Source organism: Mus caroli, unplaced genomic scaffold, assembly GCF_978045245.1.
Source record: "Mus caroli unplaced genomic scaffold, Mus_caroli_1 scaffold_1, whole genome shotgun sequence".
In the NCBI taxonomy this organism is placed as follows: domain Eukaryota; kingdom Metazoa; phylum Chordata; class Mammalia; order Rodentia; family Muridae; genus Mus; species Mus caroli.
Window position 1 is genome coordinate 35,668,485 of NW_028227256.1, and position 72,089 is coordinate 35,740,573.

At 44.7% G+C, this 72,089-nt stretch overlaps 1 protein-coding gene across 1 annotated transcript; it reads right to left on the bottom strand.

Moving 5' to 3' along the window:
- Positions 1-14,091: 14,091 nt before the first annotated feature.
- On the bottom strand, positions 14,092-56,264 carry Lonrf2 (LON peptidase N-terminal domain and ring finger 2). The gene is made up of 12 exons (XM_021155427.2): positions 55,365-56,264; positions 40,312-40,430; positions 36,713-36,835; positions 34,538-34,693; positions 31,774-31,981; positions 31,107-31,203; positions 30,274-30,388; positions 28,144-28,265; positions 27,328-27,486; positions 24,529-24,691; positions 20,915-21,064; positions 14,092-18,540 (listed from the first exon to the last, which is right to left on the bottom strand). Exons 1-12 carry the CDS (start codon positions 56,020-56,022, stop codon positions 18,346-18,348), a joined length of 2,265 nt encoding a protein of 754 aa, XP_021011086.1. The 5' UTR covers positions 56,023-56,264; the 3' UTR covers positions 14,092-18,345.
- Between the last annotated feature and the right edge of the window lie 15,825 nt (positions 56,265-72,089).

A 72,089-nucleotide genomic window follows, 5' to 3' on the forward strand; every position in this document is an offset into this window, starting at 1 on the left:
TGCTGCAGCACACAGGAGCTGAGTGAACACATGTGAACACATGTGAACACATGTGAACACACACAGAGAAAAGATACATCAGTTTCAGCACCTGAAAGGAATAAGCTTTTCTATTTCTCTATCACGTGTAATTTTTTATTTCATAAAAATGAATATGAAGCTAATGAGGAACATTAAGATTTGATAGCATTGGCAGAGGGGCCAATGGTATGTGCTATATACCCTCTGTGTTTACACAGCATTTCATCCCAAAATTTGTCCCTAGATCCTGTCACCATTCTCCTGTCATAATAAGCAGGTGATTCTGGAGCCTGCAAGGAAAGAAGCAAGACAAGACAGACAGAGGCAGACAGACAAGACAGACAGACAGATAGACAGAACTTCTGAGTCCCAGGCCATTCTGTCTCATCTGCAAACAGGTAGCCAGCCAGAAAACAAGCCCCAAAGGACAGGACACATGTCCTTAGACATATAGTGATCAGCACCAGCTGTCATTCTGCCGTCCCGCCTCCCTTCACAGATATTCTTCCTTGGCCCCTTTAGAGATGGTCTGCCTCTCCCTTTCCTCACACTGGGAGCCGCCAGGCTGGGATAGGCAGGTAGCATAGGAATGGAGGCTGAGTACACCCTACAGAAGAGCAACCACAAGGAGGCTGTAGCTCAGAGGCCAGGCCCGTGCCTAGCTTGTGCAGAACCTCAGAGTGGGGTGGGGTGGGGGGGAGAGTCTGGAGGTCTGGGGGTGGGGTAGGGGGTGGAGTTGGGGCTCCTACTCCAAGCACCTACCACTTCATAAATAAAGTATGTGACTATGTCCCATCCCCCCACCACGTGATTTGCACACGTGGTTGCCTTTGTATTTCAATTTTTTAAAAAAAAAATCTATATATACTAGGGAACACAGGCTCCAAAAAACTTTAAATTAAAAAAAAAAAGTGGGGGTGGGGAGTTAGGGAGATGCCAGTGATCAAACCAGTTTGTCTTGATGAGGAGTATCCCAGCGGTGTGGATCCCAGTGGTGTGGCACAGCCGGAGCAGCGGACCTCTGGGCAGAAAGATACATTGTATATAGAGAATTAAGAAACAACAATAAGGCTAGCTCCAGCTTATCCGCCCTTCATCACCTCACAGGTGAGCAGTGTAGGTGACAAATGCTTCCCACAGGTGTCCACTGACACCGGGCATCTTTGCTAGGAGACCCCGGCCAGGCCTTGTGCAGGGTTGTGCCTATGTGTGGATCCTAGGGCATCCTTCTCTACAGAGATGGCCCTCTGTCCCTTTGTGGGTGGGGGAGGGGGAGCAAGCTTCCGCCGGGACCTCGACTTTACTGAGCACTCTGTTTCCCTTTGGCAGCTCTTTAATGTGAAGTTTCCCACCTTTGCTTTGAGTCAATGTGCAGCCATCCTGTTGCTCGTGAGTCTAAACTCTGCGGACTTGATGTCTGAGTTCAAAGGCTGGAAGATGCTGGAGGATCAGAAGAAGTTCAGATGAAGGCTGAAAGCTTCCCACAGAAAGCTTTCACATCCTGGGGTGAAAGCTGCTTCCCACTACCCGGGCTCCTCTCTTTACTCTCATTGACTGGCACCCATGATAGGATAGACCTGCTTTATGTGGTCCACTGGTCTAAATGGTAATCTCATCCCAAAATACTCTCACAGAGACATCCAGACCTGTGAGCAAGCGATACAAAGTTTCCCATCTCTGCTCCTCACAGGCAAGAAAGGAAGCCTTGGGTAAGCCTTTCCTAACCACCATCACTGGTGGAAACGCCTGTGTGTGTGTGTGTGTGTGTGTATCCGTGGGGGGGGGGGGGGGAAGGAGGGGGAGCTCTCGGGGGTCTGAAAGGGGGAAACAATAAAGGGAGGACAGGTTTATCCAAGGCTTGGGAAGGAGCTCCTGAGAGAAGTAAAATAGATCACTGACACTTGGGCAGGCCATTTGTGTTCTCTCTGAGCCTGTGTTCACATCTCACATGGGGCTCTGCCAACATCTTCCCCTCAGCCAGCATATGAAAGGGCTGTTTCCCTAACCACCATCACTGGTGGCAGGGGTGTTACTGGGGGGAGCGTTCTGATTAAGGGAAACAATCTTTGCTTTTTAAGCTTTATCACATGGAACCTCTTAAGGGTAAATCTCTTCAGAACACACATCTTTTCCTGAACTAACTGTGCACTTGTGGGCCAGAGTCCCAGGAGGCTAGAAATTCTCCCCTATGAGACCTAGCCATCCCCTGACCTATACCTCCTGGGCCCCAGGGCTAGCCCAGTCCTGGATGTGAACCAGGATGCTGAGTTCTACTCTCACGCTCTTACTGACGCTTTCTAGCCAGGCATTCTGGCTAATGGGTTGCAGCACATGTAAATCCAAGCTACACTCAGGCATCTATTGACACAGGGACAAACAACCCTTCGAGAACAGACTACGGGGGCCTGGAAAGATGGCTCAGTAGTTATGAGCACTGGCTTGTCTTCTAGAGGAGCCATTTTCTATCTTCAGCAACCACATGGCCTCCATAACCTCAGCTCTACAGGATCCATATTGTCTTTAGATTTTTCAGCCTGTACAGGCACCAGGCACATACACACATATGGTGCACAGACATACATGCAGACAAAATATGCCCCCCATATAATAATAATAATAATAATAATAATAATAATAATAAAAGTGGGCTATAGGGTCCATAGCCCAACAACTTTGAGTTGATGAGCAGCTTTAGTTCAGTACGGATTTATTAGGCACCTACTGCATACAGGACTGGAGGTGGAGACTACAGTGTTCCTTTAGGAGCACTGGGAAAGAATCCTTTAGGATTCTTTAGGAATCTGTTCCTTTAGGAGCAGAGGGAAAGAATCTCCCAGAACTGCTCCTCCTCTAAGCGGTTAGAACTTGATATTCTCAGTAGGATACACCTGCTCCCCTCTCCTTGGGTGGGAACCATGTGGTCCCTAGACCAGGTGTCTCTGTACAAGAGCTGGTGATTCCTTTTTCCAATTGCTAGGAAACAGCTGGCACCTGTAGACAGTAGGTATGCCCTGCCTGCCACCTGTGGTGGTTGATCTCTGGCCTGAGGTGCACCTGGTTGTTGCTTCCTATGTGTTGGGGTGAGATGGCTCTCTAGGGTTTGGGATCAAAACTGGTAGAGGCTCAGAGAGGTCTGCAAGAGCTCAAGCTTCTACTCCTGTGGGAGTATGGAGGGCTAAAAATCAGTGGTGGCTCCGGGCATCGGGTACGGCTACCTATTTGAAGAGCTGGAGCCCAGAGGCTCAGGAGGCAGTGGGTGCCCATCAAGGCTCTGCTATAAGTCCTGAGGGAGCACTCTCTGGATAGAGAGCCCAACCCTAGAAATTACTGGGCTTGACCTAGTGCATCGTGGGACATTTCACAGTCACCGTCTTATCTAGTGAGGAGGTATGGAGGGCCACAGTTTGCTCTGCTCCTTACACTGAGCTACTGCTGGAGGACAGGCAGCCCAGCCCAGCACAGAGGTTCAGGGCTTTGGTCCTGTTCTCCAGCTGGGTCTGCCCTGCTCAAGAGGGTGTGTCCCTGGGGTGGCTCTCAGTGCCTGCTGTGACACCAGGTGTGGGAGCTCTCACGTAGGGAAGATGGATGGTGGAGAGGGAGAAACAGACCTCTAGGCCTTGGTGGTAACCACAATGGTGGTCACCTACATCCTAGTCTCAGAAAGTAGAGAGGCATTATGGGTTGCCAACTATTCTCAGTTCTTGCCTCACTACTGGGAAGTGCTTGGTTTATCCCACAGATGTTAAAACAGAAACCTACTGCCGCCACCCAGACGGGAACAATATGTTCAACACCAAAATTGAGTGAAGATTTCCAAAGAAAAAGAAGAACAAGGAAGAGGAGAAGAGGAGGAGGAGGAGGAAGAGGAGGAGGAAGAAAGAGGAGGGAGGAGGGAGGAGGAGAAGAAGAAGAGGAAGAAGAAGAAGAAGAAGAGAAGAGGAAGAAGAAGAGGAAGCAGCAGCAGTGGAGGAGAAGGAGAAACAATTGCCTTAGAAAAGTGTATGTGTATATAAGTTTTTTAACATATCAGGCAATATATTATATAGTCCATTATGAATATAATGCATGTTGAATGTATTTTATATAAGAAGTAGTATACAATATACACTGTGGGCTCTATGTCTTCAATGTCATTTATCTTATTTATTTGTTCTGTGATGATCGCTGGCATTTGGAGAAGCCGTAAGAGCTCCTGGCAGTGCAGGGTCCATCCCCATTTCCTGTACAGCACTGGTTCTCAACCTTCCTAACACTGCAACTCTTTTATACGGTTCTTCAGGCTGTGGTGACCACCCCCAACTCTAAAAGTATTTTTGTTACAACTACATAACTGTAATTTGCTACTGTTACGAATCATAATGTAATATTTTTGTACATAAAGGTTTACCAAAAGGGTTGTGACCCATAGGTTGAGAACAGGTACAAAGCCCTGGTATATCCTTGAAGAAGTGTTTTAGAATGTAATATTTTTGTACATAAAGGTTTACCAAAAGGGTTGTGACCCATAGGTTGAGAACAGGTACAAAGCCCTGGTATATCCTTGAAGAAGTGTTTTAGAATGTTCCACTTGTAAATGCTGGCCAACAAGGCTCCGCCAAACATGTGTGAGATGGGCACAGGCTTGGTTACCCACCTGTACCTGGGTACCCACAGTTGTGTGGGTACACCTGGCTGGACTCCTTCAATGCAGGGAAGGCTCCACCAAGGTTCAATTTTGGTTCAGAGGCTTCTCCATGAGGTACTGTTGTATGGTGGTTGGTTTCCTCAGAATTGAACCATTTCCTTCAGGAGGGAGCAGGGAGGCTCTAGACGAAAAGGGCAACAGGTCTGGGCAAACAAAACATGGACGTCTCAGGAGGCCCCACCAGGGCTGTATAAAAAGACATAAACAACTGCTGGGAGCGAGGTTCTGACCATGAGCTGAAAGGCAGAGCCTTCTCTGACTGTCTAGCTGCCCGAGTGGTGCAGAGCTCCAGGCGCCCAGTTCTCATGAATGGCCACCATGTTGAGGTGGTTTCTCCGTAAGGCTGCGGCTTCTCAGTCAGTTCTGCTACTTGTAGTCATCCCCCCCTTTCCAGGCAGTGACACTGGCGCACCAAGTTGGACATTGGTGCTATCATTCCTTTGGTCTCTTGTGGGCTCTCTTTCTGGGTTGAGTAGATGGGTGTGTGCCCTGGGAAGGGACCGTCACACTGCAGGTGTCCTGATGAAATGACAAAGTGACCATCTGTCTAAGGCAGAGTGTGGTACAAACTCTAGCACTGTGCTCATCACTGCTCAGGGTGTAAGAATAAGGAGGTGGCCAAAAGTCCAGAGTAGATGACCTCGAAGGGACGTGGCTTGCTCTAGTAGAGCTGGCAACCTCATTAGCCCTGCCTGAGACCAGCTGGGTACCCCATGCCATGTCATCAAGGGTGGCCATGTAGGGAGCTTCCACAGCAGAGGCTTGGAACTCAGATCTCAGAAATTTGCAAACACCACAGATTCCCACTGACTCTTTCTCAGTGAACTGGGGGAAAATGAAATGTCCTCATGGGTGGAAGGTGCCTGGGACAACTGTTCAAGGTCAGAGTCTGTCCTTCCTAGGGCACGTGCACCACACAGGTTTGCTGCTCCTCCTCCTCTGATCTGAGCCAGTGCACCACTCCCTTCAGTCTGCCCTAGGCTCTGCTGCCACAGGCTCCATGACAGAAGGCTCCGATGGTGGCTGTGGCCTGGCAGAGCCCACAGGAGGTGGCGGTCAATACCCACAACCAAACACCCTAACCTTGGGCAAGACCGGCCGTGCTGTGGGGTAGGGGTTGCTCTCAGAGGTCTGCTCCAAGAAGCCCCCGGACTAGAACTGCCCATTTTCTCCAGGAAGATAAGTCTCAGACCAAGACCTCAAAGTATCAGAGGGCTGGAGGCTGGGGTGGGCCGAGGGTTGCCCAACCACAGCCCTCTGGAGTATAGAGCCATAGAAAGACGGATTCTGTGGCTTCCTGGGATCAAAGAGGCACCCATATCATACCCAAATTCACAGCAACCCCAGAAGGAATGGGACATTTCTCCCAAGTCACAGAGAGGCAAAGATGCTCCAATGTGGCTTCCAAGTGTGGCCACTAAGCCTGTCTTTCAACTCACCTTCACAGACTGTATAAACCTCAGATTTAAGGGAGAATGCTCGCTCAGTAGACATGAGAATCCAGATATCTTAAGAAGTATGTATGTACTCAGCCTTAAAGAACTAAAGAACCCTCTTCCTTTGGAGCACTGTAAAACCCTAGGGGTGATGTTAGCCCAGGGCAAGGTTGCCTGGGGTGGGTAAAAGGCTGACCCTCTCTATCCCCAATGTACGCATGTAGGCAAGGCTGCCTAACTCTCTCAGACTCCATGCCGCCCTTCCTCTGTGAAGTGCAACTGGAAATCCCACGGGGTTCTGAACAGGCCACACATGCCAGCTGCTGTGGCTTGTCCTGGCTGTCCCCATTATTGCTGCCCCTCTGATAATGGCTTAATCAATGGCAGCCATTATCATCAGCTATACACTCCCATCTTCATTATCTGGAGCTGTCTTGGCCTATGGTGCTCATTCTTCTGTTTTTAGCAGTTCCTAAGAAAGCTTGCACTTTAAGGGAGAAGGCCGAGAAGAGCCACATTCATTTCCTGTGGACCAGCGGGAATTATGCCTGGTTAACCCGTGGCTATCCCACAGCTAGATGATGTGATGGGGGAGCAGAGAGGATGGGAGAGGGGGGTGGGGAAGGTAGCCTTGGGGATGCTAAGGATCAAAGGGCCACTGTAAGGAGGGTGACCCTGGTAGGACCCTGGTGGACCCCTTCCTTTACAGCAGTGCGTCTCAGCCTCTGAAACACATTGTGTCAGCACTAGCTGGCTGGTCTCCATCCCTGACCTTGTGATGAAGTTGTGAGAGGGGCCCAGGGTTTGTCTAAGTGAATCCCTGGATGATGCCAGGCTGCTGGTGTGGGGCACAGGCTTTGAGAGACTGCTTTAGTGCCAAGCCCAGTAATTCATCAAATGAAATCACTGGTGAGCAAAAAACGAAGCCAATGAACGTGAGCTGTTCGTGAGCTGAACAGGAAGCAATGATATCAGAGTTGGGGTAGGGGCGGCTCTGCTGGACACCCCCAAGGCACAGTTCCAAAGCAAATGGAAATTCTCCTTTGGCTTTAGACCAAGCACCAAAGAACAGTAATTCCAGACCTCATGGGATGTGTCCTCAAAGAATAGGTTAGCACCACCCAGCATTCAAGGCCGTGATTCAGTGAGCTCCTGGGGGCCCCACACTGTGGAGGTGTGGGCCTTCTGACTCTCACTGGGTTTAGTTTCTCAGAAGCTCCACTCTTATGCCCACATCTCACCTGAGAAGGAGGCTGAGATCTCCCAAGGACTTAGTGGTCCTTCTGCCCCTGCCTTCCCTAGGCTACTCTGAGCCTCTCTTCCCTGTCTTCTTCCCATAGTCTCAAAAGCAGATTGCTCACCTCATGTTTTACCTGATAGGTATCGTATGCATCGACTCCAAACCAAGGTGTATGTTATAATCTCTAGTGCATAAATCAGGCAAGCAAGGATCTGGGATTCCAGGCAGCTCATTCAAGGCTGCTCAGCTAAAAGGATGGTTCACTGACACCATCTCCAGCTGATCGAGCCAGAAACTGATTTACCACTCAGGTCTCCCTATTCTTCGGCTCTTACCTTGATTTATTGGATAATCATTTCCTTCCAGAGAGAGGCTCAGTAGCTTTCCCGGAGCTGTGAGCCAATGTGGAAGGTACGGGAATTTTAGTCAGTAGACTAGATGACATTCGTCATTAGAATAGAGTAACGCTTCAGAGGGTGGCCTCCTGGTTCAAAGACCACCATGTTGAGGCCCTCCTCTTCTAACAGCAGAGGTGGACTTGACCATAGACACTCATTTTGCAGGAAAGGGAAGGTCTCATCTCTTCCATAGCCAGTTAGCTTGTTCCCAGTCTGAACCAGTCCAGACAGACATCTCAGCTGACGTTCCTTCTTTCCTATGAGTACAGTGACCCCATGTGGCTATTGCCAGGCACAGCAACTTACAAAGTGTGACAGCTATTTCTTCCCTACAAGGCTGTGTTGAGCCTGTAGGACAGTGTCTCCCCAGCGTGCAACTGTGAGGCCCAGTGTGGTCTGAGCACATCCGTCCAGGCCCCGCTGGAGGGGATGTAAACATCGTGCTTGGGGATGGCTGATCTTCAATTCTTTTTTTCCTGCCCAGTAGGCTCTCACTCTCAGCCCTTCACACACCCTCCCTGCATCTTAGAGACAGGTGAGATGGAGGGAACTGTTGTGTGACCTGTAGATGCAGGAGGTGGAAATGGGGGACAGAATTTGGGGGGTCTACATGTATTGTTTGAAGCTATACCCCCATTTACACATACAAGTGGACCAGAAGCATTAAGGAAGCCTCTGCTAACACCACCCAGACGATGTGCATGGGAACAGGGAGGGATTGCATGTGGCTGCTGCGGACACTTGCTGAGCTTGGCACAGCTTAGAAAGGATCTTTTTTTTCCTTCCCCCACATAACATTAAGTCCCCCGAACATAGGTAGGTGGTTTAGTGGGATCCGTTCACACCTTCTGTTTTCTGTCCCTCACTTCCTTTTTCTGGCTATAAATAAAACCGGCCTGAGACAAGGAGTAGTAAACTCTGAACCACTTCTCCTTGGGTCTGTCGAATTCAGTCCTGAAATGGCAAATACAATTGGTCAACATCCCGCCAGACTAGACGGCTGTGGTGTGTCCTGTAAGAGTCTTATGTGTGGGTTCTTAACAGATGCTAAGACTGCCCTGTAATGTGTCTGAAACCTTCCTTGTGAGGAGGATGGTGCAGCCACCACCTTACATGAGAATGGCAGGGCGTTAAAGAGCAAGGGCTACCCAACCCCCCAAAAAACCCCTTTCTTTCCTTTGCTCAACTGCTGTTCTTCTCATCTCAAGGAGAAGGCCTCCTGTGGCAGATTTGTGACTGAATCTAGACAGTGTTGATTAATAATGAGCAGTCTGCCATCTTGTCTGTTTGTTTGTACAGTTGTGTCCAATATTTTAAATGTTAGCTGACTGACAAAGAGATTGTAGGACAGAGAACTCACAGCTAGACTCTGACATACTGTTAATTGGAGGCTAAGCAGAAATGATGGCATATTAACAATGTAGCCCACTGGGAAAATGGAGTTGTCTTTATGACCAGATCTTTCAACTAAACCTCTTCCATCAGAAGTGTAAGTCTGCCCATGTCTTCCAAGGAAGGGAATTGTCTTGGGAAGGTCTGGGAGAGCACTGTGAAGCCTTTTGTTGTGGAATCTTAGCTCAAACTTGCCATCCAAATCTTACCCGATCCAAATCTTACCTGTAGCTAGTACCCTGGTTTCTGCCCTTGCAGTGCCTCAGAATTTCCAGTAGATGGCACAAGCCACACCTCTCTACTCATCTGTCTTCCCACTAGAACTTAATTGAAAAGATGCTCACTTCTTCCTTTCCCCCCACCTTTCTCCTCACCTGTCTCCCATCTTTCTCTTTGACCAAAAAGAGAAAAACATACAAACCAAAAAAAAAAAAAAAAAAACCTCCAAAACAAACAAACACTCAGACTTTCTGTTGATTTGGCTGTGAGGATTAATTCAAAGGGGGCCACATGCAAAAGGGACTAAGGGAAATGCTACCTTTAAAGATCATGGGGCAGGCAAGAAATGCCACAATCAAGTCTTCTGAGTGGCCACTGGCTCTTGTCAGCCATACCTGTAACTGCTTTCACTTTTCAAAATTCACCTTGTACCAGGGACACCTGGATGCTGAGCCTCCTTTGCTTGTGACTACCCCAGACAACCTCCAATCCCAAATCCTACCTGGTAAACAGCAGTCAAAACAGACTGGTCAGTTCCCCCTAGACACCCCTCAGACATCCCTCAGACAGTCTAGGAAGGCTGACTGGCTTTTTTTCTCTTGAGGACCCTGCATGAATCTCCAGCATTGATGAGCATATGTAAAGACTGGGAACCCATGTGGACTCCAGACGTTGACAAACAGTAGAGGGAGGATATATCGGTTTGCTTTTCTGTTGCTTTATTTAAATACTGACCAAAACTAACTTGAAGAGGAAAGGGTTTATTTTAGCTTACAAGTCCATACTCAAGGAAACCCTAGGCAGGAGCTCAAAGGCAGCAATCGAGAGACAGGAACAGCAGAGACAATCCGGGAGCACTGTTTACTGCCTTGCTTCCCTTCCATTTCTGATGTGGCCAGTAGGCATTGCTCAGATAGATACTAGCTTTTGTTTTCACCACAGGCTGCAGCCTGCACATTCCACAGCTGGGAAAGATGTTACAGCTGGAACGCACCAGATGGACTCTGGTGCGCAGAATGGTTATTAAAGCGAGCCCTTGGAACTGACACTGATGGAAGGGAAGGGAAAGAGAGGCGGTGCGGGTCAAGGGAGCAGTCAAATCACAATGCCAGGCCATCAATAAGCTCAGTCGCCAGAATGATCCCTCGGTGATGGCCCGTGGCAGGCAGAGCCCAGCCTTGATAGACCCATATTGATTAGGCGCAGATGTGAGCTGTTCAGAGAGCAGAATGACCACAGGCAAGGCAGCTCTCTGTGGCTCAGCCAGCTCTGCTGAAAGGAGCAGAGAGTGGGGGCTTGTATACAGGCAGCATGGGCAGCAGCCATCAAACAGGGCTTAATTATAAGAGCCAGGAAGGTGCATTATGTGTGCTAGCAACAGTCCACCCTAAGCCCCTCCGGTTTGCTTCCAAGAGTGGATTCTGGAAGCATCTCTTGCAAGATCCCGGTTGATTTATCTTCTCAGGGGAAACTTGAGGAGGAGGGGGAGAGGGTACATGACTCAGCACAGCAGAACAGTTGCTCAGTCACACAGGAATTCCTGTATCTGATTTCTGGGGCCTTAGAAAAAGAAAATAGTAGAAAGGAAGTTGAATGCCAACATCGTTGGCTGTGTTGTTGTAGAGACCCGGGGCTATCATTTGTGTCTCACAGTTTGCATCTATAGTGTCTGGTCTGGCCTCGTCCTCAGCTATGCCTCAGATATCCCCAGTGGCTTTACTGAGAGGTGTGAGCCCCTCATCCTCCAGCTAGGGTAACTACACTTAGCTACGACCATCCACATGGAACAACGCTATCTCAGGAGTCACCTCTGCTCTGCAACTCTTCTCTTCCTCGTTGTGTTGTGTAAGGACAGCTGGCACCCCCTTCCCCTTCCTGGCTAGACAACCACCTTTCCCATCAGGAGGACGACTGTTCCTGGTCATCCTTAAGTGCCCATATTGAAATGGCAATGTGTGATTCAACTGGTCTCTTGCCATGTTTTCAGACAGAAGTTTCCCTTGAGAACCAGGCACTTTCATCTTGAAAGCATGCACCCAGGGCGACAGGAAGCAGAAATGTTCCAAGAAATTCCTGGGAGTTTGAGGCACCGCTCCTCGGTTCTCCTGAATGGGGGCAGAGTACTGTGTAAAGCTGATCGACTCTAAGAGCCTCCTGCATCTCGGCGGAGAGTGGCATTCTGTCCTTGCATCTCTGAGTTGGCCCTGTGCCCTTAACAGACCTCACTGACTGTGAGCCAGGATGGCTCATGAGATGTTGTCCCCTGGTTCCAGCTGGTTCTCACACCTTTATTCTGTAAGGAAGTTCTCCAGGCCTTTGACAGTGACACGGATACCCAATGCTAGCTAGACAAGCATGCTAGGAGCACCCCGGTGGCACTTCTGAAGAGCTCTGTGGTCAGAATAGGCAAGAGAATCTATTTCTAGTCGAATGAGTTACTGATCTTTATCGGGTGAAAGGGCTCCAGTGCTGTCCGTTTGTTCCAAACTCAGACCTGTCTCTGTTATGGCAGACTGGAGATTTGTAGAGCAGGACATGTCAATTCTGGCAAATGAATGTCTGCACCGTCAGACCCACTCACAGCCCCCACCTCTCCCACTGTTGGGCTGGCCCTAGGGTAATGGCACAGGCTGGCTGAGCCATCCTATTAGGTCATGAGGCACATCTTCTTTAGTGGATGGCCTCTAGGAAGCCTAACATGAAATGTGACAGCCATTATTCTCTGTCTATTGCCTTCAGATGTCCCCACATGTCTCTGTGTCACATCAAACCTTCAAAACCTTGATCTTCCAAGCTCCTAACACCAGACAAGCTGTTTGGTGGTGTCTGTGGATCCGTCTGTACTTTGACTTGGCTTGCTTTCCTTCCTCTACAGAGTAGACAAGCAGGTGCACTGCTCTCAACTCTGGCCTCTGTGAGGCTTGTCCTGCACAATTCTTTCAAGATGCCCCTTGATGGAGGCTGTATGGGGCTGCCATAATTTAGACACACCAAAAACCTACTGAACGTACACTAAGCTTGGGCATTTTCCTCTTGTTGTCTGGTGTTACACATTCCCTAAGGTAGCATGGGTGTGAAGTGGTACTGGCCCAAGAAGGCCTGTGTTACTTATTCCTGTGGTGGCTGGGTCAGCTGGTCCTATCTGTGCACAACTGTGGATGGTACTCCTCCATCTTCGGACAGATTCTCGCTGTCCTGTACTGTGTATGACTTGGTGGATCTGTCAGGACCTGTCTTATCCTGGAGGCTGGGGCTCCATGGATACTTCAGGCAGTGATTCTGTGATGTTTGGTGTGAATCCCATCCAGCATCTTAGCCCATGGTACCAGCTTTCTAGGTACAAGCTTTGCTTTAAGAAGGCATCCTGATATGGCTGTCTCCTGAGAGTCTCTGCCAGAGTCTGGCAAATACAGAGGAGGAAGCTCACAGCCAACCATTGGACTAAGCTTGGGGGGTGGGGTGGGGGGCCCAATACAGGAGTTGGAGAAGAGACTGAAAGAGATGAGGGGGGTTGCAGTCCCATGGAGGGAGCAAGAGTGTCAACAGGCCAGACCCCTCCCCCAGAGCTCCTGGGGACTGGACCACCAACCAAAGAGTACACATGGAGCGACCCATAGCTCTGGCCACATATGTGGCAAAGGATGGCCTTGTTGGACATCAGTGGGAGGAGACGCACTCAGGCCTGAGGGTGTTCAATACCATAGTGTAGGGAAATGCCAGGGTGGGAGGATGGGAGTGGGTAGGTCGGAGAGGACCCTCATAGAGGCATGGGGAGGGAGGATGGGATAGGAGGGTTTCCGAAGAGGAGACCTGGAAAGGGGAAAACATTTGAAATGTAAATAAAGAAAATATCCAAGAGAAAAAAAAGAAGGCATGTGTGATGGAGGGTCCATACTAAAACATATGGGAAACTATTTGTCCTGGCTACTGGGAGTTCTTGTTTGCAAATGGTTTTTAGCTGCCATGAACCCTTTTAGGGCTACCTCACCTAAACCACTGCATTTCTTAGAATGCTCAAATTTGGTGACTGATCTCAGTGACAGCATAAAGATCTAGCCACCTCAGACCCATCTAGGATGCTGTAGGATCCATCTAGGATCCCAGTTAGTGCTGAGCCCCGTGAGCTCAGCTAAGGCTGTAGCTGCATCTGAGAGAAACTGGACTCCCACTTGCCTAACTCCCTGATGCAAGCAGAATCATCAATTTGCTTACCCAAAGGGCATTCTGATGTAGGTGTTTTCTTAAATGAGGGTTCTTCTTCTCAGATGGCTCTACCTTGTGTCAAGTTTACAACACACACACACACACACACACCACCACCACCACCACCATAGTCTTATGTGAAAATACTGCTGTTTTTAGGTATAATTAAGTAAAAGATATATTCAAAGAAGACCATTGAGCACAAAGAGAGCAGAAGGCCATATACTAATGAACAAGAAATTTGAGACCTTCATCTAAGAGCCAACGCTCATGAGGGTCAGCTAGAAGATGCAAGAGAAAGTCTCCCTGAGGTCACAGGAAGCATGGCTGTGCCACCACCTGGCCTTCGGCTTCCAACTTCTAGGATTGTGGAGTGATATTGTTCTAGGGTTTCCAGCCAGAAGTCTATGGCAGTTCATTAGAACCACACCAAAAAGCTAATTTAATATCTTCCACACTGGCTTGACCACAGAACTCGTCATTCACCTTGTTGTCTGGGAGTGATTATTTATTTGAAAACATTTACAACACTTTACGTTTTATCTAGTCCAAATATCACATATTAGATACACAATTTCAATGAGTTGAAATGGACAGGGAAAAGAATACAATGAAGTAAACATTTGCAACATTTAAAAACCAGTCTTGTGTAAGAAACAACAAACGCCAAATGTTGCTATTCGCATCTTTGCCCCAACGAGAGCGGGAAGCTGGGTGAATATTCCACATCACTACTGACCTCTAAAGAGGCAAGACACATAATGTTAATTGATAGAGACTTAACTTGTTCAAACCTGTTCTAAATAAAGAAAAGTTATCCACAATGCTCAAGTGGTACCAATCATTTCACGGGTACTAAGTCAGCTGTAAGGTAAGTCAGGTGGTAAGTATCACAAGTGAACGAGGCAGGACTAGGCAGCTTTGCAACATACCGATTAGCCACTTTTTCCAAAGCTCAGTGGACAAAAGTGTGTTGCGGTATAAGCTGTATGGAAGGAATGCTGGTCAAGGAAATAGCTTTATAGGGTGGAAAGTCTACTGCGAAAACAGTGCTGTCTGCAGTGGGGACCCCAGCGGAAGCAGACAAAGCAAAGATTTACCAAGGGTTTCAACATGGTTCACAGTACTCAAGCTTTGCCCAGCTTTCTGTCATATTCCAGTTGGGAAGGTGCACTGTGTACTCTCCTGTTGCTCTGATAAACACCATGGCCGAGAGAGACACAGAGAGAGAGACAGAGAGACAGAGACAGAGAAAGAGAGGGGGGTGGGGGAAGCCAGCCCATATGGTACAGGAGTCATGGCAACAAGCCGAGAGGTCACATCTTCAACAGCCAACGTGAAGCACAGAGAGCAACTCCAAGTGGGGCAAATCGATAACCTCTCAAAAGTCCACCCCCAGAGACATGCATACTCCAGCAAGGCTGCACCTGCTAAAGCCTCCATAATGTCAGCCAAATAGTGGCACGAAGTGCAGATCAAGTGTTCAGATACTAGAGTCTGCATGTGTGTGCATTTCTCATTTAAACATCCACACAGAGAAAGTCTTTTCTTGGAAAAGCCACCAGCACACCTGGACACACACACAGAGGTCTACTACAGCTCCATCTTGTCTTCTCAGGCACTGCAATGGGGCCTGGCTGCTCTGTGATTCTAGTGTGCAGCTGGTCTGTTGCTATGCTCTCCCCATGAAGAGGAGTCTGAAAATGACTCAGACTACCACGTAGCGTGATTTACAGAATGCCAATAGGTACCAAGGGGAAAGCATCAAAGTTGAAGTGGAAAAAGAAGAAAAAAAAAAAAAACACCAATGAGGGGCTGTGTGAAGGCTGATGGAATTCCTGTCTCACCCAACAGAATCAGAAACTATTTGAGTTTTCTCTGGCCTATAACAAAAGGTAAGCATCCTTTTGGATTCTGTGGGATACGACAGGTTCAAGTCTGTTAACAGCCCCACTCTTGTAGGAACTCACTATGAACCTTGGCCTTGAAAGTAAGGGTGAGGAGCTTTGGGCCAGATGAAGCTGACTTTGTAATCAACCCCAGCTATTCAACTTCCAAATTACACTAGGCATAACCATCAGGAAAGAGAAGCTGTTAGGCAGTATGGGAGTGGAGAGCAGAGGACCACTGTGTACTGTGCACTTGGCCTTAAGGGATGTCCTCATTAGAAGCAGGAGCAGCCACTGAGGTTACTGTCAACTGATAGGGAGGGACCTCTTCTACATCAGGTTTAAGGAATGGGTTTTTCTTCTATGCTTTGCAGTCTGTGGAAACCCTGCCTGCTGCATTCCAGTCAAACATAGCATCTTTGGAAATCCTTTGTCTCCTTTTAATCTCCATACAAACTAGGGAAATGTACTAAACCCTGCTACTCCTAACCATTGTTGGGGAAGGTGGGGGAGTTACTGCTTAAGCCCAGCATGGGGTCTGCTGACCTGGTCTGCTGACTTACAGAGTTCCTTTCTTCCTAGAGTGCATACTTGTTCAGAAGGAGCTGCTGCAACCCAGTTAGAGCCATGGAGAAAGAAACTCGAAATTCTTAGTTGGCTCAGACCAAAGAGCTTGCTCCAGTTTGTTCTAGGAATAACAGTGAATTGGGGGGCATTTTACACAGCCACACAGCTAGCACAGGAGCTCTGGAGTTATCTGTAATTCTGGAAAACAGGGTTTTGCACATCTAGTATGATGCCATCAAGAAAGGGCTTGGTGGGTAGTCAAGGTCTCTTCTGTTGCCTGATGCTATTACAATCCATCACTGTTAAAACTGAAACCCATACAAATGGAACCTGAGAATCACCTGCACTCCTAGCCACCTGACATAACTGCTTCTCACAGAACCTAGGCCATGAGCCTCTCTTTGTCTGGAACAGTAAACTTCTCTCTCAATGGTATTCATTGTTAGCTGTCATTTATAAATTGACACCCAGTACAGTTCAGATAGAACGTCCTTACCTTGGTTGGGGGCAATGGTGGTACTTTAACTTTTGTGCTACTGAAATTGTCCAATAACCAAGGATCCCCTAAAAGTACCCAGTGACTACTGGTCTGCTACCAACAGTACAATGTGTAACAGAGAACGTGACAATCATGCCACATTCTCTTCAGCACTGAATCCTAAAAACTTCTGTTGTTCTCCTTAGCATCACTGCCATGGGGGCTTTTACATAAGAACACTGAGGGGAATAAAGAGGTGGACAGAACCCGGAAGAGCAGCATCATAATGGTTCTGAACTCAGTAGGTTATAAAAGCTAGCACGTCAGCAGGTAGGAGAAAAACCTCCCCAACACTAACTCAGCGCAGACAGAACTTCCAGAGGAGTCGTGGAGAAGCTACATTCACACTGGAGAGACACTTCCAAACAGAAACAGTAACAATACCAATTCCTACTTTTTCCCCCCCAAAAAGAAAAAGAATAATTCAAAACCCATTAACTGCCATGAGCAAATTCTAGTCAAGGATTTCTGTCACAAGAGTTACAGTTTTAAGTGGTCAGATGATGTCATAAATGCTAAATAGAGTTGAACTCTTAATGCGTGGAATGCCTTGCTCAAAAGGGCTTTTAGCCCCTCTCAAGGGTGAAGTCAAAGGTTCATAGTAAATGAGATGCGTGTTTTTATTCGAAGTCCCATGGTGAAGCTAAGTTTCAGTTACTGAAAAGAACAATAAAATCAACATTGCTGCGATCTTACGGCTTTCTAATAAAATGCCTGATGGGTTGATAAGCCATCAACATTTTGTATCATAAAATATACATTTAAATTAAACCCATACACCTTGAATGAAGAAAGCAGAAGGAGCCGCTGAGAGCTGCTCAGCAGGGTATTGTCAGTCGGATGCACATCTTACAGACTAAGTAGCAGGCTGTCGGCACCAGCTGCTCAGGCAGCGGGCGGCAGGAATGTCTGGGTTATTCCAAGTGATATTCCCAACATGCACTGGAGGTCGGGAGTTACACTTATCATTATCTGATGGAAATTTCCCAGTTGAATAAAGATAAAACTTTGTTTACAATGCGTTTGGCTGTATGTTTGACATCTCAATGGACACACATCTCTTAACTCATTTTTGACTACCCTTCTGGAGTATTTATGAATATATATTCTCAAAATACTGGCAATCCTCAGACTTTTCTATATGTAAGATACATCTTCTTGTAGTTTTACATTCATTTAATTACAACATGCAATTTACAACACCTGGGGTTACAGCAGGACACGAAACACAAACACGGCTCTGCCCGGTAATAACTTAAGTCTTCCGTAAGGGCTGGGTAGTGACTCAGTTCATTAATTTTGCAAACAAGTTCACGGCGACACACAGAACCCAAGTCCAGTTTTGGCTTGCTTATATCTTAATGTCTGTTCCCACTCACTGTCTAAACACTGGCACGTGCATTGTCCACCTATCACGTTGAGATACTAGCTAGGATTGTAATCACCTTTGACACGGAAGTCACATGTCACCCATGTGAGCGTCCCATACTGCAGTGAGCTGTAGTCCTGACGCATCTGCTCTGAAGAGATTCTCAGGGATTTCTCACCTGAACCTTCTACTTGAACTTCAGTCGAATCTTGCAGTGTCCAAGTCTAGCAGATAGACTTCTACTGCATGAGAAATTCAGTATTTGGCAAATGTCCCACTTACCACCACATTGACAAGATTTTACAAAGTGTGCCGAAGAGGACGGGTATTTGTCAGTTTCTGGAACTCAAAAACACAGGGGCTTCCGGCAACCTTAATCTAGAGGAAAATCAATTATCTCTCTGTGTGTTGTTAGCCATTTCTTGGCGACTATTCAGCTTACGTGTAATGATGACTAATATTCGTCGAATGGCAAGAAGACGCTCTTTCAGGGAGGCCATGCCGAGAATGGCCAGTTGAGCCTTGCGTTCCAAGGGCAACACGGCCAGAATCCACCAGGACCAGGCAGGGCCACTAGAATTGCTCTGTGAAAGACACAAGGGGAGAAATTAATTAATGCCTACAACACAGGCCATTCCCAAATTCAGCCTTTTGTTTAACCAACAAATATGGGCAAGAACCCCACCTTCTGTTGTAGGGCTAGGTCACCATTCATCAGACCCTCAAAATGCAGAGTTCCTGTTGAATACGAGTCACATGTTTTAAGGTGCCAGGTAAGGACACAAAGGAAGAACTTGTTCAGGGGAACTCCAATGAATTAGCTGCCTCTGCTCTCCCAAGTCTCCAGATAATGATGTCCACCCACCAGAAAGAGAGACGATACGTTTTACTTCTGTAACAATGTATGCTCTTGCCTTTGAAGTTCTAAGTGGGTTAGCTAAAGGGTAATGTTATCAAGGTCAAGTGTATCTGGATGAGTTAGAGTGCCAGGAGAAAGAAGATCCTAAAGCCAATGTGGCCAATGGTGTATAATACACATATGCACACATTACTGCATGTGGTAACTATCATAAATTTATACACATACAGATGGCGTGTGAAAGTTTTGTTTGGGTGCAATGTGAGTACTCATGTTTGCCTTTATTTCACATAATCAAAAAAGCATTCTGGATTGAGCTGTAAGCAAACAGCGATTCTCAACTTGTTTCTCCTCTTCCTCATTCCGAAACGAAGACAGCCAAGCCTGTCTGCCTACAAGGTCTGGATTCTCCTCTAGTCCTTTTAAAGAGGTACCAACCAGGAGCTAGGAAGAATGGACTGGGTGGGAAAGTGGCTTTAGCGAGTTGGATAATTTCACTGGAGGTCAGAAATCACCCATCAGCCAAAGCTCAAAGGGGCATCTCAAGTCACTGCCAAGAAGGTCCTGGGCTGCCCCTCGGATGTTACCTATAACCCAGATACTGAAGAAACATGAGAGGACTCAAACTCTCCTCTTCCCTTATCCCACAGGAGGGGGAATAGAATGCTTAGTTGTACCTCACTAGTTAAAATCCTTCTAGTTGGCAGAATAACAGTCTCCAAGGAGCTCAGTGTCTATTTCCTTAGTCCTGTGACTATGGGGAACTTTGAAGATGTGAACATGTTTTTACAACAGGCAGATTATCCTAATGGACCAATGTAGCCACATAGTCCTTCTGGGGCTGTGGCCGGGGGTGGGGGGATGTGACACAGATGAAAGGCTAGAACTGGAGCACTGTACAGGGAATGAACAACACCAAGGAAGGCAAGCCTCCTCAGAGGTGGACAATGCCAGGAGCTGAGTCTTTCCTACAACCAGCAGAGGGCGGTATCATTGCTAGGTCAAGGGAGACACCTGCTGGGCTTCTGACAGCACCATTGTAAAATAATATCCCAGTATTGACAATGGCACTATGTTAGTGGCAATGTATTGCAGCCGTGGTAGAAACAGTGCTCCTACCAATTACAGATTAATTTAATCGATTGGCCTTATTACCATCCTTTTGAAACTGAGGCACAGCACAGTGGCAGAAGGGAGTGGTAGGGAGGGCGAGGACATGGACATGATTTTGGAGTCTAAAGCAGGACTCCTATTTGTCTTACGTTCATGACATTTTCACACTAAGAACATTTTACAAGTCTAGGAACAGAGGTACCTTGCATCTATCAATACAGATCAAACATTTACTAATAATAAGTCATGAGTACATGGATTCTTAAACAAGTCTTTTATACATGTATAATTGTATCTGTTACTAAAGATTAAAGTAAATACAACATTAATTAGATAGATGTGATTGTTTATTTTTACATAAGAGAATAAATCTTGGCTGAGTGTGTGATGCTGCAGGACACAGCGCATCTTCAGTGTTTTTCAGAACCAAATGATATTCTGAATTTATGTAACAATCAATGTTGAGAATGCCACTCGCATATAAATACAGGGTGTTTAGGGCCATTTCAGAAAATGCTGGAAATCCTGCCCTAATCCAATGCCAACATTTATTTACTGATTGTTTTAAAAATGAAATGCAAGGTAGCAACTGCCCTGGTTGGCTCCAGCTGTCACAAAGATATGGCCTAGACTCATCTGTAGGAGTCTCAATTGAGGGATTACCTCATTCAAATTGGCCATGTCTACACAGGACTGCCTTGATTGTTAATTGATGAAGTTGGACCCAGCTCACTGCAGGTGGCACCATCCCTGTTCTGATCTGTTCTGAGTTCTGTCCTGATCTTCAGGCATGGCTAGAAAACATCTATTTATTGTGCTGCACAAGGCACAGGCTGCCAAGCTAGGTCTTCTCTGCGCAGCGGCTACACGAGCCAGCTCATCCTCATGGCTGAGTACAGCACTGCTGAACTCTCTGTCAGGACGATGGGCATCATCACATGACTGCGGGGAGGAGCTGCATCAGGAGAGAAGGAAGGAAAGCCTACCTGTGGCTCTGGCTCCCTGTCTGGCATCGACCCGAAATGGCTAAGAATTTGTTTCTTCATGTGATCCTGGAGTGAAGCAAACCAGGAAACAGACTGCTGGTAAACAGACTCATGGAGGGCGGTAAGTTCTTCAAACTCTGGACCTTCCACCTGGCCGGGAAAGAGAGATAGGCATTTTAGAAAATCACCCAGACACAGTCTCCACAGGTTGGTGACCTCTGACAGCTAAATGGACGTGTGACATTTATTCCTTCACTAATCCACTACTATTACACAAAATTCATATAAAAACTTTGTGCATTTTGACATACCCGAGGTCTACTGATGGCATCCTAATTTTTCTTTTAAGACTAACATAAGCACATATCCAATGTTATAAATAATTTTCAATGGGTGAAATTTGCATATTTGATATATCACAAATGATTTAGTCATATACATAAGATGTATTTTAATATACTGACAATTTATTTTAAAATGTCAGTAATATAAATATGTATGCAAAGGAACCAGAAACATAACTCCGTAAAATATGCGAAACAGTAAGCCCGATAACCTCAGAACCCACATGGTAAAAGGAAAGCCCAGACTCCTGAAAGCTGTGCTCTGACCTCCACATGCACACTCTGGTGTGTGGTATGTGTGTGCACATGCACACACGAAATAACAAATACATAAATATAGACAAGAGAGTGCTTTGTTAGGTATTGTATTCTCTGGATAGTTTCCCAGGAGCAGAACAAGACGTCTGAATCTGGCATTTCACACTCTTTTCCTATCACCAAATCACATTCCAGCAGATGTGCTAGGAACAAAACTGCAGCTCCCACATCAGCTACCACCCAGCCATGCTGTTGTGTGCATGCCTGGCTTCTGGTTCTCCTCACCGTCCACCCAATCATTTAGCTCTTCGTCAGTCCTGCTTAGGACAGCAGGGCAGAGCAGGAGGAACACGGGACTGGCGGTTGGTCTTGTCTTGTCTTCTTCATTGCTGGCTCTCATGTGTGCATGTCAGCCATGATCACAGCCTTGTAAAGGGGAATCAACCATCTGGGTCTATTCTGGATAGAACATTCTAGCAGCTACAAAACCCACAGGAATGGTAACAAACAGAACTGTCATTGGTGTGCCTTATGTAGAACAACATTCATAGGCAACAGGGGTTTCCTTTAAAAATTACTTCACAAGCAGCTTTTAAAGCCAGGTTTACAGTAGATCCATACACCATTAAAAACAAGGTGTCATCTACAGCAATCTGAATAATGCTTTGTCAGATCTGTCTGCAGAACTAGCACAGGGACTTGTACATGTCTGCAGCCAGCCCCACGGTCTGGAGGCCCTGGAGTTGGGCTCCCTGAGGGCCTTTGATATATGAGGCTCTCAGGGCCACAGGCACCAGAAGCAGCAGCTGAAGTGACAGAGCCTGCATTCTGGGTGTGATTCCACTTCAATGAACATGTGTCCACGTCTCCTGTGTGGCTTCTCGTGTGATGTAAGGGGGCACATACTTTTACATCCATATTTCAGATTTCCACCAAAAATTTAAAAGAGAGATGCAATAACTCAATGTATTTCCTCCTAATAATTATTTTTAATTACATAAGTTATATATAAGAAGTACCCCCCCACACACACAGGCTCAAGGAATTTCGTCCACTGTACAAGGCAGGGTAACCATTAGGCTACCACATTGAACCAGATCGAGAAAGACTCCCTAACCACTGTGGTGGTTTGAATATGCTTAACCCAGGGGAGTGGCACTATTAGGAGGTGTGGCCTTGTTGGAGTATTTGTGGCCGTTTTGGAAGAAATGCATCATTGTCAGGGTGGGCTTTAAGATCCTCATCCTAGCCCCCTGGAAGCCAGTCTTCTCCTGTCTGCCTTTGGATGAAGATGTAGAACTCTCAGCTTTGCACCATGCCTGCCTGGATGCTGCCATGCTCCCACCTCGATGATAATGGACTGAACCTCTGGACCTGTAAGTCAGTCCCAATTAAATGTTGCCCTTATAAGAGTTGCCTTGGTCATGGTGTCTGTTCACAGCAGTAAAACCCTAAGATACCCTCCCGTCAGATACAAAGTCCACCCTACATATTCTGTCTCCAGCCCATGCTTTTGCTATTCCTGGAAATGTACAAGAGACGACACTTGGCCTGCTGTCTGTGTATAGTAAATATGCAGTCTGCACGCTCACGTGCTTGGCTCTCTCATCATGTCTGTGAGATTCATGATATTAGAGCACCAGTTCATTATGTGTTGTTGGTGGTGTCAAATCTCCACAGTATGTGGACTGGACTAGCTTATCCATCTGTCTGAGGGCTGTCTAGACCATTTCCACTCTTAGGTATGAATGAGACAGTGTGTGCATCTCTGCACATCTTTATGAGGATCTGTTCAAAATACCTTGCTTATTTGTCAAAGGATGCATGCCGTTGATTCTATTAGGTAAAAATAATTCTCAAGAGGTGGGAGACTTTTATACTAGCTTCAGAAGGCCTGTAAACCACTACTATTTTATGACATGCCTCACTCTGAGCCACATAAAGAATCACTGCTTGGGACTCAAATGCTGGCCATGTTTTTAAGTATTTTTTTTCCCAATTCTTTATTTTATGTAGGTGTTTTGCCTACATGCATGTCTGTCCACCACAAGTATGTAGTACATCTCTGGGGACTCCTAAGATTTCTAGGAGCCTGAGAGACAAGACACTATGAGTAACAATGTGGACAGAATTTGAGTCCTCTAGAAGAGAAGCCAGTGCTCTTAGCCATAGACCCATCTCTCTAGCAACCCCCACAGTGTTTTTATAAATAACCTTGTATTGAAAACCAGCCTAGCAGGCTCATTTCTGTATGGTCTACTGCGGCCTTTTAATCTTAAGAATAGAGACTAGTAGTTGTAGGAGAGACCACGGGACTTTCAGGGCCTAAAGCACAATCATTCCTTAGTATCTATGGGAGCTGAGCCACGGTATCTCCCTTAGATGCACAACTCCATATGAAATGATGTACTATTTGCATATAGTGAACACATGTCCATGCCTCTTACATCTTGAGTCATCTATAGATTACCTGACCTAATAGAAAGTTTCTGTGCTCTACTGTTTGGTTTTTGAAATAGTGTCAAGATAAGTTGCCCAGGCTGGCCTCAAACATGGGCTCAACCATTCCTTCCTCAGCAATGTAGAGAATCCAGGGCTACAGATGGATGCTACACATAGCTAAGCCATGCTCTTTAGGGTAGAGTGAAGAGGCAAACATGCCTACACATCTTCTCTAGAGGCATAATTTATTTTGCAACACTTTCAGTGCACCATCAACAGACTCTATGGATGAAGGAACCAGAGACAGAATGCCAGCTGGGAAGTATCTGGCCTTTATAGGCCAGTCCCCTGGCTAGAATAACAAACATGGACAACAAGCCCATATCCCCTAAAGGCAGTAAAAGGCACTGTATTTTAGGAGACTTCTCTACTGGCCCTAACTCAGGTAAGAATGCAGAGAGTAACAGGTCAAGTGCTGGGTTAAGGAGGATATAACCCTGTAAGCAGAACCTAGTGATGTTTTTCCACAGCGGACAGGAACACAGGATGAGGGATGCTGATGACCCTCACCTTCTCATCCTCCAGGTACTCGATGTCCGCCGTGTTGTAGCCATCTCGGTGGCGGTGGCTTAGGACTCTGAAGCGGCTGATCCCGATTGCATCCACAACAGAGCTTCCATCAGGGAAAGTCCTGACATCCTTTATCTCCAGCATGCATCCATACTCTGAAATCCTGAAAGAGAGTTTGGGAAGAGACGAAGGTTTTAAAAATGCAGCTGCTTCCATTTCCCTCTGAAGTCTGGCTTTTAGAGGAGTGTAAAGTCAGTGTGAACAAACGGGGGTTCCTGCATCAGACCACCAAGATTATTCTCCCAAGAGATAATGTGTCCTTCTGTTGAGTACTGTGGGCATTGGGGACGGTGGCTATGAGATGAGACCAAATCTTAAACATGGTACTTCAGCAGCTTGGCCAGGCCCTGCTGGCAGAGAGTATCTGAGTGGCACTTATAAGCTCAGGATTTGGTGCTGCTCAGGTACTCTTTCCTGCCCCCAGAGCATCCCCACATTTACCTGCATTGTCCCATGCCAAGTCCTGAGGCAGGCAGTCTGTAGTCACTGCCTGGGTCTCTCTGCCTCCCTTTTCTACCCCACCATCCCACACACCCTACCACTGAACTCACATCTTCTTCTGCTCTTCTGTGCTCTCTGACCTCTCTGGTCCTCCACGCCGTTCTTCTGCCTGCTTCTCACATGATGGGCTATGCAGGTTATCATCCGTAGCTGCATCTACTCTCACTCTGGAGTGCTTACCCATGCTTGTTACTAAAACTCTTACCAGTGTGTCGTTGATAGTACATATACCATCGTGTTGGTACACACAGCAGTATATAGTGTGTGCTTGCCTAAGCTCACGGAACATGGAGGCTTATTAAGATTACACTAAGATTTAGAGTCAAGATTTGAATCCTAAGATGCCTGATTCCTACCTTCTTATTGTGACCAACTGCACTATATATCTCCAAACTAAAGATGTTATCTAGATTCTCAAGTCACAAACCAATTTTATATCTAATAAAACCTTTCTCTTCCTGGTTACCCCACAGAACTACCTCATTCCTGCCTGCAGTAGATGTGGAGGCACCCTGAAGATGTCTTGTGTTTTCTAGCTATCCTCAAACAACCTCCGAATGTCAGCTCTCCCATGTCTGCCTCAGCTGCAGAGCCCGTCCCATCCACGAACACCCTATCCTGTCTGCAGACAAGAACCCAGGAGGGATAAAAATTTTTCTTGCCTGCAGCTCCCAGCAGATGCAGTCTCATGCGGATCCACAAATGGCCATCAATGTGCCTTTAAACACTAGTGGAATTCAAATGCACCCTTATCTCCCTGGCTCCCTTCTCCTTTCCTAGAGGGACCTGAGTGCCCCCTGCTCTCTGACGTGTTCGAGGACCACGGTTCATCACGTATCCGGAGCTGCTTCTTGTTCCCCACTGTTCACTCTCTTGGTGTAGCTGATGGAGCTCTGTCACCCCACTTTCATTGACTTCTGATGAGACAAACTGTAACATACACTGATTTACTGCATTGTACTGTGCACAGTGTCTTACATAGAAAAAATCTTGGCTTGCTCCTAATTCTGAAAATAATCTCTTACACTTTCTCTTTAACTTTTAAAAACATTTTCGGATGTTTTTGGTTTTCATAGCAATGATCTGTTAAAAACATACAAACTATTAAAGTAGGGAAGAAACCTTTGTTGTCCTATTTAGACTGCCCCTTATTCCATAATAGCCTCTCTCTTTCGTGCAATTACACACACATTTGGAGTTCATATTTGAGCAGCTATGTTCTGACCTCCATAGTCTGTTGACTATGGCTTATGATTCTGATATTATCGGAGGGTCCTTCCTTCTGGTCATTTGATTTATTCAAAACTATCTGGTCTTGGTCCTTTGCCTATCTCATTGATTCTGAAATGGGCAAACAAAATCCTCTTGGGATGTCAATGCAATGAGTTAGTTGGATAGAAATGGCCTTTCTATGGGACCGAGTCTTAGCATCCATTAACATGGTCTTTCAGACACAGCTTCAAGGATATCAATCTTAGGATTTTCTTCATATATGTATATTCTCTTAAAAATTATTTTTCCCTGGGTATTCATGGTAGAAGCCATTGAGTGGCCTTTATAATATATTCTCCTCTTCCTCCTGGGCACATGGACAGGATACACATCCCAGCTTCTCTTGTAGCAGGTCTCAGCATAAAGGAGGTGGCTTTTTTCCCGTCCAGATTCCTCTAGAAGTATCTGCACAGCCAGCTGGCACTTGGATGTGTAACCTCACACGGTCATGCCCACATGGCACTATAAGGCCTCTTTTAGGACAGGAAGGGACTCAGGTCTCCAAGGCAGGCCCCAGCTGGCTACCGCTTCACAGCATCCTCTCCAGGCAACTAATGTGGAGCAACAAGAGGTGGCCTCTCATGGCACAGTTTGCATAGGATTGAAAACATTAGAGCTGTGGAGACTGAGCAAAGCTTCACTGATGATGTAAGCAGTCTTTCTTCTAGACCAGAGCTCTGTGCATAGGTGAGCAAGGAGAGAACTGCAGGCCGAGGGTGGTGCGGGTGGTGACACAGAGGTGGACTTGTGAATGTGATTAAGGGGTAAACAGAAAGGGCAGAGATGACACTAGAAAAGGCGGGGTGGTATTTTGGCTAGCCTTAAGCTTATACTTTGTGGAAGTAACTGGTGAAAAAAAAAGGTGTGTGTGTGTGTGTGTGTGGGGGGTGGTTCCAGGCATAGTTGTTCTTCAAGAAAAGGAGGAAGCAAGGACTTCCTTAGGAGCCTTGAGATGCAGTTCCTTACCCTGCGTTCTCCGCGGATAAACACATGCCAAACCGCTTGGTGCCAGTTTCCATGCATCTCCTTATCATGAGCCGGTAGCGGGGCTCGAACACATGGAGAGGGCAAGGAACCGTAGGGAAGGCCATGGCACACACAAAGATGGGCACATCTCTGGTCAGACTGCAGAGCGAGAGGAAATGTTGACTTAGAAGTGTAAGCTGTTCAGAGCAGAAGCAAGAAGTTGCTACAACACTCGAAACCTGCCAACCAAATAAAATCTGAGCCTGACTCAGGGCTGAGTGAGCAGGATCCTGGCATAAGAAAGGTCTCTGCTTAGCCAGGTTTTAAGCCAAGTCTGCCATATTTAATTTGATGAGAGACAGCATCCTGAGTTATGTTACTGCACTTGTAAAGGTTACAGCTGAATCACCCTTAAAAATACTTCACAAAGCAAAAACCACGTAACAGACATAAGTAAGAATGAATGATCGGCCAGGTCTGTTTGGAAACACCAAACTTTAACCAGCCACAGAGAAGAAATCATGTGTCACAATCCTGCTTGCTATTCAGACTTTTGTCTTTCCATTCAGAAAGTTATTTAAATACAGAAAACAAATATATAACTTTCCAACAATATATTTTGAAATCTTTCTTATTATTACTTACAATTAAATTTCCACAGATATTTTGCAACTAAATTTTTTTTTTCCATTCAAAGACTAAACAATTCTATTATAAAAAAAAGCCAAAACAAAATCTAAGGCTTGGCTCTTATTAACAAAGATTTTCCTTATTATTCTGCACCAAGGACAAAGCTCGCATGACATAAGCACTTACTTGGACAGCTCTGACATCTCTTCATCATAGACCCTCTTTCTGTCAGATAACTCATCTGGTAAGTATCGGAATATCAGTTCTTCAGTCAGAACAGTTACATTAAAATTTCTGGTTGCCAACAGCTATAACAGAAACGGTATGGAAAATGATGGTGAATGTTAATTTGTCCTGAAGGACAAAGCTTAGCCCTGTGTGTGGCCTGCAGGATTTGTGCTGTACATGAGAGAAAGGGTTGTCTGGCATTTGCTGTTTGAGTCACTAGCACTCTCTGACAATCCAATAAAAACTGATGTCTAGACGTCTTTGTACTGAAGAGGCTTATAGTTATCAAACCTACAGAATGGGTCTTGTTTTTTTTCTCTTTGAAAAACTTTACTGTGCCTAGTAGTAATGGTGTACACCTTTAATCCCAGAACCTGGGAGGCAGAGGTCGGTGGATTTCTGAGTGTGAGGTCATCCTGGTCTACAGAGTGAGTCCTAGGGCAGTCAGGGCTATACAGAGGAACCTGTTTCAACAACAACAACAACAAGCAACAAAAAAGAAAAGAAAAGAAAGAAAGTCTTGATAGATATTCTGGTTAGCACACAGAGCCATGGGTATTTCTGTGATATTTTCATCCACATTCACCATGTATGTGCCAGGCTTCCCTTCTTTGCACACCCCCTCATGAGACAGTGGAAAAAGTCGTACAATGCCTGTGTTATGAATGGTTTTGGGACAAGCTTTTTGTTTTCCTAGGCATAAGGGAGTCGTCTTCAGGACCCTGGGAACAGGCATGCATAAAGCAGCAGGGGACATGTGCTTGTCAGCAAAGAATGATAATAGCTTGGGGAAGACCACAGAGATACTCCCTAGTGAACCACCACGCATGCTCAGAATTTCTCTAAAGTCATCACACATGTGCATAGCCCAACACTAATAACCATCCTGTGACCTCTGCAAAGTTCAGAAAGGGGCTATGCCATGCAACTTAGTAACACAAGCATGCACACTGCCATGCAACTGAGTAACACACGCATGTACACTGCCATGTAACTTAGTAACACAAGCATGTACACTGCCATTTAACTTGGTACCACAAGCATGCACTCATTTAGACAGCTCCTCATGGTGATGACTTATTTGAACATGAATTAAAAGTTACAGTCAGGGCTGGTTAGATGGATCAGTGATTAAGAGCACTGACTACTCTTCGGAAGATCCTGAGTTCAAATCCCAGCAACCACATATTGGCTCACAACCATCTGTAAGGATATCTGTTTCCCTCTTCTGGAGTGTCTGAAGACAGCTACAGTGTATTTAAATATAATAAATAAATAAATCTTTAAAAAAATTTTTAAAAAGTTACAATCACTCTAAGTTTTCTTTCATTTTAACACCCTCTCTTGCCATGTCAGATATTTTTAAAAAGCTAATTCAGGCATAGGAGTGTGTCTCAGTGTGTGTGTTTAGTGTGTGCTAGAGGGTGAGAAAGGAAGGGAAAAACACACATTACTCTAGCGATTGCAGGTTGCATATTTCTGAAATATAATTAAAACAAAGATTGCCAGTCTCAACTTGAGGGTGTGAAAGAAGTCCTTACCCCTCCAAGAGGCTAAAGAATTTGCATCATGGAAAGTGAATGAGAACAACAGAGCCAGCACACAGCACACAGCTCTGCAATGCCCTCTATCTTATCTGCATGCTCAATACACATGGACTCAAGAGTTTACATTTTGGATAAATAGCAACAAATAGCTTCCCTATACACCCTACATTTTACTGAATTTGGTTTCAGACCAAACACAGTAACAACTAAGTGGAAAGGGCATAAAAGAGACTTGGCAGCAGTAAGAAACAGCCCAGACACACACTAAATGCACTGTAAGTATCAAACCGTTTGGAGTGGACATATACTCCACATATATATTCTCCTAGCTGTTTTCAATCTATCTCAATGATTTATACCCGGAAACTGCTCTAATACTTAGCTACTTCTGCATCTAATGCTTCTTTATGGTTTTGATTTATGAAAGACAAGGAAATGGCCCATCTTCAATCAAATCTGATTTTTAACGGTAGGTGGTGGAAGGAAAGCCTGAGGCACCCGCCAAAGCACAAGAAGAGGCTTCCTCTCGGGAGCCACTCACCTCTGAAAGCTTGTCTTTGCACAGTGGACAATGAGGGGCGTGGTCCAGGCAACGCTCGAGGCATTTGAGGCAAAACGTATGTCCGCAGGGTGTAGTGACAGGTTCAAAGAGCAGCCTGGAAAGAAGGCCATGAGTTTTCAGAAAGATATGACTTTCCAGAATAGACTTTCAGGTAAGCTGCCTATTTTAAAAGGATGCCTTACACAGCTTCCATGCAAGCCCAGAGTCATTCACGTCCACTTCTCCTTTACATCTTCACTGGAGTTTTAGAAAATAAATCAATAACTGGTGATACATATTGTGCTAATTTTATGTTAAATTTGACACAACTAGAGTCATCTGAACAAAGGAGACCCCTATTGAGAAGATACCTCCATTAAGATTGTAGGCAAGGCTGGAGAGCATTTTCTAGATGTGGCAGGGGCCAGGGCATTGTGGGCAGTACCACCTTTGTGTTCTATAAAAAGCAGGCTGAGCAAGCATGGAGAGCAAGCCAGTAAGCAGCATCCCTCCATGGCCTGTGCATCAGCTCCTGCCTCCAGGCTCCTGCCCTGCTTAGGTTCCTATCCTGACTTCCTCCAGTGATGGACTATGACCTGGAAGTATAAGCCAAATAAACACTGTCCTGCCCAACTTGATTATTAGCATTGTTTTACCACAACAATAGTAACTCAAATTGAGAAACACACACACACACACACACACACACACACACACACACACACACTCGCGCGCGCGTGTGTTGTATTCACTAGTAGTACTGAACACTCAGTCATAGAATTCAGAAAGGCGTTCTATTTTTAAAGAACTGCACATGTTCTGCACCAGTCTACCTCATGCACAGCGCACACTCAAAGTCGGTCGCATCGATTGTGAACTCTGGCTCTTCCTCTAACGAGCTCGCATTCCTCTGAGGTAGAGAGTCTGCATCTGAAAAAGTTTCAAACATTATAACTAATATCTGGACTTCTGAGAGACACCATACAATGAATTTATTTCTTCAGGATAAAAAGTGTCAACATCAGTGCTAGCAAATGATACTGATTATATATACATATATATTATATGGATAGTATCATATACATTCATATTCCAACAAATATAAAAGAAAAATTGATCAAGTTGGTACACATTCAGGACAATTAAAATTTCATCTAAGTGTTCTCTTTTTCTTTTTCTGTTTTGGTTTTTCGAGACAGAGTTTCTCTGTGTAGCCCTGGCTGTCCTGGAACTCACTCTGTAGACCAGGTTGGCCTCGAACTCAGAAATCCGCCTGCCTCTGCCTCCCGAGTGCTGGGATTAAAGGTGTGCACCACCACGCCAGGCTCTCCTTTTCAATATAAAGTCCCTGCAAAGTTAGCTCTAGAAAAGAAGCTGGTCTCCTCATTTCCTTATGGATTTCACTTGTGTGGAGATCCTTCTACGATCGATCGACCGGCTGAGTACTAATACTCTACCCCTTTGATTTCAGAACATAACGGCAAGAAGCGGCCGGCTGACCTTTCTTGGGAATCTTCTCAGGAGTATTCGCTTTGAGCTCCTCATCGTCCTGGGCATCACTGGGAAGCTGCCTCTTCAAGGTGCTGCTGGGTGCCGCTGGGACGATGCCTTCCAGAGCCTTTTTATCCTCTTCACAGTGGAGGCCCAGAATAAAATATAAAACTGAAGAGTTGATATCCGTGGGTGCATCTGACTTCTCAGATGGAGTCTGTTTAAGTAGAGAAAGAGAGCCCTCAATATTCAAGGACCATGGGACACAAGGAAGCCAAACCAAACCAAACCAAACTAAACCATGCATTAGCCTTCTCTGAAATCTATGGGAAGGGACTGTGGAGATGGCTCAGCAGCAGATAAAGTGCCTGCTGGAAAAAATGTGAGGCCTTGGGTTTGGATCCGACATCTGGTTTTGTAACCTTAGTACCAGGGAGACAGCCAGGCCAGCGAACACTACCCATAATCTAGGATCAGTACTGGTACAATGACAGGCAGGTAGATCAATAGGATAGAATTGAGGACCCAGAAATGAATCCACACACCTATGGTCACTTGATCTTTGACAAGGGACTAAAACCATCCATGGGAAAAAAGACAGCATTTTCAACAAATGGTGCTGGCACAACTGGCAGTTATCATGTAGAAGAATGTGAATTGATCCATTCTTATCTCCTTGTACAAAGCTCAAGTCTAAGTGGATCAAAGGCCTCCACATAAAACCAGAGACACTGAAATTGATAGGGGAGAAAGTGGGGAAAAGCCTCGAAGATATGGGCACAGGGGGAAAATTCCTAAACAGAACAGCAATGGCTTGTGCTGTAAGATCAAGAATTGACAAATGGGACCTCATAAAATTGCAAAGCTTCTGTAAGGCAAAAGACACTGTCAATAAGACAAAAAGGCCACCAACAGATTGGGAAAGGATTTTTACCAATCCTAAATATGATAGGGGACTAATATCTAATATATACAAAGAGCTCAAGAAGCTGGACTCCAGAAATTCAAATAACCCCATTAAAAAATGGGGTACAGAGCTAAACAAAGAATTATCAACTGAGGAATACCGAATGGCTGAGAAGCACCTGAAAAATGTTCAAAAGCCTTAATCATCAGGGAAATGCAAATCAAAACAACCCTGAGATTTCACCTCACACCAGTCAGAATGGCTAAGATCAAAAATTCAAGTGACAGCAGAGGCTGGCGAGGATGTGGAGTAAGAGGAACACTCCTCCATTGCTGGTGGGATTAGAAGGTTGTACAACCACTCTGGAAGTCAGTCTGAAGGTTCCTCAGAATATTGGACATAATACTACCGGAAGATCCAATACCCCTCCTGGGCATATGCCCAGAAGTTCCAACTGGTAATAAGAACATTTAAACCCTCATAGCAGCCTTATTTATAATAGCCAGAAGCTGGAAAGAACCCAGATGTCCCTCAACAGAAGAATGGATACAGAAAATGTGGTACATTTACATAATGGAGTACTACTCAGCTATTAAAAACAATGAATTTATGAAATTCTTGGACAAATAGATTTATCTGAAGGATATCATCCTTAGTGAGGTAACCCAATCACAAAAGAAGTCATTAGATATGCACTCACTGATAAGTGGATATTAGCCCAGAAACACCCAAGATACAATTTGCAAAACCCAAGAAAATCAAGAAGAGGGAAGACCAATGGGTGGATACTTCATTCCTCCTTAGAATAGGGAACAAAATACCCATGAAAGGAGTTACAGAGACAAAGTTTGGAACTAAGACAAAAGGATGGACTATCCAGAGACTACCCGACCCGAGGATCCATCCCATAATCAGCCACCAAACCCAGACACTATTGCATATGCCAGCAAGATTTTGCTGAAGGGACCCTGGTATAGCTGTCTCGTATGAGGCTATGACAGTGCCTGGAAAATACAGAAGGGAATGCTCACAGTCATCTATTGGATGGAACACATGGCCCCCAATTGAGGAGCTAGAGAAAGTACCCAAGGAGCTAAAGGGGTCTGCAACCCTATAGGTAGAACAACAATATGAACTAACCAGTACCCCCAGTACCCCCGAGAGCTTTTGTCTCTAGCTGCATATGTAGCAGAAGATGGGCTAGTTGGCCATCATTGGAAAGAGAGGCCCCTTGGTATTGCAAACTTTATATGCCCCAGTACAGGGAATGCCAGGGCCAAGAAGTGGGAGTGGGTGGGTAGGGGAGCAGGGCAGGGGGGAGGGTATAGGGAACTTTTGGGATAGCATTTGAAATGCATATAAAGAAAATATCTAATAATAATTGAAAAAAAGAAATCCTGTCTCAAAAATGAAGTGTAAACAAGAGAAGATGACATCCAGTGTTTACCCCTAGTCTCTGCATGCACAAAACAGATCTCTGAGGAAGAAAAGAGGGGCTGTGCTCTTCACAAGATTGGCTTTTTCTACTGGCTAATCAGAAATAATTTACACCTTTCATGGTAAACCACAAGATAACTTATTGCTGAGAAGAGCAATCTTCACATCGGTAGCATATGCATCAGTATATAAATTATATATCATACATTTAGACCAATCTCTGCTTTCTTTTCTCTAAGATGAAATAAGATCAGGTCTCCTGATGTTCTGGAGATGTTCTGAAATGTATGGAGATGTTTGGAGGGGCTCCAGAATTTCCATCACTGTCCCATTAGTTCCAATGACTTCACTTACAAGTTTTAACTAGTCACATCTAGCCCATGGGAGGCCAAGACATGCAACCCAGTGGCAGAGGCATGCACTCCACACCTTCGGATTGTCTGCATTAGCGTGACCGCCTGCTTCTTCCAGAGGATACTGGGGATCCGTCTGGCCTTCACACAGGGCCTCTGGTCCAGCTTCAGTGGAAGATATTGAGGTCTGGTGCTCACTTTCTGAAGTTGAAAAGAACACCTCACATATTACCTATAAAAATTTCAAAAACAGAAAACACATGGTCAAATACCCTGGAGGAAAAGGTCTCTAACACATTTTAATGGTTCAGTCAACAGAAGCCAAACAGACATCCCTCTCCCTCGCAAACTGAAAAAGAGTAATTCCCATATTCCACCCGCCAATCTTGCAAATTGTAAACATTTTGAAACCACAGACAGTACATCACTAACACCGCATTCCAATCCCTTTCCATCTGTCCTATCCAATATGAGTATCATGCCTGTCTTCTATCTGGTTCCTATGAGCTGCATCAACCCCCAAAGTGTCAAGGTTGAAGGCTGCAGAGTCTGCAGGGATCTCAGATTAAATCCAAGATGTCATTACCCACAGGACTGGCAATTTCTAGAGTGCTGCTCTGTTTATGGGCCAGGGAGCATCCAGTAACAGGCCAGAACTCTGGCTTAAGATTTATACACCATAATCAACCGGGGAAGTGAGGCCAGTTAGGTATTCTGGCTGCCAAGCCTTGCAGGCTCAGCTGAACCCAAGGGATTAATGAAAATGAAGAGAAGTGAACAGCACAGGAAAAAACGTAGACAAGCTTTGTTTTTAAAATCTCTTTCTTTGCTCTTCATGCTGCACTGTGAACATGGAGCATGGTGGTAAACAGCCTAACGTGGTGGTAAACAGCCTCTGTAATTTCAAGCAGTGAAGACTGGTTGGGATGTCAGTCACAGCATGGCTCTGCTATGGCTTCAGCAGAGCTGTGGGGGACAGGACTGCATTTCAGGTATATCAGTGGACTAATGTTAATTCTGTGATAACGCATGTCCATCAGCCAGAGAATGCCGGAGGGGAGAAACATCACATGGTAAGCAGTACCAGGCAGACAAGAATCTACAAAATCCTGGGACCTGAGCATCCGCGCTCCATTTGAGTTTGCTCTGACTCTCACAGCAGTGGGTCGAGGGTCAGCTGGGAGAGACACACTTTCAGAGGAAGAGCTCTGTAGGTATGGTGAACATGATGGAGGCGCTCAGCCATGTGACATTACTGGCACAAGCTGCCACAGAGGCCAGAAACCTGACTGCAGCGCAGAGCAGCAGACACCAGCACGAGAAGGAACGGTATCTTCCCAGGAAGTTCTGCTTTAGACAAATCATGTCTATTTACTTCAGCTGACTACATTTCTAACAAGATCAGAGGGTATGGTCTTATGGGTAAGATGCAAGCGAATTTCCCAACGTGAACACAGGGATGGAAAACTTCAACGTGTGGCAGCCAGATGTAGATGATGAAGCCAGAGGGTAAACGAGAAAGCTCACAGGGAGGAGACCGCAGAAACCCTCTTCTGCAAGAAAAACGTTCCAAAGAAAGAAAGTCGTTCTTAAGGATCTAAGGCGGTTTCTCTCTCACAAGTGTGGAGGGGAAAACTGACTTGTGTTTTAAAGCACCACAAAAGAAAATGTACTAGTCAGCAGAAATTATAATGTAGACATATTGGTAGCTGCTTAAGTGAAAGCATGCTAACACAGGAGACATCGAAGGTAAACAAAAGCCCCCAGTCACTGGAAATGCTACATAAAGGCCATGAGTACTGTCTAGGCATTTGGCAAGGATGGATGGAGTCCTACACTAAGTAGGATGCAATGGTGTATGTGTGCACCACACTGATAAAGCTTTGCTGTATGTCACAGGGGAGTCTGTGGAGTGAACTGTACACATGTCTCAATGCCTCTTACTGGGTCCTTCACAAGTCCTAGCTAGGATCAATGCTCCGACTCCACAGCCTTGTACTGCATCGTGATTCTCCTGCCAATCTCTCATCACATCTGAGCTGTGTGTACACTGCCTCATCAGATGCACTGCTGCATACTCAATTAGGAGTTATCAAACGGGGAGCCTATTATTATCACTGTGCTGTTCATTACACAGTCACGGGCATTTGGAATCATGTTTGCTGCTCTTACAGCAAGGGATCCCCACATGACACAAAGCCACATGTCAAATGTGATACCCAAGGGGGAGGTTGCTTATGACAATGAATACCTTCTGTGTTTCTTTCTTCGCCGAGTTGCACTCAGGATTTAAAGCAAGGCAGTAGATAAATTCCTTTAACACTTCTCTATTTCTTCCCAATCCAGAAAGAATCTGGGCTTTTATATGGTGCCCCTGGATTTACCCAAAGACAAAGAATACATTTTAAAACACAGCAAGATTATATACATCTGGTTACAACAGCCCTAGAAAATGTGTTAGAACAATTTGATTAGGTAGATCTGTCTATCCTGTATCTTCCTGTCTTGATAATTGGCAAGCTTCACTGTTTAATAAATACATCTACAACCAGAATGCAGGGATGCCTGTAACTTATATATGTGCCCAAAGAAGTTCTAAAGGACATGCTAAGAAAGAAAAAGGAATTTGTCAACTTAATTTTATTATGATATTTATAAATTCATTTAATTTATAAAAACTCTTGAATAGCTAAAGCAATCTTGAACAAAATACCAGTTTATATCTATGTCAAATATAAACTATAACAAGTAAAACAGTTATGATTTATGTATCCTAACATTTACCAAGTTTTAGGTGTGTACCTGTGTATAGGTGCTCAGAGGCCAGTGGGGTGGGACTAAGAGTGACACATCTTTCTGACATTTATTTGACATTCTCGCATCTTTTTCAGTAAAATACCTGCTCAAATTCCTTAACCATATAACCAGTTGTGTGCATCATTACTGAATTGGTAGGATCACCTCTTATGCCCCTAATGTGCCTTTACCTTTTCTTCTCTGCACCAATATCTTCTGAAGATCTAGAGTTTCAAAAGTTTGAAGATCGACTCACCAAATTCTTGTTTTTATAATGTGCGTTTTCTGGTTCCACTAATTGACTGTCAATCTTACATTTTTTTTCCTTTCTTTTGTTCACCTTGGTTTAATAAGATTTATTTTTATTTATGTATCTACATGTGACTGTCTATGTTTATATGCCATATGTGTGCAGGTTTCTGAAGACATTGGAGAGAGTTGTAGGATGCTCCGTTGTGAACCACCCACTGTGGCCAAACTCAAGGTTCCTGGAAGAGCGGCATGCATCCTTACCCATCAAGTCATCTCCAGTCCCTCACCTTGGTTTTATTTTGCTTGTTTAGATCTAGTTTCATAAGTTAAGAGACTAGATTTGGAACCTTCTCCTTTAATAGGCGATGATAATAATATAAAATTTCCTCTAAGAATGTCTCTAATTTCATGTAAAAAGCTAAATGTATAATGTATCTTATCATTAATTTAAATGTTGGACAATTCCCTTTTGATTTCTTCTCTGTCCAAGGATTGTTTAAGAAACAAGTTGCAGATACATAAAGATTTCCTAGCTTTTATTCCGTGTTACCTTCTAATTTTAGTTGTTTTGAGAGAACCTTCATGTGACGATGTGAATATTTTTAATCTTAATACTGTTTTGTGCACACTGAATCCACTAGGCATTAAATGATATGTATGCTATATAGTTAAAGGCGGTGTTTTACAAGTGCCAATTAAGTTGAGATGACGTCTCCCAGTGTGTCTCAAACATTCCTTTAGTGTCTTCTGCTATACTTTGAGATCATATGGCCATTTAACGTTTGCATACTCTGTGTTTTCAAACTACATTTCTAAGCCATTTAAATCTTCCCATGTCTTCACACTTAGCATGAATTTCTAGTAGACTCCATTTTGTGGGTGCTGCTTCGCAGGCACACTGATGTTTTTCCTTCCCACTTTGAATAGGCTGATCCAATGTTGACTGGCCTCCATGATTCCTCATGAAGTGTCAATTATCCATCTTGCTGTTCCCATGGTTACTGGTCTCCATGATTCCTCTTGAGACATTAACTATCCATCTTGCTGTTCCCAAGTTGAATGGCCTCCAGGATTCCTCATGAGATGTCAACCATCTGTCTTGCTGTTTCCCCATAGGCCATGCTTTCTTGATACATTCAAGACTCTTAACAATTCCAGCTTAAAGAGCAGACTGATTGTGATTTGAGTTTATTTTGAGTGGTTTCTTGTTCATCTTGTGAAACTGAAATTAATGTTTCCTGCTAAATTTGAAAGCCATTATCTTTCCAATTTTTCTTCTCCTCCTGTGGTTCCAACTGAACATTCATTATACCACTTTATAATCCCACAGAACTCATTTATTTTTCTTTCTGTTCTGTTACTTAGATTGGGTTTTCATTTTCTCTGTGTCTATCCTGTATATCGTCTTCTGTGCTATTCACTTATTTACCAACTCGTAACTTCCAACTGTCATTTTGAGGTCAGTTTCCCTGTTGGGTTTCTAGTTACTCAAAAGTATCATATTGTTCTCCAATTCTTTGGATTTAATTTCATGTAACTTTTGAACTTATCTATACAGGATAGACATTTCTAACCCCAAACTGTAAAACTAGAAATTTTCCAGAATGCAAAGCATCTTCAGCAGGGGCTTGATGTCACCAGCAGAGTTCCTTTAAGACATAAAGCTTTGTTTCATGCACAAAACTTTAAAAATACTGTATGAAGTCATATGAAAGTTTTAATTACTTTTGTATATAAAGCATCAAGTAACACCTTGTCTTTGCCTTGAGTTATATCATTATATCTGGGACTATCCTCAAAATATGAAAGTCCCTAAATCAAAATCCCTAAATTCATCTGCTCCCAGGCATTCTGAACAACGATTCTGAGACTGTGCTGATGGCTCACCATTGAGCTAAATAGTATACAGAGTAAAGCGCATTAGCAAATAAATAGCAAGGGAAAAGCATTATCTGAATCCAGGAATAAACTTGGTCTGATAAATTAGATTTAGTATGAAATAATTGCTAAATTCAGACTACTATAAGATAGAGAAGATATGCACTATCTTCAGGTGCCTCATCACAATCATGCTAACTTATGAATAAAATACCATGACCTAGGGCTGGGACCAATGTCTTAGCTGTACAAGTGTGAGGACTTGAGTTCTGATCCCAACCATCCATGTGGAAACAGCTGGGAGGGTGGCATCCTGTGAGGGGGACAGGAGGACCCTAGGGGCTTGCTAACCTACCAGCCTATCTAAGGAGTGAGCTCGAGGCTCAGTGAGACCCTGAATCAGGAGAAGCAATGAGGCACACATCTCAGTGTCTCTGGCCACTACCTGTACCTACACAGGTGAGTATGACAGTACATTTGCACATACATACACTATGTACACACACACATATATACATACTCACACATGGTCACACAGTGCATACCCACACTCCCACATGCACAAACATACTTACAAATACATATTCAAATACACATGCACTCCCATGCATGCACAGCCACATACACATACATACATACATACATGCATACATGCATACTCACACATGCACACACAGTGCACACACGCATACACAATTCCACATCTACACACACATTCTCACATATTCTAACACACACTCCCATGCATGCACAGCCACACACACATACATACACTCACACACACTACCCCATATGTACACACATACTCACACATACTCACACACACATGCATGCACAGAAAGACAGACAGACAGACAGACACACACACACCATAACCTTAATCAGACAGATCATCACTAAGGTCAATTGACAAGCATAAATCACCTTGGTCAGGAGAGGTTCCCTCTGACAAACTGCCTCAGCATCCTGCAGGGCTTGATCATAGTTCTTCATGGTTAAATATAACTCAGCTCGCAACAGCAATAATGAGTTGTCATCCGGGGCTGGTAGACAGGAGAAATATAAATGACTGCATTTTAAAACACATTGTTTCCAGCCATTAAAAATACTGTTAGAAAATAAGCACAAAGAGAAATCCGAGGCAACTCCTCCCGGTGCTCATAGGTAGAGTTCACTCGTTAAACGGGTGTAAGTTACAGCGTTTCTTTCAGGAAAACAGAAACAAATCTAATCAGACTTCGGAATGCATCAAGAAAAACAAACTAACACGTACTGTTCCTTTAAGCACACTAGTGCAATGTCCAATAATAAACCAAGGACTTAGCCCAATAATCCAAATCTAAAATGCTTTAGAATCTGAGCTTCATGTTTGAGGGTATTTCAGACTTTGGATTTTTAAATTAGAGGTGGAAGACTTAAAAAAGAGAAAGAGAGCCTTTAAAATGTGAAACACTTCTAGACTCGACGATTTTGTACATATTCCCTTAAATACATTTCATGGGAAGCATGCTAAGAGATTCACACTTTAAAAAATATCAGAGGCATCTGTGAGATGGCTCTGTCAGTGAGGTGCTCGCCATACAAGCATAAAGACCTCAGCTTGGATCCCAGCACTGAAATAGAAAAAGAACAGGGCAGGTGCACTGGAACACGCCTGCAGTCACGGCACTGAGGAGGTAAAGCAGAGCTTGGTCCTCAGTCGTGGACGCCTGGATTCATGTGAGAGAAACAGCTGACACCAATGTTTATCCTCCACATTCATATGCACCTACACTGTACACACACATGAACACATACCTAAGGAAGGGCTCCACTAGACCTGAGCATGGTGAGCACGGCTCCTCCCCTCTGCCTTGGGAAAAACTGTTAGATTACATTTCTAAAGCTAGACCCCCCCAAGATCCATTCCCTTATTTAGCCACTTCCTCTTCCTGAGACTGACTACCAAGGTCCAGCCGTCAAATTATTGAATACCAGCAATCAGAAGCCCCCTTAGGCTCGCCTAATTAACATGCTCAATTAAAATTAAATACCTGGGTTTCTCCTTGTACCTTTATAAACTGTCATTTGCCTATGGGCTATGTCTGTCTCATCTCTATCCAGAGGTGGTCCTTTGTCTCCTCCTCCTCTCTCTTGCTGTTTTTCTCTTCTTCCTCTTCTTCTAGCTCCCATCTTTGTCCCTTTGTCCCTGACCCTTGTTCCTCTGAAGCAGATAGATCTCCTTGTGCTGAGAATTTGGTCTTAGGGTGTCCTGTGCAGACACTGGTCCTTTTGCATACATACATGCCACACACCCAGAAAATTCAACAGAAGAGTAAACTGTCAGGACCTGTATTGAGTCATGTCAGCTCCTGTAAGTAACATTTCTGTAAGTAACCACAATAAAACTCACTGGTTCAACAATCTGGACTTTGTCAGTGTCTGTCCTTTGGTCTGCCATGGGCTACCTATTTGTGGTGAGTAGGGGTGTGTGTGTGTGTGTGTGTGTGTGCGTGTGCATGTGTGTGTGTGACATTTTCCCAGGAAAAGTCTTCCCAGCTCACTCTTGTTTCTGGTAATACAGGTCTATTATGGAATTCTTTGGCATAGAGAGAATATTTCTCTTAAGGTTCAAAGACCTTCCAACACCAACGTCAAGTGAAAGTGTTTATGTTAGTTCTGATCCACAATGAGACCTTAAATGTTCCATCTTTGATAATGTATACATGGCCGCCATATGGTCTCTGGAAATCAAACCCAGGACCTCTGTAAGTATATCCAGTGCTCTTAATCTCTGAGCCATTGTATTTTTTTAAACAACATTTTCTCTATTCTTGAGAATCTACATATGAATACAGTAGACTATGATCATATCCACTGTCATCTTCCTATTCCAGCTTTATTAATATCCTTCCCAGGTTCATGGCATGAACAGGCTGCAGTGACAGTTCTCCTCCCCACACCCTCTCACTCCCCCTTAGGATACCTTTTAGAAAACCTCCAGCCGCTACGCCTGGCATCCAACCTGAAGGGCTTGAGACTTGTTCACCTTTGCATTCAAACTCAGCCTCAAGACCCCTTAGATAACTGATACAAATGGCCACTGAATGGCACCTAGATCCCAATATTATTTGAGACTTTCACAAATGCTGCAGCTGTAGGGGAAATGGAAGGAGATTCCGTAGGTTCAAGCTATCTCTTACCTCTACTCCAAACCATTTTTCTGTCCTTCCTGTTCCCCGACAAAGCTCCTTCTAGCTATGAAGTCTGAACATCGTACCCCAGTTGGGAGATGGGAGTCACGGGAAAGCTTTTGTCATAACTGTCCATCAAGCATGAGCAAAACACCAAGTATACACCCTGCTCTCTTAACTCCTGGGTGTAGACAGGATAGAAGATGTGCTCTAACACTCCTCAAAGATCCTTTCGTCCCTAGATGATACTGATTCGTCCTCTCTGCCCTCATGGTCATTTCATCGCATTTCAGACTTTAACCTCCACACATCAGCTACCTAACAGCACACTTCCTGGCTGCTTTAGAATTCTGGTTGTGTGTCCCTCCCAGGTCAGACCATCTGTAGCCTCACCCACTGGACTACTTGACCCTCTATAAGCCTGCCATTTACATCTGAATGTTCATAATACCTTGATCTTTGCAGCACTTGAGTTTATGACTGCCTACCTGCAGGTTGGTCTTATGCCCTGCTGTTCCTTTTTCAAAAACTAGGGGTGGTACCCAAGGAAGAGCCCTTGCCAGTTCCTATCACAGGGCTTACAGCAGTCTGCAAGACAAATGAGTGGTTTAGGTCCTATCCTTTCTCACAGTCCTGGGTATAACCACCTGAGCAGTGGGTGGGACTAACAGGGCTCCTAGCTATTCACTATAGATTTTCCTCTGAGGGCATCCAGTGAGTAGCTCAGACCACCCTTACCCTCCAGAGCCAAACAGACTCACTGGCTGCCCTAGTGCTGCAAAATCAGCAAAGATTACATTTACTAATAGCAGAGAGAGGTCATCTTTGTCGCTTCCTACGGGAGGAATGTTGCTTCTGTGTTACACAATCATCTGATATGGTCAAAGACAAGACTGGACAAGTCCAGGAAGATCTCCAAAACAAATGCAGGAAACAGTTCAATGCCTGTGGCCAGTGGATCACTGACAGTTAAAGTAAAACTGGATGCTGCCTGTCTTAAGTCCCCCTTCCCCTATCTTTAATCCTACTAGCCACACTCTGCCTTATAGACTTCTTGTCTAGTTTTCTTCAACAACGGACCCAAAGATTTCTAACCAGAATTTTAATCAGTTGCTGTCACAGGATTAGTAGCCCCTGGCTATAGAGCCAGAGGCCTGTGCCTGCCAATCATATTCGGATACTGAAGGTCAAGTTAGATCCAAGTTAGATCCAAGGACTTCGATGCCCCCAATCATCAGGAAGTAGTCTAATGATAATGCCTTCCAAAGCTGTGGTTGTTTATTAATAATAAACAAAAAAGAGGAGAATATAGGGCAAAAGGTCTGAGCCCACATTTGGGATTGAAAACCTACCAAAATTCACCAATCAAAAATCCCATTAATCCCTGAGCTCAAAAATCCCACCAATCTCTGAGCACAAAAAAACTGACCAATCCCTGAGCTCAAAAAACCCACCAATTCCTAAGCTTGCTCCAGTAACTCCATCAATCCCATCCCCCCACCCCCTGCAAGTAGAAATCTCCCCCACCCCTGCAGAAACCCTCAATAAAGCCTGCCTCCTGTTCAGTTCTCTGCTGCTTCTCAGAGGCATCTTCTCACCCTTTGTGCTTTCCCAATAAATCTCCTGGGTGGGCTTTGCTGTGTGGTTTGACTCTGTGGTATTCCTTGGTTTCTGACTGCCAGGATGCCTTTCCTCTCAGAGCTGTAAAAGTTACAATGTCCTCCATGTACATATGAGCAACATTATTTGGGCTGAGTGGGTTATCAAAAAGAAAAGAAAAAAAAAGAAAGAAAAAGAAAAAAAGAAAGAAAACATTTTGAAAATTGAGAATTTTCATTATCTAGAAGGCATACAATTAATTCTTCTCATAGGACCTGCCTTTAAAAAAAAAGCCCATTGTTATACCAGAAATATCACTGTAGACTAATAATTCCTCACTGAAAGATTAGGTAAAAGTTCCTTAGCTGTACAATCACATGCATTTTGATGCCTCTCCTTTGGAGGTTTTCAGAAATCTAATGAAAGATGCTACTGGAACTACAAGCTGAGCTTCAGAGACCAATCCATGGGTCCTACACCCTGTGCCCACCGTGTTCATTTCTCTCAGATCCTGGCAGTTTGCCAGCTGGTTCCCTTGGGTTTTTTTCACATAGCCACATTGTGTGTAGACAATTTACTTTCTGCTACTGTAATGTTTCCAACCCTTCCCGTTCAGTCTCTTGCTGTGACATACTGAGATTGATCCTCCCCCTCTCTCAGTGGGGATTAAATCAGAGCCTCATTGCCACCCACTCTTAAGTTTAAAAGACTATGTATGTCTAGAGCTGGGGAGATGGCTCGGTAGTTAAGAGCACTGGCGGTTCTTCCAGAGGACCTGGGTTCAACTCCCAGCACCCACATGGTGGCTCACAACCATCTGTACCTCCAGTTCCAGGAGAGGCCATACCCTTTTCTGGCATTTGACAGCACAGCAGGCACATATGTGTCAAACAGCTAAGGTGGTGCCATTTTGTCCTGACTTTATTTGGAGATGTTCCTCAGTCTTCCATCCCAGCAGCCACAGGCACCACGGAAGTGTTTTTGATGAGACTGTCCATGCCCTGCCCATGCCCAGATGTATTAACCAGAACAACTGATGTCTGTGCCAGCTAAAACATAAAACTGAAATAAATAAGTGTGAGTGTAAGTTAAAGGTAACTGTCATGTAGTGGCTGGAAAAATACCATTAAGCTCTGTAAAAATACAGATGCTGTTCCTACCCTTAAAAAACCTGATGTGATTGTGGGTTCTGACTTTAAAAAATGCTGAACACTTGAGTTTCTGCACCAAGAGGCTCTGAGAAATGAGTTCTTGGTCACCAACTTAAAAAAATTCATATGCTTCTAGTTGGTTTAATTAGTGTGTTCTTCAGTAACTCCCGCACATGGATCATTCCACATGCCTGTAAAACATCCATCCATATAAAATCTTAACATTAAAGATTACATCCAATCACTGATAAAATTAGCCAGGCTACCTTCAGTCCTAGATTCCTAGCGCGGGGTGCTGTGTTCCAGGAGGAGGCTGCAGAATCTGAGAGATGGAAGTACTGTGTCTTCCTCAACCTGTTCCAGTGGATTATGCTAAGAGAATTGTCTGATGCCGAATCATCCTCATATTCTTAAAGCAGGCTGCTGGACTCCGGTACTAAGGCATTCACTCAGGATTTCTCATCTATGCACATGCATAAGATCGGTTCACACATCTTATCTCATAAAAGGAGATGTAAACGTTCCTGTGGTTTTCTATGGTCTGGGATATAAAGGAATCAAGCTCTGAAAGTCTTCTTGCCTTGCTGGAAGACGACAATCCCTCAGCAACATTGCAGCTTCTTTCAAATTAGTCATTCACGTCACTCTTGTGCTTCTTCCTGGGCCAGTTCATGACAAGTGACACAGCCCTCAGATGCAACACCTGGATTTGAAATCCACCATCCCTCTGCTTACACTAGCTATAGGCTAGCTTCGTCCTGAGGTCGACTGGGTTAAGGGTACCTCTCTGCTCTTTCAGATCACTCTTCTCTTCCGACAAAGCCTTAAGGTTTACTCTTCCCATTCCAAAGGCTGCTTTTCCTGGAGTCCAAAACTAATGAGATTCACTTCTCAACACAGACATCAAATGAATCAAACCATGTTCTAATCGGGGAGACTTAAACTGATGAAGCCAAGGGAAACAATCTATAAACCACTCAAAGATCAATGGGAGAGGAAGAGCAGAATTTAATTCTTTTGTGTGGAGGGGGTGTATGTCAGAAATCTTACATGCACATCTGGCAAGTCACTGACCCAAATTTCAGAAGGGTCATCAGTTAACTCCCCTGTAAGAAGGTGTCAGGAGGCCTCCTGAGACACCGCCTGTGAGACAACCAGAAGAATGTGTATTTTTTATTTCGAGTTTAGTTGAAGCCCATCCTCCGGCTGCTCAGAGTGAGCCTGCATGGTGACGAGCACAAGCAGGATGGAGTCACTGTTCTGCTGTCAAGGCTGTTAAATGTGTGAGACAGGCAGTGCAGAGAACCACAGTATTTAGAAGAAGTTCAATTAACCAACATCTAAAGCCGTAGAACTTGTGTTGGGTCCCCGGGGACGGCAACGGTGAGCAGCAACACTCTCAAGAGCTGCCGCCTCAGGGTGATGGAGGACTGACTAAGTCCACATCTTAAATATGTATTTTGAACTTTTACTTGAGTAACCCTGAGGTCACCACCCAGGCCATTCTCAGGACAAGTTCATCGGGCGTGCTCTCACTTGGCAGATCCCTGGTAAGAGTGACCACCATTCTGACTCAATCACTAGCAGATGATGCAAACACCTTCCAGTCATTTCAGACTTCTGAGGAATTTGTTGCGGTTAATTTCTGTTTTCTGTTTGTTTGTTACAGACATAATCATCACTGAACTTCCTATACTGACCTTCTATATTCAACACTCTTGATAATTCTCTTGGAATTTCTGGTAGTTCTGCTGTGGTGTGCTGATAAGGCACCTGCAGGTGACTTTTAACTTTTCCAATCTAACACTGTTTTTATTTTCCCCTCATGGTACTGGCTAGCACCTTTAGTTTAATGCTAGGTATCAGACGTGACAGTGAGCACCTCTGTCCCTTCTTTAGGAAGACTCCGTTTTTCATCATAGGGGAACTCGGTTGTTACATCAAACCTGTCATGACTCCACAGATATTGTGGGCATTTCTAAACTTTTATTCCTCGTTCTCTATGGTGTTTTAAAGATGTACCACAAAATTCCCCCCCCCACCACCACCCTTTTTTTAAAAAGTGTGTATGCCAGTTGGTCTACAAAACTTAACCTCTACCTGAGATGTGCTGACCTCCAGGGTTACCATTCAGTTCAGCGTGGGGATATTTTTTGGCAGCTTTGCTTGTTTAGAAGCACTGAATGATGCATTGTGTTTGTTTGGTTGGTTTGGTTTTGCCATTAACTTCTGCTGTTAATTCTTTTTTCTTTCCATATTCTTTGAATTCAATTTACTTTTCTTTTTCTAACATCAGAACAGGAGCCAGGAGTTCACAGACTTTAAGCTGACCTTGGTATAACAGTTTTATCCTATTTTCCACGTTTATGTCTTTCTAACTAATGAATTAGCGAATGCAGATATGCACACATCACTGTGCACGTGTGTATGTTGGAAAACAGCTCTTGGGAACTTGTTCCCTCCGGAAGCCCTGTAAGAACTGAGGGTCCGTGTTAGATTGCCAGGCCTCTGCACAAATGATTGATCCACTGACTCCTCTCACCAGCTCAATATAATGCCTTCACTTCCATCCAGGTCAGAGGTTTCCTTATTTTAATCATGATTTCTTATCTGACCCACTTGGAACAGTATGATTGGAAGTCCCTACGCTTACATTGATATTCTGCTGTATTGTTAAGGGGTGTTAAGAGGTAGGGCCTAATGAAGAGATCAGGCCAGGAGGGCTTTGCTTTGATAAACAGGCTAATGAGGTCATCACAGGGCAAGTTAGTTCCCACCATCTAAGCAAGCTCTGTGCTCCGCACTGCATCTCCCCGTGCAATGCCTCTGCTACTACAGAGCAAGTGCCTCAGCAGATGCTAGCTAGCACTTCAATACTGTGCATTTCTTAGCCTTCACAACGATGTGAAATCAATGTCTTTCTTTTTTAAATTGTCCAGTTTGTGGTATTTTGTCATGGCATCCGAAAACAAGAGTAAGAGAAGTGATGTTAAAAACACACTGCCTTGTTCCCAAATGTTTGAAGACAGTGCGCTCACCTGTCGCTTAATTTTCCTTTAAGTTTAGGGTTCAGATAATTCAATCTGCTTAATTTCAATGTATAATATCTGTTGAGTTTATCTTACACGAGTTAGCCTACGCAGCCACAGGCCCATTGTCCTGAACAGGTGCCATGTTCTGCAGATACTCTATTTAAGGACACCTATGAAATAGAAACACCACGGTGTCTTACTCCAACACATACTCTTATCTTCTTTAATTTCCCTGTCTCACCAATTATCCCCCTTTGCTTTTGTTGCCTGGTGTGTATGTCACACACGTGTCACGTGCACACTCAGGAACACTGCCCTTTCCCTGTTTAACGTGATCGTAGATCCTAAACACCCCCAGCCCTCTTAACACACTTCACCTTTAGTTTACCTGATGCTGACTTTGTCACGTCACAGCCCTTTCTGTCTGTCTTTATTTGCATTCATTATCAGTCTGAACCTTCCTGACTTTTTTATCAAAAGGTGTCTGATAGATGAGCACTATATAGCACTACTAGCTTCATCTAGTCTAGTCCAACAACCTTTTACACTTACAGTGTAAAGTAAATCCTCACTTCTCCAAACGTCTCATTTACTCCCTACCACTGTGTTCTTTAAAAAAAAGTTATTGTGTATACATGTCTGGGGAGGGTATTGTCTTGCTGTGCATCTCACTAAGTGCAGCCCATTCCCTTTAGTCATGTGGTCTCTGAGGGCAGAACTCAAGACTCCCCAGGCTGGTGTCTTCACCTGCTCGCTAAGCCATCTCAATGGCCTCTTTATTTCCCTACCTTTTGGATGGATCAGATATTTGTTGTTTCAACTAGAGCTTTTACATTTCAACATTTTATCCTTTTGCCAGTTGCTCAACTGAATACAATATACAAAGTGACCAAGAGAAGTCTCCCGTGGTTACCACACGGAGGCAGCACATTTCCTGCACAGTATGCATCACTCATCCTGGCTCTACACTCCCTCCATGTTTTGCCAGAAGTGAGTTGTAAATGCCACTGAGCATCATCTTTTCACTCATGTGGTTACATTTCTCATCTCCATGCCATTCTTAGTCCTTTCACTTGGCACGCTTTTCTTCAGTGAAGCCTTTCCCTTAGGCCCCTACAGAGCTCAATTCTGATACCAATCATGTCCTTCAGTGCTGCCTGTAGCTTTGGCCTACAGCATCCCGACCTCCTTTCCATTTCTGAAGGGCATTTCTGGTTGGAAGAAAACTTTTGGAAAAGCTTTTTAATTCTTTGCTTATCCTTTGAGGAATCTAAAGATGTCATCCCTCCATCTTCCAGGTTCATTAGCTTTGTGTGGAAGTCGGCTGCCGGTCTTCTCTAACTGCTTTCAAACTTTTCCTCATGTCAGGAATCTCGATTCAGTGAGTCACAGTTTTTCATCAACTACAGGAAAATCTTGGCTTTTCTTTTTCCTTAAGTATTCTCCTGGCCTTTCTCTTCACTCTTCATCCAGGGTTCCAGCTTCATAGACCTCAGAACCTTTGACTGTGCCCACCACCCTTTTGCTGTATTCAACCTTGGTCTCACTGTGATCCAGTAAGGACACATTCTGTTAATTTGTATCTTGGTTTCCTTTGTATTGCTATGATAAAGACCATGACTTAAAGCAACTTGGGGAAGAAAGCATTTATTTGGCTTATATATCCCAGGTCACAGTCCATCGAGGGAAGTCAAGGTAGGAATTCAAGGCAGAAGCTGAGCTATGGAGTGATACTGGTTACTGGCTTGCTCTTCTCTGGCTCACATGCCTTCCCAGGGCTAGCATGCCCACAGTGAGCTTGCCCCTTCTGAAACAATCATCCGTTAAGAATATGTTGCATGGGCTTGTCTACAGACAAACTAGACGGGGTCATTTTCTTAATAGATATCTCCTCTTCTCAGACAACTCTAGCTTACATTAAGTTGACAAAACCCAACCAACACAACTCATTTCTGGGATTTTCCATCCAAACTTCTGATGTGTGCAGTCTGGTTTGTTTATTTTTTAACCCATCCAATTAACTTCTAACGTCAGACACAACCCTAGATTATCTAGTCTTTGTGTGTATGACTGTGGGTATGTGTAAGTGTAAGCATGTGTATATATTTGCGTGTATGTGTGTATGTACATGTATGTGAGTATATGTGTATATATGTGTATGTGTGTGTGCATGTGTCTACGTATGTAAGTATGTATGTGTGTGAATATGTATGTATATATGTGTATATATGTATGTGTATGTATGTATGCATGGGTATATGTGTGTATGTATATGTGTGAGTGTGCATATGTATGTGTGTATGTTGTATATGTATGTGTGTATGTATATATATATATGTGTATGTGTGGGTGTGTATGTATGTATGTATATGTATGTGTATTTGTGCGTGTATATGTATGTATGTATGTTTGTATTATGTGGGTGTGTATGTGTGTATATGTATGTATGTGAGTACATATGTATGTGCATGTATGTGTGTATGAATTTATGTGTGTAGGTGTGTAAGTATGTGTGTGTATGTATGTGCATATATGTGTGTGTAGCCAATTATCTGCTGAACTCATTATCTTTTCATACATATCTTTAACATATGTATTTATTTATTTACATTCACAACTTATTGGTAAAGCCTCTATGTAACGTGGGTGAATGTTATCTTGTCTGTGGAAGAAATCAAGAAATAAGTGTTTGGGACAGAGTGATAATGATTGCTACAAACACAAACTCTCTAATTCCACACATTTGTGGTCTTTCTTATTGTACCAAAACCTCTAAGTTGAGCTAATTCATCACAAAATTTAATAGTGTGTGTGTGTGTTTCTTTGTGCAGTGCTGGGAATCGAACTCATGGCCTCATAAATAATAAGCATTCACACTACCACTGAGCTACCGCCTCAGTCTCCTTTTTCATTTATGACTGCTGAAAATAGAAGTCCTGATTTTCTTTTCTACTCTCTGAATAAACATTAATATGGGCCATATTCAATGTAAGTTGTAATACAAATTGATTGAAATTGTCACAGTTTTAAACTTGTAAACTGAGTTCTAAAATACATACATACATATATATATTCACACAAAAAGACAAGACAAAATTATATAGTTTATGAACGTATCAGAGAGGTAATACACATGTAATTGCCATCCCCAACTACATTCCTGCCCACAGGTTCCCCCCATGCTTCCTCATATCCAATAGTCTCCTTACCCAAAATAACCACCACTCTTACCTCTTACACCCTGGAGTGACTTGCATGCTTACCCTCAAACAATTGGAATCACAGTAAAAATGCTTTTGTGTCTGGTGGTTGTTTCTTTTCTTCTTTTTCAGTTTTTTTTTTGGGGGGGGGGTGAAGTGTGATATAGAATATCGAATCTGACACTCCATAAGCAGCCATCCTAGCCACTGAGTTATAGCCCATGTGATGGTTTGTATATGCTTGGCCCAGGGAGTGGCACTATTAGAAGGTGTGGCCCTGTTGGAGTAGGTATGGCCTTGTTGGAGCAGGTTTGTCACTGTTGTTGTGGCCTTTAAGACCCTCATCCTAGCTGCTTGGAAGTCAGTCTTCTGCTAGCAGCCTTCAGATGAAGAGGTAGAACTCTCAGCTCCTCCTGTACCATGGCTGCCTGGATGGTGCCATGCTCCTGCCTTGAGGATAATGAACTGAACCTCTGAACCTCTGAACCTGTAAGCCAGCCCCAATTAACTGTTGTTCTTATAAGAGTTGCCTTGGCCATGGTGCCTGTTCACAGAAGTAAAACCCTAACTAAAGTTGACAGAACTTGGTACCAGAGACTGGGGTATTTCTGTGATAGATCTGACCATGTTTTTGTTTGGAAAAATGTGGATTTGGGGACTTTGGATTTGGAAAGCTGTGGAATGCTTTAAATGGGGCTTAGTAGGCTATCCTAGCGCGAATATGAGAGTGATTTGAACTGTGCAGACCTGTTCCAAGAGGTTTCAGTGGAGAATTTCAGGTTGTGACCTAGAGATAGTTTTTTGTAGTATTTTGGTGAAGAATGTGGCTATTTTTTTGTCCTTGTCTGAAGAGGCTGCCTGAGGCTAAGATGAAGAGACTCAGATTAATTGCATTGACAAAGGACGTCTCAGAAATGACCATCATAGACTTTGTTCTTGGTTAAGTCTCATGAAGAGTGTCTTGAACACTCCTAGCAAGCTTAGAAAGGAAAAATATAAAATATATGGTTCAAGTATTAAAGGGGCACCAGGAAGTGAAATGGAGCAGAATCCTGTGATCTAGGAGATGGCAGATTAAGGGAGTGGGACTTTGGGGCAAGATCCTACCCAGCTTCATTTAGATCCAGGCATGGTGGTACATACCTTTAATCCCAGAAAATAATGCTAAGTGGATCTCTGAGTTTAAGGCCAGCCTGGGACAGAGCAGGCTCTAAGTGAAGAAGAATTTAAATCCAGACTTGTTGGGCCACACACCTTTAATCCCAGTGTTTAGGAGACAGGCCTGTAGATCTCTAAATTTAAGGTCAATCTACAGAGCAAGTTCCAGGAAAGCCATGCTTAGGCAGAGCAGGAGTCTGAAAACAAAAAGCTGTAATAGAATAAGGGGGCCAGCCATGTTTAACCCCAGAAAGCAGTGGAACATGGCAGCTTCAGCCATTTGGCTCTGGCTTTAGAGTGAAAAATAGAAGAGTCTACTGGGACAATTGAGACTGGCTAGTTTGAGCTAAGAAATTAGTGATGATTAAGAAGAGACCACCATTACTGAGGTGAAATCTTCTGGGAAGTGTTTTCTGAGAGTACATATAAGCTGTGTTCCAGAGGTAACCTCAGGCTGCAGCTGTTCTTGGGAATGTGAAAGAATCACCCAGGTGGTACTGGTTTTGAAGGCATGAAGGGGTCATGGAGAACAACTGAAACTTGGCACTGTGAGAGGCCATGGAGGGCCATTGGTGAAGGTGCAGCCTCATTTGTAGTTGACTGCCCAGGACTGGAGGGGTCATGCAAAGGAGTTGAGGCTTAGCACCATGAAGAAAGCCTATGATAGGCTATTGGTGAAGCCTAGTTCAATCAGAAGAATCCAGTGTATTGGAGACGCCAGTACCATGGGATGATCACCAAGAACAGCAGCAGCAATGGAGTGGATCAACCTGAACCTAGAGTGCTACAGAGGGCAGAGCTGGAGAAGTGACACCAGCCCTTTGGAGGTGCCCAGAAGATCATGTGTAGATCCCAGACATTGAAAGAAGAAGCTTAACACTGAAGTTGCTTTGGGGACCCCAAGATGTTCAAGATGCCAGAGCCATGGGCTACCTCCTAAGGAAAGCTGCTAACCAGGATTGGAACCAGTGCAGCCAGCAGTTTGTTGCAGTCAACAAAGATGAAAAAGGAGTTGGAGATTTGAAGACTGCTTTGACATCAGACATGAAGATGCAGGATTTGGACTTTGTCCAGCTGGTGTCCTGTCTTGCTTTGTGGATTATAGTTAAGTGATTGGATGAATCTCAGAAGAGACCTTGAAGTTTCAACTTTTAATACTGTTGAGACTTCTATAGACTTTGGGGGCTTTGGATGTTGAACTATATGTATTTTTTATTATGCTATGTTTAGGTTTGCCCCCCCCCCCACTCACATGTTTGAACAAGCCTATGGGGGCCAGGGAGTGGAATGTGATGGTTTGTATGTTCTTGGCCCAGAGAGTGGCACTATTAGAAGGTGTGGCCCTGTTGGAGTAAGTGTAGCCTTGTTGGAGCAGATGTGTCACTGTGGGTGTGGCCTTTAAGACCCTTATCCTAGCTGCATGGAATTGAGTCTTCTACTATCAGCCTTCAGATGAAGAGGTAGAACTCTCAGCTCCTCCTATACCATGGCTGCCTGGATGGTGCCATGTTCCTGCCTTGAGGATAATGAACTGAACCTCTGAACCTGTAAGCCAGCCCCAATTAATTGTTGTTCTTATAAGAGTTGCCTTGGTCATGGTGCCTGTTCACAGCAGTAATACCCTAACTAAGACAACCCCCAGTTTTTCATTGTTAAGAACCACTCAACAGCCCGGGCAGGTAAACTTGCTACTCTTCTACCTCCAGCTCCAAGTAGCTGACATTGCAGCTGTTCTAACAGGCCTGGCAGCCTAGTTGCTCTCTCCATGCAATGTGTCTGTGGGGTTCGCTCCATACTGTGTACTGCAGCTGCTCTGTTTCCTTTCTCCTCACTAAGGCATTAGAATATAATATACTCTCCCATTCTGCTCTTACTGGATACTTGCTTTCCACTTTAACTTTTCATTTATGTGTGTGAATGCTTTGCCACAGTGTATCTATTTGCACTTTGAGCCTGACTAGTTTCCGATGTGGTCAGAAGAGGGCGCCAGGTCCCCTAGAACTTTGTAATTCCCACAAGTGAATGCTGAGAACCAACTCTGGGGGTCGAGAGCAAAAAGTAGTCTTAACCAGTGAGCCATCATCTCTCCAGCCCTGGAAGTAACTTTAATGATGGTATGTATACACTCTATACAGTCATTTGGTACACATGTATATGTACCTCTTTGAAATGGACACTACCAAACAATTTTCCAGGAAGACATTTTGCATGAGACCGCTCTCATCTTCTTCAACATCTAAACACAGGTGAAGGTCTTCAAATGAAAATGTCCTGTCTGACCTTGACCTCTGGAGTGCAGTGAATGGGAAAAAAAAGCCACAACAGACCATAAAAAAAATAAATAAAATAAAAATGAAGTAAAAGACTGATCTTTTAAATACATAAGACACATAAGGATACAGAGTGGAAACCACTGTTAAGATAAAATATCATTGGCCTCTGGTCACTCTGCTCAACATATCTACCATAAGACTCATTACACTACGCGGCTTATGCTACACTGCTTTACAGAATGCACTGCAGCCTTGGGAAAGCCACAGCGCGATGCACCTGTTGTATGACACTGGCCACCCTGCAGGGTGAGGCTGTGCACCTTACTACCGCTGAAATTAAAAGGCCATCGGCCACCGCCCAGCCCCGTGGTCACCCTCGAGGCTGACTCACCCATGTCCAGGGCCTGCTGGCACCTGAGCAGCGCGGCCTCGGGTTGCTGCTGGCGATGCAGTCCCCGCGCCTGGCACGCCAGCCTGCGCAGGCGACACTCGGCAGGGAAGCACCTCTCCAGCAGCCCGCTCAGCATCACGTTCACGCGCCGGGCCTGCGCCCGCACCGGCACCTGCTCCACGCAGCGCTTGCACACCGTGAGCCCGCTGGACAACGTCACCGGCTTGTAGAGCAGCCGCCCGCAGCGCGGACAGCCCAGCAGCTCGCGCGGCGCCACGGGCCCCGGGGCCCCGGACGCGCAGCCGCTGGGCCTCGCCGCCACAGGCGGTCGTTTCTCGCGCAGGCCCAGGGCGCGCGCCAGGCCGCTCGCCAGCTCCGAGAGCTCTCCAGGCTGCAGCGGGCCGAGCAGCGCGGCGCCGCGGAACGCGCCGATGGCCTCGGGCAGGCGGCCTGCGCGGGCCAGCGCTTCCCCCAGCTGCAAGCACAGGCCACGCTCCGGCTGCGCCAGGCCGGCCAGCAGCGAGCGGAAGAGCTCGGCCGCCACCTCGTAGTCGCCGGCGAGGAAGGCCGCGGAGCCCTGACCCTGGGGCTCCTCCGGGGGTTCCTCGAGGCTGCGGCGCACGCTCTGCGGCTCCGGAGGTGCGGGCTCGGGACTCATGGCGCAGAGACGGGGGTTCTTGGCAGCCAGAGCGCGGCTTCTGCCCTCTTCACCGTCAGCCACGCGCGTCGGCGGACCGGGTGCTGCGAGCCGCGGGGACCACGCGCGACGGGCCCGGAGGAAGCGCAGCGCAGCGCACGCGGCCCAGCCCCAGCTCGTGCGAGACGCCGTGCGCGTCCCAGTGCGCGCCCCAGTGGCTCACGTCAGCCAAGTGACCGTGGGAGCGTGGCGACCACCTCACAGCGCCGGCGTCCGGATTGAACCTTTTTTTTTTTTTCTGCTCCCCCGCAGGCGGCCCCGCGCGTGTGCGTGCGCATGCTCTTCCCGCCGCTGCGGAGTCGTTGCGCAGGCTGGAGCCGAGCATCCCAGTGTCCTCGTGACCCTCCACCCAGCTCTCCTGCATTTAGGTACCTGCTGCTTCCACAAGGCCATGCTGCATAGACGACCCTAGGCTTGTAGATAGCAAAGAAGGCAAAGTTTCCAAGCCCTTAGATCATCCCTAAGATAATAAGGTCGTGCAAAAGACACCCAGCGCTCCCCAGAGACACAAGAATCCAGACAATGAAGATTATTTACATACGTACATATAAATTATCCAGTTTACATTAAACCTTTTGAAATACAAATGAAACCACAATAATAAACAGATTGGAAGTCAAATGGAGCTGGAAGAAAGGACATGGATACAATGTTACGTAAGGAAATCCTTAGGGGTGATACATCTTCATTCTGGTAATGGTCTTGATACCAGGCAGGTGAGCAGTCAGACAAAGGTAACCAAGGAAACTGCAGCCCTGACTCCTGATGGTTGGGAAGCCCCTCTGTAGTTAGATACTCTGGAAACTGCAAATAGTTTATTGTCACTTAACAAAAACCAAAGCACAGGGATATTTCCCATGCACACAAGTGAGTGCACAAACAGATAATAAGAAAGTGCTTAAGTTAAAACTTCAAAAAATGAAAGCGATGTTGTCTTGATGAGGTCCATTGGGGTAGCAAGAGCTGATTCACTGTCTCTGTGGATTAAAAAATAAAAAATAAAAAAGGCAGGGAAAGCCAGAGATCTCAGGCCCAGCCAGGTTCCCTTTGAAAGCAAAAGCAGGTGCATACCTCGAAGCCCAGAAAGAAACAGACTCCTAGTGGGTGGGATCCGGACTCTAGAATCTGAGTTTGTCTGGCAAACCTTCAGGTCTGTGGGTAGGACTAGGTCTTCTACCTCAGAAGCATCTGATTTGTGTTATTGCAGGGGATTCGATAATCCCAACAAAGAATGGGAAGTGGGTATAAAAAAATGGGGCTGAGTTTCATTCTTCCCAGCCCCTGATCATCTTCCTTGCCTGCTGTAAAGCCTGCAGGAACCCCACCACAAGACTAGAGCAGAGAGGACATGGAGAGTGAAGTCTCATTGGTCCATCTGCAGCTTCAGTAACTCATGGCTTCTCCTACTTCTCTGCCTCCCTGGACAACAGGCAGACTGTCTTATTCATCTGGTAATAACTTGGGGCATGATTCCAAAAGGGTGAGGAATTCCTTTTAAAAAATGCCATGCTTCTATTAATCAACCAGAGTCTCTTGACTTATCAAGCACCTAGTTAGTTCATAAGTCTATGGTTGTCATTTCACTGAGAATGACCATGAAACCAGTCATTCAAGTAAAGCCTATAAAGTAACACTTGGAAAAATATTATATATACAAACACACAGACACATACACATAGACACAACATGTGCACACACACATAGACACATACAGACACACCCACAAAGGCACATATAGACACACCCACAGACACACACATAACACACACGCAGACACACAGACATACACACAGACACACAGAGACACAAGAGACATACACAGAGACACATAGGCACACACACATAGACAGACAGACAACCATAGATTCATGCACACAGACACATACACAGATACAGACACACATATACACATACACAGAGACATACACAGACACAAAGAGACACACCCACAAAGACACACATAGACACACACAGACATACACATAGACACACAGAGACACACACAGAGACACAGAAAGACACATAGGCACATAGACATACAGACAGACAGACCACAGATTCATGTACACAGACACATACACAGACACACATATAGACACAGAGAGATGCACATATGTAGACACACTACAGATTCACACAGAGACTCACAGAGTTACACATACAGACACATACTCACATACTCACATACACATTCATTCATACACTCTCATACAAATACAGATGCGCAGACACAGAAACACACACATACCTAGACACACATAAACATAGACACACAGAGATACACACACACTGTAGTTAGGGGAAGAAAACTGTATCAAAGATGTTTGTTGATGGGATGAGTGAATCTAGACAAGGAAAGTTACCTTTCCTTCAGGCGCCGCTGCTTCCAGAGACAGGGAGCACAAAATATCAGGATCTGGCCAGTATTTGGTGTCTTAGCTACTTTTTCCTCTTGCTGCGATAAAATATCCCAACAGAAGTCATAGAAGAAAAGTTTCTTCTGGCTCACAGGTTCAGGGCACAGTGTGACCTGGTCCTGCTGGTCGTTCTTTACTGACAGGTTCCTGAGAGAGAGTGGACCAGGGGATGAGAGAGATAGAAAAGATAAAGGCTGGGGTTGGGAGGTCTTACACAAACTTTGTCTTATGCCAAGTACACTTAAGAAGTGCAGCACATTATACACTATTTCTAGGGAAGAAATGGGACACAGTCAGCAGAAGCTATCCTACAATGGGACATAGTCAGCAGGAGGCTAAACAAGCAGTGTTGTGCAAAGGAAGCATGGGGCATCGCCACAGCATTACAGACATAGCACACAGTGGCCCTGGGACTGGTAACCATAGCCTTGTGTCATAGCAAGAGTTAGGTAACTAGAATCCAAAGCCACACCTCCTTCCAGGCCCTACCTCCAGGCCACTACTGGCTCTGCCAAGCCTATTTGTAGTTTTAAAAAGGAGCTATGTGTTTTCTTCATATGTCAGGGACTGGGGGAAAACCAAGGGCCAACCCATCCCTCAACAACACTCCATTGTGAGTGTGAGGGACATGGCACATGAACATGAAAGCATGAGGGGCAGCTAGTCATATTGTGTCCTTAGTCCAGAAGCAGAGAGTGATGGATGCCAGTGCTTAGCTCACCCACTTTTCCTAGTCAGTCCAGAATCCCAGCCCTGAGAATGGGACAGCCCATAATGACAACTCTCACCTCAGTGAACCTAATCTCAGGCATTCCTTATGGAAAATGCCCAGGTTTTTCTCTCCTAATGATATTAGTTCCTGTCAGTGTTAGACATCAAAGAGGAAGTAATGTCTGCAGAGCCTTGTGCATTGCATCCCCACGAAACTTCAGATGGTGTTAGCGTGTTGGCTCTCAGTCTAATTCAAACATGAAGGCGATTTGAGAACATCTCACAACATATATCCACAAATGTACGGCTCTTAAAAGCACATGGCTAGCGTTCTGCCTAGGAAAGGTTACAATGGGATGAGTCTGTGTAGCTGTGGAAACTCACAGTGGAGGTGTGAGGGCAGAGAATGACCTGGAGTTGTTAACCAGCTGGAGCCAGAATGTTAAATAAGGAACCTAGGATCTTGTGAGACAAGACAGGATGCTGACTCAGCTAATCCAAAGGGTTCCCTTTGAGATCTGTCTCTTTATTATGTGAAACTATGAGAGTAGACCACAGAAAACCAGGCTGGCTGGCTGTTGATAAACCAAGGTGAGCATTCTTGGGAATGTTGGCCCCTGGGGCATGGATATTTGGGGTTCTGCAGAGTAGTACACAAGCTGACTTCAGTTATTAAATATGCAGACTGGACTACCATCCTTGCCTACTTATCTGGCATCTTAGTAGATTTAGTGATCTTGATGAGGGAAGAAACAGAAAAGGTTTTCAGTTTCAGGTAAGGAGTGAAGCAGGGGCCTCTGCAGAGGATGAAATGTTCTGAATGTTAACTGCAGTTATCCAGGGATGGGCTTGATTTCAAACACTTATGAAAAGTCATCATCGTGGTGTGTGCATGTGCATACGTGTGCATACGTGTATGTGTGTGCATGCATGTTTGTGTTCATGTGTGTGTATTGCATGTATATACACATGTGTGTGCTTGCATGTGTGTGCATCCATGTGTGTGCAAGTGTTCATGTGTGTGCGTGTTTATGCGCACATGCACATTTATGTATATGTGCATGTATGTGTACATGTGTGTGCACACGTGTGTATGTGGTTGTGTATTTGTGTGCATGTGTGTGTGCCTGTGTGTGTATATGTGTATGTGTGTGTGTGTATGTATGACTATGAATATATAGGTAATCATGCCAGTGTGTACCACAGGGAGGCCAGAGGATGTCAGATGTCTTCATCTATCACTCTTTGCTTTGTTGTCTTGAAACAGTCTCTTGCTGAACTGAAAGTTTACCATTTCTCAGCCAGCAAGCTCTCAGAATGCACCTATCTCCACCACCCATTTCTGGGCTTACAGTCACACCCACCTTACCCAGCTCCTTATATGGGTGCTGGGGATTGGAGCTTAGGTCCTCTTGATTAAAGAATAAGCATTCTTACATGCTAGCCATCTTTCCAGGCCTTTTGTTTTCCTTTGTAGGCCTGGGGATGGAACCTACAACTTCGCACATTCTAGACAAGTGCTTCATACTCTCAGCCCCGAATTTAAGTTCTTAGCAGAAGAACTTCTCATTAGAAATTTACAGATCTGCCGGGCAGTGGTTGCACAGGCCTTTCATCCCAGCACTTGGGAGGCAGAGGCAGGTGGATTTCTGAGTTCGAGACCAGTCTGATGTATAGAGTGAGTTCCAGGACAGCCAGGGCTATACAGAGAAACCTTGTCTCAGAAAAAAAAAATTCACAGATCAGAATATTTTTTCATGAAAAGATAATGTACATGTAATTATAACTTTGGAGAGCAAATTATTAAAACTGGCTGTAGATCTAGACCAATGTCTTTGTCTACTTTCTAATGCTGTGATAGACATCATGACTGAAAGAGACTTGGGGAGGGAAGGGTTTATTTCAACTTAGAGCTTACAGTCCATTGTCATGAAGGGAAGTCAGGGCAGGAACCAAGGCAGGAGGAACCTGAGGCAGGAGCTGATGCACAGGCCATAGAGGGATGCTGCTTACTGGCTTGCTCTCCATGCTCTCAGTTTGCTTTCTTATAGCATTCAGGAGACATTTTCTTAACTGAGGTTTCCTCTTCCCAGATGACCGCAGCTTGTATTGAGTGACAAATTAATAATAGTAATAATAATAATCCAACCAGGCAGCTGAAGATTGATTTTGAAAATGCAATAAATATACTAAATACTGCTTGCTTTATTTGGGAAAACAGTTCCAAACAAATGCCCCCAAGCTCACTGAAACCCTTTTGAAATTTCCTTCTAGAGTCTAATGAACTGTGCTCAGGCACTGTATGAGTCTGTTCCCTGTCCATTTGGGTCTATCCTTAAATTCTGAGCTTCCATTATCAGATCTGAGAACCTCAAGCATAGAGCCCGATTTCCTGGGTATCAAAGTGACTTGAGTGGGACTCCCAGGGATTTCCAATAACACTTCTTTCCTGTCTCTTACTTCTTTACTTAACATAAAAATCAAACCCGTTTTCCTTCAGTGTTAGTCAACAGCAGGTGTGTTGGGTCCAGTCACAATTGTGCCTGTTACTGTGTGAGTAGATACGCTGACGGAGGGGCAATAGCAATACTCCACCCAGTCTTCAGGATCAATAGAGACAGGAAACCATAAGATGCTTTATAAAGCATAAAGGTTGAGATAGAAGAGGTGTCATTCTTTTGTTTTGTTTTTTGTTTGTTTGTTTGTTTGTTTGTTTTTGAGAACAGGGTTTCTCTGTATAGCCCTGGCTGTCCTGGAACTCACTTTTGTAGACCAGGCTGGCCTCCAACTCAGAAATCCACCTGCCTCTGCCTCCCAAGTGCTGGGATTAAAAATGTGAGCCACTACCGCCCGGCTAAGGGGCATCATTCTTAGGGTGACCAAGATGATGCCATGTTTATGATACCATCAGACTGGGGGTGAAGGGTAGGTAGCATGCCATATTGTACCTCATGAACATGGCAGGGGCCACCAGACTGGCAGCTCCATATATATCATTGGGGTAGAGATGTAGGGGGAGGTGCTATTACTAAAGTCTGGCTCCCTAATTGGTTCTTTGATTTTGTCAATAAAGAAGGAAGGAGCCAATTTCTGGGCAAAGGGTAAAAGTGGGATTTCCAGGTCCCAGGAGGAAAAAGAGACTCAAGGAAAGAGAAGGGCCCTTTTTGGCCAGGATTTGCAATGAGAAGAAAGCAGCTGTCATGTAAGATTTTGGGGTAGCTACAATGGGTGGCCTCTGCCACTGGTGGAGGCTGGCTGATTAGGTTAGGGCAGAAGATTCTGCATCCAGCAATTGTACTATCTGGTAAGTTCTAAAATAACAAAGCTGTCAAAATGTTTTTCATCCTTGGAACAAAGATGGGCAGAGAGAGAGAGAGAGAGAGAGAGAGAGAGAGAGAGAGAGAGAGAGAGAGAGAGAGAGAGAGAGAGAGAGAGAGAGAGAGAGAGAGAGAGAGAGAGAGAGAGACCAAGTTGGTAATTGGCAGTTTGATGAAGTTAGTCAAGAGGAACAAGAGGAAGCCAGGCCAGAGCTCAGGCAGCAACAGGGCTGCAGCTACTGGACAATTCAGGAGTGGGGCCAGCTGCAGCCAATTTCAGAGCTAAGCCAGGAGTGAGGGCCAAGGTCCTGGGCAAAGGAGGTATCGTGTTTTAAAACTTACACACAACAGGATAGAGTTGCGGGTCAGTACCTGGAAGTGAGTTTGCATGAGCCCTCATCTTGTCACAATGGGACCCCTAAAGCCACTTCAATGTATTCTACTAACTGTCATCCCTGGGCGGTGTTGAAGGTCGTATGTGGCAGGTTAACGACTTCGAGTATCCGCAGGACTGGGAGGTGTGGTACATAGACTCAGGGCCAGCTCCAGTCCCTCTTGAAGCAGCCTAGGCTGGCCTGGTTTTAGATCCTCCCCTTTGTCTTCCCCTCTCTGCTCTTTCAGAAGACTCATTCATTGACTGCCCACCCAGGCAGCTGGCTTTCTTTTACTGTACTGTGGCACTTAGGAATCCATTGTAATTAACTTCTGCCTAATTATCAACCCAATTAGGAACCTCTTTCCAGGCTCCTTTTGTACCTGTCATGGTTAATTTATGCCTTAGTTCATTCTCTACTGCTATAATTAAACGCCTAAAAATGGGTAAATATATATGTATATATGTAAATATATATTATAAACTACAAAACAGAAGTTTATTTCACTTATGACAGAGAGCAAAAGAAGGAAGGTCACTCACTGCCATGATATGAATCTTGATCTGTCCCTGAGGGTGGAGCCCTAATAGCCTGGTTGCCTTTAAAGGCCCCAATTTAATACTGTTACAACAATATTAAACCAAGCACCAGCATAAGTTCAGAAGGGAACATCCCAGACCCAGCAGCTGATGCCTGGGGCATCAGAACTGTGGTTTTTAGCTTAGTTTCTGTTTGTGTTTGGTTGTTGTTTTTAGCATTTTATTTTAGTTACATGTATATGTGTATGTAAGTACTTATGTGTGTACATACTCTCAGAGGTCTTATGTTGGATCTCCTTGAACTGGAGTTACAGGCTGTTGAGAGCCACCTTGCGTGGGTACTGGGATTCAAACTCAGGTCCTCCAAAAGAAGAAGACAGTCTCCACGGAGCCATATCTCTAGCCCAGGACTGTATTATTGTCTTAATCATATTGGTTATCTCTAAGGCAGGTCCTTCTTGGTCACCTGGGTTCATCCAGCAGAGCCTGTGCAGCAGATCCAGCAGGTACAGGAAGGAGAGTGCCTTATATCTCGCTGCTCAAAACAGATATAAGCAACTAGTAGCACAGGTATTCGCTAGTACTGCTTAGAGAGGCATCACCTTGTGTCTCTGGTCCTGCTTTTGAACTGTTGAGTGGGAATATGTATTTGAACAGGAGCCACAGGCAGTTTGCATTTTCAAATTTCAAATGGGGTGCTATTCCATTTCCATACATCCACTGAGCCTTATTAGTAAACACTAAAGATACACTCAGTGGTACAGTTTCTGTGTTCTGGATAATTATAATTTCAGATAACAACATTCATCTAAACATACTGAAGCCAGGCCAAAGTGGACAAGTCAGAAGGAACCCTAAGGATTTATATCAAAACCCAAAGCAAGCAACAGCTGATACTCTGGGGCCAAAGTAAGTTAAAGAAAATGGTGCTTATGTACTTCACGGTAAAGAGTTTCCAAGACTGCAGAAGACAGATGGGATCAGAAGATGCTGTCCAGAGAGAGCCAGAGATAAAGAGTTAGAAGTCCCAGGTTTAAATCCTGGTTCTACCTTACTTAACACATGACAGTTTCAAAGCTTTAAACTCAGTACAATCTTAGATAAAGCAAAGCTCAAAAAAATGCATCTCAGGGGAGCCTTCTGAGAATTAGCCAGGATACCTGCATAGTCTCCAATGTGGCTGATCCCTGAGTCAATGCATGGAGTCCCAGTCACTTCTTCATTTCTGCCAGACTCTGGCAGGGTGTAGCTTCAGCCACTCAGCCACACGTGGGGATGAAGGATGCATTAGCTGCTGGGACTGAGAAGGCTAGAGGACAAAACTGCTCTTCTATTGCAATACAACTTCCTCTTCCAGACAGAAGCTCTCATGGGGCCTTTGAGTGGCGCCCTGATGCATGGGTCCAAGCCTGAGAACCCATCTCAACTCTTGCATTGGCCAAAAAGATGTAAGGTAAAAGTGAAAATCACCTTATTATCAATACTGAAAGGCATGGGACTGCCTAGATCTCTCCACTGTGTTTGTATGCTTTGTGCACATTTGTTCCATCTATAGACCCTTCCTTTCATTCGACCCAGCAAGGCCTAGATCTCTCCCTTACAGTTTATACAGTGGATCTGCCTATTTAAAAGCTACAAGGGATGGGGCTGTGGTTCAGAAGAGTGCCTGCCTAGCATGTGCAAAGTCCTGGGCTCAACCCTTACCACTGTGCACACACGCAGAAGCCAGGGAGTCCTGATACCCCGATGCACACAGCACCTGGCAGGTTGTACCAGAAACACAAAGAAGAAAAACGAACCTGTATCAGGCATATGAAATCAAAAGCCAGTTTCTATTTCCAGTGTAAGGAGCAAACTGGCAGGGAGGAAGGACCAGAAGAGAAAAATCGAGACCAGTTTGTATTGAAGGGAAAAAAAAAAGCCTTTCAAGTATCGGATTTTATACACCTACTGGTTGAGGCAAATGGCTATTCAGCCTAGCAGCCTATAACCCAGCAGTGTGATTCAGGGAGGACCAGGACTTGTGTGAATGAGGCTGTGAAAGACAAGACAAGCTTCTCATGCTGGGTTGTAAAATGCACAGGACGATGAAGATCTGCAAAGAGACAATGGCTAAGCAAGTGGGTGGGAAAAGCCATCGAAGCCATCCAGCCATGTGGAAGACCAAGAAAAGGTTGGTGCTCATCTATGCACACATGTTGGCTGGCATGTTTGTTCTCCTTTATAATGTCATTTTAAACTATTTTTAAAAGTATGTGTTCTTATTTCTATTTATGCATATGTGTGTGTATGCTACATGTATATGCTACAGGTAATGAGTGTCTGCGGAAGCCAGAAGCGGGTATCAGATTACAGGTAACGCTGCCTGATCTGGGTGCTGAGAACTGAATTCAGGTGCTCTGGAAGCAACACAGCAACTGCTCTTAACCACAGAGCCTCTCTTTGCCTATATTTTGAAATTAGTTTTCTTTTCTAAATTCATCACTTTAGAAAATGGCAAGGGAAAAGTTGTCAGGACAAAATGTAACAAGTATCGAGAAACCAAGTAAAGGATAGCTCATGGAGAAAGAAGGAGGAGAATGAAGAGGGAGAAAAGGAAAATGGGGTGGGGAGAAGAAAGAAGGAGGGGGGAAGAGAATGGAATCTGAAGCAGATAAGCAGTGTTTTCTCTGATTTCAGATAAAAGGGACGGTTATGGTGGTCATCATGAACCAGAGTCACAATGAGAAGGAGTATTGTGATGTGCTTAGGGAAAGGGTGAGTGAGTTACTGCCATGGCTAATAGCAGGAATAAATTGCGTTTTAGGAAGAGTACAAGCTCAGAGTCTATAGAAGCTTCTAGAAGCTACTGCCATGTCCCTTGTGTTCACGGGGAATCTGTTGGGCTCAGTGGGAAATGATGCCGAGAGGCCACGGCAGTATCTCAGCTCGCCCACGAGCTAAGTCACATGACGCTGCTGTGAAATGATGCTGAGAGGCCACTGCAGTATCTCAGCTCGCCCACGAGCTAAGTCACATGACGCTGCTGTGAAATGATGCTGAGAGGCCACTGCAGTATCTCAGCTCGCCCACGAGCTAAGTCACATGACGCTGCTGTGAAATGATGCTGAGAGGCCACTGCGGTATCTCAGTTCAATGAGAGCTAAATCACTGAGCTGTGAAATGTTCGTTCTTCCTCTGGTTTCTTTGAAAACAATGTTCCTCAAATAAAAGACAGACAATGAGGTCTGAAGGCTGAGTCCTCTTTCACAGGGCTGGAGCAGTCCCTGTGCAGGAACGGGTTGCCATGGTAACCCCTGGGTTCCATGGCAAGGAGTGCACAGAGAATGAGGAACAGCTAAACCTCTCTTTTCCAAAACAATCATGTTTATGCAGTCAATTCAAAAAGAAGCAGCACCTACGAAGACTGGAACGAGGACTAGAGAGCATATGTATGTATATATGCATACATATATTGTATGTATATATGCATATATACATATATAGTACATATAAATATATAATACCTAATATCATGTTAATTTAGATTTAATATTTATACACATATATATCCTGCTCATTCATATGTATATATATATATATATATACACACATACATACACACATATACATCTGCTCATTCATATGTAATATATATATATGTATACATCTTACATATATACACATATACATACACACAAACACACACACATATATGATGGGAAGATGCAAAGGCTTCTGGAAAGACTGATGTCGTGGGCAACAGAGTAAAATTGAAGTTGATGATGCAAGTTTTCACAAAAGGTATCTGGGCGAGGCAGACACATTTACTGCATTTTCAGGTCAGCTGTGGATCAGCTCTTTTCACAGAGGCACAGAACAGAATGAGACAGAACTAATTTCAAAAATTAGTTTGAAAGAAAATTAGGCTGAAAGAAATGTGTTTCCAATGGATCCTAAAATTGACTGGAACAGTCCATGAAGCAATCTGTGCGCTAGGCACTGATGAATCCAATAGAGAAACCAACTGGCAATTAGTGAGGCGTAACAGCTGGTCGTAGTAAAGAAAAGGGAGAGAGCTCTGCCCAAAGTCACCATTATCCTAAAGAGACCATGAACAAGCCAAGCCTGGCCTCTGTAGAATAGACCTCACAAAAATAATTCAGCCAGTCACTAAATAAACTACAATAAAAAAAAAACTCCACAGGATAGAGAGGGAAAGCACCAATCACTATAGCATGCAATGAGCAGTTTCTAACACCACACACACACACACACAACAACAACAACAACAACAACAACAGCAGCAGTAGATGACAGATTCAAGGAAACCGGAAAGTAGACAGAAAATCAGCCACGATTATGATTTTACGTCGGGTTTTCCAAGAAAAGATTTACAAATAGTCGTTTAAAATGTGTTCAAGTCCTTATGAGAACTGTGGCTACAGATCTGAAAGAAGAAACGACATTGCATTTCAGGATCTCTGGGTTTTGAGAGGCACACTAAGGCAAGTCTTTTGGTAGGGATTTATTCGGAAAGTTAATGCCATGCGTGGAAAGACAGCCACTGGGTCTAAGCAGGGGCTCCCTATTATGGCCTGCAGAGAGGAGGGCTGGCCCCATGCCCTGTAGTTGGTGAGTATCCCATAGTGCTCTCTCTGTGTCCATTGTAAGGGGTGTCCAGCATACAGATGTGCCACCTGTAGGCACTGAGAGCTTAAAGTGCTTGACAAACATCTGTCCTGGTTACTTTTTGGAGCTGTGATAAAATAACCAGGACAAAAAAATACATTAAGGGGAGAAAAGGTTTATTCTGGACTACAATCCCAAGAGGAGACAGTCTAGCAAAGCAGTGAGGTGTGGTGACAGGAGCACGAGGCTGGACAGTCACATTGCTTAGCCGTACTAGGAGCAAAGAGGACAGCAAGTGGCACCAGGCTATAAACCTTCAAGGCCCACCCCCAGTGACATTTCCTCTATCCAGGTTCAACTTCATAATGGTCCCATAACACCTCTAAATAGTATAGGAGTTCAAACACAGGAGTCCATGGGGGAAGCTTTCACATTCTAACTGCAAGAACTTCCTCTTAAGAGGTGAGAATTATAGAGTCTCAGAAGACCGAGGGAGAGGGCTCCCACTGTTTCCTTTACAACAGCTATGAGAGGAGAGAGTGGCTTCTATAGGTGAGTCGCTGGCCCAAACTTAGCATATATGAAGTATAGAGTTCAGTAAGGAGATTACACACACACACAACTTGTGGCCAGTGGAAAGCAGAATAAAGGAATCCCTTGTATGAAGTCTCAACCATAGATTTGAATTGACAAAAAAGAGAATTTAAAGAATGGAGGAAAAGCCAATGAAGAAAAGGAACCTCAGAACGTAGGCCTCCGTGAATCGTTCTAATGTGCATGTGACAGGAGAAGAAGAAGGGCAGAGAACAGACAGGACAGCATGTGAACATGAAGAGAGAGAGAGAATGAAACCTGTCCACACTGAAGAAAATCTTCAGGGTAGAAATCCAGGCTGCTCGCAGGGCTGTAGGTTGTATAATGATACCTACAAGTACACACATCAGAGTCAACCTGTTGAAAGGCCAGGCAGGAAGAAGGTCCTGAAGGCAGTCAGAGAGGAAGGACTTATTTCTGGAAAGGAAGTCACAGCAAAATCACCAGCTAGCATCTCAGCAAACAACAGAAGCCAAAGAAGAAGATAGGATAATGTACTTAAAGGTCTCAAAGGAAAACAAGATGAGCTGCCAACTCCAAATCCTTTATCCAACAAAACCGCAAGGGAGGCAAAGACATAGGTAAACAATGCCCAAGGGTATCTACTGTGGTCAGAATACCTTTATCAAAAGCTGCAAAGGAGTTCTACAGACTGAAATAGGTGACTCCAGACAGGATGAAACAGGGGCCCACCGTCTGGAAAGGTAATCATATCGATATAAACTGCTGTGTAAACACATGTTTCTCTTCCCTTACCCTCTTAGCTATTTAAGAGGTAGCTGTAGAAGACAGTGTATGTGGGGTGTGTTCTTGAGTTCTCTGCAGCATGTAGGAATAGTCACAAACAACACAGAGTCACTAAGCTGATGACAAGCAAATAGCAATAGGGTCAGGGTTGGGAGCCTATGGATAGCACAGTTACTGCTACAGAAAATACGGTTGGGTTTGGAGGAAAAAAAATAATGCCAAGTAGTGAATCCAATGCAGAGAGACATTTGAGGAGAAGCATAAATGGAGAATAAAGATATGAATACAATAGGAGCGCACCCCTTTCTCTTCTTTCTTTCCTTAACATCTATGTCAGTCTCTCAAGGTAGTAGAAGGAAGTATCACAAACGAGGTGACATAAGTCAGAACTCTCCCCATTCTGGGAGCCTAAGTCTGAAAGCCAGGAGGGCTGTCTCCGAAGGACAGGGTGCCCCATGCTTCTCTCTTAGCTTTTGGGACTTTGCAATCATTGACATGATTTCTTTAGTACAAATTAATTTCAATGGTTTCCATTTGAAAACTTAGATAATTCATAGGATTATAAAAGTGTCCCCAAGTTTGTTTAAAGCAATGTAGAAAACTTGTCCAGGCTGATAACCAGAGGAAAAGTAAAGAAACATCTCAAAGGCTTAGTCTGTGCCAAAGTTCTCAGGCCTGTTTGATAGCTATAGGGGTTGTTTCCCAAAGTTTCTGGAGAATGAATGACTCCGTGAACTTTCAGGACCTGGAAAAGAAGAGAGGTAATGATGGTGGACCTTGCCAACTGCGACATGTAGCCTTCTTCACATTCACCCGCTGCTTAAGCACACTACGAGGATACTGCACAGGTTTGTCATTTTCTGTTTGTGCTACCTAAGTTCCTCACTCTGGGGAGCATGGCACGTCCATCTCATTGTGCTTTTGCCACAGTGCCTGATGCTTCTAGATCCTGTGCAGATTCATCACTGTTTGGGAGTCCTTCTTCCTATGGCTTAGCTATTGTTCCCCATCTGTGGGGCCCTTCCCTCCAGGGTGGGACAGAAAGAAGGACTTCCTCTGAAGTCAGGGGTGAAGTGGCTCATCTCCTTGGACTGATTCTCCTTGTTCCTGCTTAAGGTCATTGTGGCATCAGTACACTGTGGGCACCCCAGGTGCCACTCCACACTAAGAGCAAAGTTATTTGCTTTGTCTGCTTGGCAAGAGCTGGGCAAAGGGCCAACCGGACAGGGTACTCTGTAGTTTTCCAGATGTATTGCCCACATTCTTGTCGCTCTTTCTGTCTGAAGCCCTTGAACCTGGAGCATCCCCACAAGAATAAGCACCCTGTGCCATACTTCTTGGTGTGCTTGGAGGACTACAGTCTCCTTTCTCAAGCTCATTTTGTCTGTTTTCAGTGGATGCTCAGAATCTATGTCCATCTGATAATCATCTTCCTCTAACAGCCTTGTTACTGGGCTGCTCTGTAAAGATAATTTTCTGTTATTTATTGCTAGGGAATTATCTTTCTGTACCATTGTGTCTGTTGCTTTTATATCATCACAAGGTTTGATGTGTCCTTTTTACACAACAGTAGCTGCTGTTCTTGCTTATTGTGTTGATGGGATAATGAGAGGAATTACTGCATCAGAGGGCAGGAAGGAAAAACATGGACGTGAAAGAAGTAATGAGAATAGAGGGAGATGGGGGGGGTCTGTGCACAGCTTTCTCTCTTTATCTGATATTTACATCATCTAATTTCAGCTCCTTTCACTGCACCACAGACCCTAGGGTGCTCCTGGTCATGTGATACATGTCCCACTCTGAAAATTGTGAACTAACTTATGGATTAGTAACAAAGTTTCTGTGATTAATAAGGAAGTTCCTGTGCTAATACTTAAACAGCAGCAATACAAGTAACATTGTTACTGTTTGATATCACGGCCTTCTCTTCCCTCTTCCTGGTCTGTGGAGCACCCAGTGACTTGACTTCTTCAGTGAGATAGGTCCTATGCTAATATTTAAGCAGTAACAATACATGTAACATTGTTGCGGTTTGAAACCACAGCCCTCTCTTTCCTCTTCTTGTTCTGTGGAGCACCTAGTACTCCTGACTGCTGAGAGGCCAGTTGTTGCTGCACATCTGCTCATCAAGATCCTCAACTGAATTAAGCTGCTCAAAAAACTACTTCCTAGCCTGTCTTACTATCTATGTAACCGTGGATGATTCTGAACTCTTAGTATTCTTGTCTCTACCTCCCAAGTGCGGGGACTACTGGTGTGTGCCACCATACCCAGCTTAGAAGAATGCATTAAGTAGTGGAAATACCAAGAATACTGTCCTTTATTCATTGCATCCTGTTTTCCTAGCAGGTGTGTTTAAGAACACAGTTGTACCTACTTGTCATCCACAAAGTAGAGAAGAAAACCAAGGTCTTTTCCTGTCATTGTTGAATCTATAGCTGTGTTATTTACTAAAGCACCCAAGGTCTTGAGAGTGTTTTTAGCTTGTGACATTTCCTCAACATTGGAAGTTTAAGGAAATGTTGTTAGTTCTTGTGGGACAGCATCTCAAGCTAGCAGGTGGTATTGTTATACTGGCAGAAAAGCCAATGTGGCACATCAGGGTAAAGTGACTCCTCACAAGTCAAGTCAGTGAAAGAACAGAGGAATCACTGACCCAGTGTGCGAGGAGGCTCCTGTTGCTGTGAGAGGAGAGCTTACAGGGGTGACAGGTTGTGT

Excerpts from the sequence above, each read along its gene's own strand:
- Lonrf2 (XM_021155427.2), bottom strand. The coding sequence starts at position 56,022 with ATGAGTCCCGAGCCCGCACCTCCGGAGCCGCAGAGCGTGCGCCGCAGC. Across the intron at positions 36,836-40,311 it reads GGGAACCTCTCCTGACCAAG|GGGCACCATATAAAAGCCCA; the intron begins GTGATTTATGCT and ends GGGTAAATCCAG. Across the intron at positions 18,541-20,914 it reads ACAGGGAGCCAGAGCCACAG|AGCAATTCTAGTGGCCCTGC; the intron begins GTAGGCTTTCCT and ends TGTCTTTCACAG.